The 50,762-nt window shown below is 32.1% G+C and overlaps 5 protein-coding genes, 1 non-coding gene and 1 pseudogene across 20 annotated transcripts; 3 read left to right on the top strand and 4 right to left on the bottom strand.

The window, feature by feature from the left end:
- Positions 1-6,092: 6,092 nt before the first annotated feature.
- On the bottom strand, positions 6,093-11,396 carry LOC118036489 (casein kinase 1-like protein 10). 7 transcript variants are annotated; one of them, XM_035042211.2, is made up of 14 exons: positions 10,912-11,393; positions 10,773-10,813; positions 10,073-10,142; positions 9,807-9,955; positions 9,616-9,711; positions 8,939-9,009; positions 8,226-8,287; positions 8,069-8,132; positions 7,861-7,945; positions 7,524-7,650; positions 7,191-7,264; positions 7,054-7,114; positions 6,674-6,801; positions 6,093-6,527 (listed from the first exon to the last, which is right to left on the bottom strand). In XM_035042211.2, the coding sequence occupies exons 1-14, from the start codon at positions 10,985-10,987 to the stop codon at positions 6,240-6,242; spliced, it is 1,392 nt and encodes a 463-aa protein (XP_034898102.1). In that variant the 5' UTR covers positions 10,988-11,393; the 3' UTR covers positions 6,093-6,239. The 7 variants fall into 7 exon arrangements, 5 of the variants coding, with proteins under 5 accessions (XP_034898102.1, XP_034898101.1, XP_034898104.1 ...); XM_035042210.2 differs by having other exon boundaries at positions 7,054-7,117; positions 10,912-11,392; XM_035042213.2 differs by having other exon boundaries at positions 6,674-6,765; positions 10,912-11,392.
- Positions 11,397-11,552: 156 nt separating this feature from the next.
- Positions 11,553-16,962, top strand: LOC118036490 (uncharacterized). Of its 5 annotated transcripts, XM_073403985.1 has the most exons (11): positions 11,553-11,651; positions 12,983-13,088; positions 13,189-13,494; positions 13,635-13,745; positions 13,932-14,022; positions 14,320-14,388; positions 14,656-14,733; positions 14,923-15,012; positions 15,796-15,846; positions 16,053-16,289; positions 16,389-16,962. In XM_073403985.1, exons 2-11 carry the CDS (start codon positions 13,003-13,005, stop codon positions 16,557-16,559), a joined length of 1,290 nt encoding a protein of 429 aa, XP_073260086.1. In that variant the 5' UTR covers positions 11,553-11,651; positions 12,983-13,002; the 3' UTR covers positions 16,560-16,962. The 5 variants fall into 5 exon arrangements, with proteins under 5 accessions (XP_073260086.1, XP_073260090.1, XP_073260088.1 ...); XM_073403989.1 differs by lacking the exon at positions 12,983-13,088; XM_073403987.1 differs by lacking the exon at positions 14,320-14,388 and having other exon boundaries at positions 11,569-11,651; positions 12,982-13,088.
- A 633-nt stretch (positions 16,963-17,595) lies between these two features.
- On the top strand, positions 17,596-20,180 carry LOC118036511 (uncharacterized). The gene has a single exon (XM_035042234.2). It carries the CDS (start codon positions 17,872-17,874, stop codon positions 19,627-19,629), a length of 1,758 nt encoding a protein of 585 aa, XP_034898125.1. The 5' UTR covers positions 17,596-17,871; the 3' UTR covers positions 19,630-20,180.
- A 323-nt stretch (positions 20,181-20,503) lies between these two features.
- On the bottom strand, positions 20,504-24,798 carry LOC118036492 (uncharacterized). Of its 4 annotated transcripts, none has more exons than XR_004685379.2 (7): positions 24,455-24,797; positions 23,812-23,989; positions 23,563-23,660; positions 22,165-22,261; positions 21,519-21,604; positions 21,296-21,408; positions 20,504-20,883 (listed from the first exon to the last, which is right to left on the bottom strand). XR_004685379.2 is itself a non-coding variant. In XM_035042218.2 (6 exons), exons 1-6 carry the CDS (start codon positions 24,686-24,688, stop codon positions 21,355-21,357), a joined length of 747 nt encoding a protein of 248 aa, XP_034898109.1. In that variant the 5' UTR covers positions 24,689-24,797; the 3' UTR covers positions 21,118-21,354. The 4 variants fall into 4 exon arrangements, 2 of the variants coding, with proteins under 2 accessions (XP_034898109.1, XP_073260184.1); XR_004685380.2 differs by lacking the exon at positions 20,504-20,883 and adding an exon at positions 21,118-21,201; XM_035042218.2 differs by lacking the exon at positions 20,504-20,883 and having other exon boundaries at positions 21,118-21,408.
- A 1,520-nt stretch (positions 24,799-26,318) lies between these two features.
- On the bottom strand, positions 26,319-26,478 carry LOC118036532 (U2 spliceosomal RNA; annotated as a pseudogene).
- A 913-nt stretch (positions 26,479-27,391) lies between these two features.
- Positions 27,392-27,551, bottom strand: LOC118036531 (U1 spliceosomal RNA). Its single transcript, XR_004685383.1, has one exon. It is a non-coding gene; the product is annotated as a U1 spliceosomal RNA (small nuclear RNA).
- A 9,647-nt stretch (positions 27,552-37,198) lies between these two features.
- On the top strand, positions 37,199-46,776 carry LOC118036442 (putative lysine-specific demethylase JMJ16). Of its 2 annotated transcripts, none has more exons than XM_035042139.2 (12): positions 37,199-37,775; positions 38,383-38,693; positions 38,836-38,907; positions 39,269-39,346; positions 39,489-40,016; positions 40,185-40,409; positions 40,759-40,920; positions 41,556-41,924; positions 42,514-43,930; positions 44,037-44,140; positions 44,873-45,070; positions 46,065-46,776. In XM_035042139.2, exons 2-12 carry the CDS (start codon positions 38,388-38,390, stop codon positions 46,395-46,397), a joined length of 3,792 nt encoding a protein of 1,263 aa, XP_034898030.1. In that variant the 5' UTR covers positions 37,199-37,775; positions 38,383-38,387; the 3' UTR covers positions 46,398-46,776. The 2 variants fall into 2 exon arrangements, with proteins under 2 accessions (XP_034898030.1, XP_034898029.1); XM_035042138.2 differs by having other exon boundaries at positions 38,833-38,907.
- Positions 46,777-50,762: the final 3,986 nt, after the last annotated feature.

The raw sequence follows: 50,762 nt of genomic DNA, 5'->3' as shown, positions 1-50,762 counted from the left end.
TTTTTTCAATAAATACATATATAATATTGTAAAATAATATAAATTATATTTTGGGATATCACTTAACAACTTAAACTTTTGGGTTGAATTGATTATTTAACATGGTAATTTGAATCTCACCGTTTCAATTTATTTGATAAAAATTAAGCATAAGGTAATATGAATATGTGCAAGTTTTAAACCCAAAAGACTTTCACTTAGAAAATGTATTGTATAATAATATAAATTATATCCTGAAATCTAATCTAACAACTTAAATTTTTGAGTTGAATTGATTCTTTGACATATAATAAAGTTTGAATTTTATTTATTCAAAATTTCAAATGATTTTAGAGAAAACAACTTAATTAATTCACTCCATGGTCTAAAGATTAAAATGAGATTCTTTCCTTTTCTTGTAACTCTTTTTTTTCAATATAGATATATACAGATGAACATGGAAACAATGAGGGTGAGTTATTGAGCTAGTGGTATTTATATTCAATATCAACTTGTAACTTTTTCATGAAGTAGGTTTGTGATGGTTCAAAATTCTTAATTGATTCTATTTCTCCACATCCATTGGTGGATTTCATCTAAAGTGTGTATTCTTTATGCTGTAAAGTCAAACTCTTTTTAAGGGATTGGGTTTTTTAAAAAAATATAAATCTAAGATGATTTTGAACAATAAGATTCAATTGAGATTTCTTACAACTTTAAGAACTTGTTAGTGAGAAATTTTTTGAAAACTTAATTGAGATTTACTTAAAGATGTTAAAACTAGGATGAGGCTTTGTGATTTTTTTATTTTTTTAAAAACAATGTTTATTTAAAGAACAGTGTAAATGATTAAAGAATATTAAAAGAGTTTGTAACCCATTAGAAAAACATTGTAGCTCTAAAATTAGAAAATTTATTTGCTTGAATAGTGTAATAGTGTTTTTGTTTTTTTATTAAGGTATTATTTGAGATTGTAGCATTGTTTGCTTTTCAAAATAATTTTTTTTTAAATTCGTAAAATAATATATATTTTTTAAAAATTTATTTTTAATATTAGCACATAAAAAAATTAAAGAAAATCAAAGAAAAAAATTCAAAATTTTTTAAAAGCATTTTTTGACGTAAAAACAAACACACTTTAGAAAAAAAATCAACATTAGCTTCAAGGGCATTTAAGTATTTTTATAGGTCCATTGGTCATTATTAAATTGATTAGGAACAAATAAATCTTTTTCAATTATAAATTCACATTGAAACAACCAAAAATACCATTAAAAATAAAAAAATGAACTGGCATTAAGGGATATTGTTGTATTTTCATAATATTATTTTTTTTGTTATTATAAAGTAAACAGAGGAGCAATTTAATATTTGACCATTCATAAAAAAAAAAATTAGAAACTAAAAGGAACATTGAACTAACTAAAATGTTCTTAAAAGCAAAAAAAAAAAAAAATTAAAAACAGAGTTAAGGATTTGTTTTGAATTTTCATAATAATGTTTTCATTATTACGAAGTCAACTTAGAAGAAGTGTGGTATTTAACTCTATGTGTGTGTGTGTGTGTGTATTGAGCGCCAAACACGCTTCCCAACACATATAACGTCTTTCAACATAAAAAAATACCTTCCTAACGTGTAACTAGAAGCACAACAATGCCTTTTGCTTGTGCAGCTAGGCATGTCAGCTTTAGTAGTATGGTTTGTCGTGGTGAACCTTTTTTTTTTTTTTATCTTTCTTTTTCTTTAAAAATTACAACTTAACCCTCATAATTGTTGGTTTTTCAACTTTAATCTTTATTTTTTTTATTTATAATTTTTTTTTGACCATTTTATAAAAAAAATGATTTATTTTTAATTTTATCATTCCCTTCCAATTTTCTATATATATATATATATATATATTTTTTTTTTTCCAATTCAATCTTTAATCTTTTGATTTCTAATATTTTTTTCTTAGCTCTTTTATAAAACTTTTATTGGTTTTTAATTCCATTCTTCAATGCAAATTAATAGTAATGTTTTCTAATTTGGTTTTTATTATTTTGATTTTTAATTTTTTATCAACCATTTTATAAAAGTTATTATTCTTTTTGATTTTACACTTCAATTATTTTTTTTAATTAATTTTGATCCTCATTCTTTTGATATATTATGTTATTTTGCTAAATTAATTTTTCTTTTTAATTTCACCCTACAATCAAATTTAAAATTTGTTTTGACTCTTATTCTTTTAATTGCTATTTTTAATTATTTTGTTTAATTGAAATTCTTTTTTTTTCAATTTTATTATTAAGTATTTGATTGATTGAGAATTGAACTTTATGATTTTTCTAGATAGGATATTACAGGTCTAATAACTTGAGTCACAAGTTTGAAAATCTAACACGTTTTTTTTTAAAAAAATATATATTTTATAATTCTTGTTATTTTTTTACTGGGTTATTTAAATCTCATGATCTAGACCGCAGGTTTGGTGAGATATATTAGGTTGGTCAGCCCTGACTACCAAAGTTATTTATGTTGACTCGAGTTGACCAATATTTTTTTTATGTCTTTTTTACTATATTATGCTCTTCAATATCTAATGAGATATGAATTGAGATACATTGCTTGCTCTTATTTGAAAAAAAATGTTTTCTTTCTAATGTTTTCTTAATCACTGTTTTTAAAAAAACTTGATTCATTTATTATCATTTTGTTTTTTTTATTTAATTAAAATAAAATCGATTTATTTGACCCAATTTAACCTGAATCCTATATATATGTATATATTTGTAGCAGCCAATTATAATTTTTAAGCAAAACAAAATAGCCTGCCCCGCGGCTAAGCACTGGCAACTCTATTTATATTCGCTATCTGTTAATATTTGATTTACTATTTACCACGTATCACTGCAATCGTCTTCCGTGATACGTGGTAAAAAAATTAAAAAAGTTTAATGGTTTAAATTTTAAAATATGAAAACAAAAATATTATTTAATTTAAACACCTGGAATTTGGTATAATTCCTAGCTAAAATTGATATATATATATTAACAGGAAAGATGTTTTGAAGTGAGATGTGTATTGATAAGTCCTAGCCAGGGAAAAAGTTGGACATGACAGGCAAGCTTTTTGACAAATTCAGCAACTCAATTTTTATATGGAGCTAACATTTTAACAAAATATTTTACTGAATTAACTAGTTTGTATCATCTGAGGCCAGTAACATATCCAAATTAGGTTTGGAATTTATTGTTAATATTTTATTTATAGTTATTTTCATATTCATTTCCTAGTTAGTTTATAGCTTTTAATTTATTTTTATATCAAAGTTTTATGAGTTATTTATTAAATTTTAAATAGATTTTTTCTACGGTTTAGGGTTATAAGATTATAGTTTAAAAAACCCTAGTTGAATTTTTCGTTGTACACTCACGTAGTCATGTTGCCCAAACAAGAAGTTTCACGATCTCTTAAAATTGTTGCTCCATTAAACAAGAAATTAACAAAAAATAATTCCAATGATCAATAACAAGCTACATCTTTCTTTCTTTCTTTTTTTTTTTTTTGCAGTGGAAACAACTATATTGCTTGTTCTTTTGTTACGAAGGATTTTGGTTCCTTTAGAAATTGCGATGTGTTCTGTAGGAGCTCCTTTTGTTAAAGTAATAAAAATATTCTTATGTAGGATTTCTCTTTTCTATTTATGTTTATCTATTTTTTTAAAGTAAATTTTATAAAATAATTAATAAGATGTAACTAATTACTCTATAAACACTATAAAACTTCTCGGTTTTTAATAAAGATATTAATATTTTAATAACATAAATTACTTATTAGTAAATTAGTTAAATTTTTTTGTGTCTATAAATGTATATTCCACGTGGCTTTGCTGATTAAAAAAAAAACTCTTTGGTTCCATGTACTTCTCCATAGACTTTAAGAACTCGTTTGATATTATAATAGTAATTGTTTTTTAAAGTGTTTTTGGCTTGAAAACGCATTAAAATAATATATTTGTTTTATTTTTTAAAATTTTATTTTTAATATCAGTGCATCAAATGATATTGAGGAAATGTTTCATCACTTAATTAATGCTTTTTTTGATAAAATAAAATTTAATTTTATTGATTTACAAAAAATTAAAGCTTCAAGCATATAGAATTTGAAGGTTAAACAAATGTTCAATTCCTTTTTGGCTAATATCAAGGGTTAATTTACACGGGCAGGGTAAGAGTTCATGTCTTTTTCTATCACTTAATATCTTTTTCTTTTTTTAATTCAATCCTTTCACATTATCTTTATTTAGGATTTGAGTTAATAATTTATTTTGGTTGACTACACATAAATATCTTGCAATATCAATGAAAAGTTTTAGTGCTTGGTTGATGTTTGATTTGGAAAAATAAAATAAATTTTTATTGATGTAAAACAATTAAGCTTAAAGGATCAAAATTTAAATTAAAACAAATATGGTGTGCTAATGTCAATGGACAGGGCAACTTGACTAGCTTGTGTATCACATGTGCTAGCATGTGGAGGAAGATATCGGTTTCTAACGCTTCATGCAGCTTCCCCTAATGGTGGAACATTGACTTCCTTATTGATGTTGAGAGCGACGTAACGACAACATTTCAAGTGAGGTGAAATATATCAATGGAGGAGTGACAATAAGAATATGAAGACATTTTTCTTCTTCTTCTCCCCCTCTTAAGATTCGCACTAGTCTAGCCAAACCTGAAGGGTGTCTAGTTATTTTATTTTTAAGTTAAATTCGATTCTCATTCTTTTTATTGTTATATTTTTTATTATTATTTGACATTTGGTTGGTTAAGAATTGGGCTTGATAGTTTTTTTATGGGGTGATCTTGGTCCCATAACCTATGTCGTGAGTTTGAAGTGTTGCGAGTTTGAAATGTCAACTTGGGTTGACATAATTTTTTTCCTTAGATATATTTTTACGTTTATTTTTTTTTAATTTCATTCTTTAACATTGTATTTGTTAGAAATTCAGCTTCATTATTTTTTTTTATTTTTTTTATTAAGTTATCTTGATTTTAAGATCTAGGTAATGCTTTTTGACAGGTTAACTGAGGTTGACACGTGTCTTTTCTTGGGTCATTTTTTTAGATTGAATATTTTTTTAGGTTTTGTTATTCAACATTTAGTTGGTTTGAGATTTGAGCTTTATAATTTTTCATATTTTGTTTTATATCAAGTTATCCCATTTACATTATCTAGCTCACAAGGTTTAACGAATCTATTTTTTTTTAATCATTTTTGTTAATTGATTTTTTTACTTCATCATTTTTATTTGAATTGTTAAGAATCAAACATTATAAAAAAAAATTTATTTGCTTTCTACATGGTTATTCCAGCCTCACGATCCATGTTGTAGGCTTGATATACTAACTCAGATTGACTTGAATCGATTTTTTTTTGTTTATTTTTGTTTATTTAATTTCATTATTCAACATTATACTGTTTTCAAACTGAGCTTCATAATTTTTTCTCTCTCTTTACAAGCACTTTTTATATGTAAGTCATCATGACCATCTTTTCTTTTTTTTAATTTAATTCATTTATTATTATTATTATTTCATATAATTAAATAAAATCAATTTATTAAACTTAGTCAAATTGCTATCTATATGCAAAGCAGATTACCATAGAGAGAATTGCTCATACAAGACTCAAATTTAGAATTCTAGGTGTTTGATAATTATTTTTTTAAAGTGTTTTTTACTTAAAAATATATTAAAATAATTTTTTTAAAAATAATATTTTTAACATCAAAACATAAAAACAATCTACAAACATAAAAAAATAAATTTTAAATAAAAAAATAAATTTTTAAGAAACATGATCTAACTATAAAAAATTAATAAAAAATTATTTTAAACATGTTCTTAGTTTTAAAAATTTAATTTTAAACAAGATCTTAGTTTTGCCTTTCGAAGGGAACTTGCCAAATCCAAAAACGAGGAGGACAAATTCTTGAAAAACGAGAACAAAGAGTAAGATTTGGAATGTCCAATCATCTCCAGAGAACTTATTATTTTCTTCTTGGTTGCTTCACAGAACCACGTCGAAACAAGATGTACGACACCCGGATGGTGCACATGCAGATTTCTTAGAAAGGCAAAATGCATCATAATTTTATGAAAACGAAAAAGCTTGAATAAATATGCGTTACATGCAATGAAACAAGAACACATGTATTGTCTCATCATAAATAAAAAACACCATCTTTTACTAAAAGTAATGTAATAATGTTCATTGCTTCCTCTTCTGTGTGCCAATGGAAAGATTCTCAAAGCTTCGAAGATGGCCATCACGAGTGCCTTTTGAAGGGGTTCCATGAGAAACTGACGCCATTTTGGACTCAACTCCAGAACGGGTTTTTTGGGTGGTGGGCAGGCGATTAGTATTCGAGAACAGCCAACTTGATCTACTCTCACTAGCTGAAACAGTAGTGCCTTTTCTGCTGCTAGAAGCAACAGCCTTTCTTGACACACTTCCATTGTGAGAGAAAGAAGCGCGGCCTCTATCCAAATCAGATCGCTGGAGAAGATGAAAACGTATTTATAGCAGAATTTAACATCACCTACGGGGAATTCTAGTGTTTTTGTATCTACCTCCTCAAAGTGGTAATGTTACACGATAGGAAAAGGTATTAAGTGTAGCATTTTCTGGATGCCATTACTTACCACTTCCTTTGATGGTGAAACATTCTCCAATGGCCTGTGCTTCGAGCGATCAACATTAACATTGGAAGCACTTCTTCTACCCAACACTTCAACTACACCCAAATATCTATCATGAATCTCTTTTCCCACTAGTTAAAACAAGTAAATAGAAACAAAAAAGTCATTTCATATTCCGAAAAAAGGAAGTTGAAAAGGTCTAATTTAAGGAACAAAGCCTCAATGGTAATCACTATAAATTTTAATCTAGCTTATAATTGCAAGTTTATCATGTAATTAAGAATTCATGTTTTTATTTCAACACAGTCATGCACATAAGTTTTTATAAACAAAACTAGCTTAACATTCCTCTCTATACCTTCCTAATTCGAGAAGGAACACACCTGGAGCCTTTTCTGTTTTTTCAGTAGATGGTCGAAGTTTTGAACCTGCCTTTGCACTAGGCTGCTGAAACATACAAAATATATTATAAATATCAAACAAAGAAAAAGTCTAAACTATAAAAGTGACGAGCATTAACCTTTTGTCTAGAATTGGAACCAATTTGAGGATACTTCAATATTGTCCAATCATATATATAATCAAATTGATAGCCTGCACAAATAATCCATGTCAGGATTTGCATTGCTCAGGAACCAGGCAAGGCCAAACAACTTTTATAGCCTGCACAAAATCTGTTATTCTAATGATGTAGGCCAGTGGAGTCACACTCTGGAATGCGAGGGGTAGCAGTCATTACCAACAGGAAGAGACAAGAAAAAATAGGAAATGACTTGTCAATCAAAGCATTCCTTGCCCATGTTATATTATGGGAAGATAAACTAAATTAATAAACACAATCTCCATGTTTTACCTTCTCTAAGAAATAAGTCACGAAAAAGCCTCTTCAAATATGAATAATCCGGTTTGTCTTCAAATCGTAATGATCGACAATAATGAAAGTATGATATGAACTCTGATGGATATGATTTGCAAAGAACCTGTCAAAAGATTATTGGAACTTTAAGCAATTGTCTCTTCTTTTTTTTTCAATTTTGCAACAAGATAAACATTGACAAGAGAAAAGAAAAGAAAAGAAAGCCGGGTTTAAGAGATCAATCAACACATTCTTCCATATTAAAATAAAACAAACATAACATGAAATGGTATGGTTTAGTAGAAGAAGGTGTCATGTTGAAACATAGTATTACCTCTATAGGAGTTAAGGTCTTCTTTTCACTGATTTTATCATACTTCTGCTTTTTTGTCCCTGCTTTAAGACCCTGCCACGGAAGGCTGATGCCAACAGTTCATGAAACTTAGAATATGATGCAAATCAACAACTTGTATTTGATCCTATGAAAGACTCTAAAAGCAAAAATTAAATAGGACTAACATAACATTTATTATATGTTCAACCTTCCCCTGAGGAAATACATAAGCACATAACCGAGAGATTCCAAATCATCTCTTCTACTTTGTTCTGTTAACCAAGCAACACAATAATTAGATGCATAAATTAATCTAAAACTCTGCCAAGTAATAAAATCAACAATTGATATAAGACTTTACTTACCAACTCCAAGGTGAGTGTTAACACTAGCATATCGAGCTGTGCCGGTAAGATTTTTATTTTCCCTGAGAAGATACAACAAATTCACAATTATATAAGCAATATATTACAAGTCTAGTAATAATGCCAAATGGTGGTTTGCATGGGAATGGAAACCAGTATTTTGGTAAATCATTTCAATATTGAAAAAAAGAAAATGAAACCCTAGTGATTTCTGTTTGTCGTTGAATTGATGTGTTGTATTAATTAAAGCGAGAATTTGTTATGAACCAAAGTAAAATTAAATACAAGAAAAATCAATCCCATTACAACTAATTTTGAGCAGAGTTTGATACAGATGGTAACATCCAATCCAATCAGTTTATCTGAATGCTCACCAAAATATTCACTTAAGCACTTTCCAAACGAGTAACTGGCCTGTTGCTCTATAGGAGAATGAGTTATTAATAAGAGAGATTTAAAAATATTATTTTTTAGCCCAAGTGAAAATAATATTCTTTAATACTTTTGGTCTTTTAGTAGGCTTGTATGTTCCTTTTGCTTTCATCTTTGTATTTGTTTCTCTCCTCAAGATAGACCCATGAAGTAACTATTGATTACTTTTGGAATACTATAAAATTTCTCTACAAAAGAGAGGGAACACAATGTAAAGGAAAAATACACAATGTAAAGGAAAAATACACAATGTAAAGGAAAAGCATAGTAACTGAAAGTACCTGTATGGTATGTGCTTATGAGTTTGAGAATCCCTATACTTCTTTGCAAGGCCATAATCAATAATATAAACCTGGCATAATTACTAACAATGAAATAACCACCAACTGCAGAAATAAGTAAAGAGGATGTTCGCACTCTCAATAAAATCAGGACTTTCACTAGGGAACCAAATTCCAGTTGGACTTCATAATTCTCTTCAGAAAATAAAGACAAATCAATTTGAGAAATACCAAATGTCTAAGGGTGTTTAGTTATATTTTAACAATCTCATCAACTAATTTATATTTATTTTAATAGTAGCACCATATTATTATGGCTTCACTATGCCCAGCAGTAAGTGAAAATATTTATCCTTTAGTTAGGATATTCATAATAGATATCTCTCGATTACAACTACAATTTTTTTGTTATTTTACTGTTATATCTAATACACTAAGCATGCAAATGCATCACAATAATGAAGTTTAAAAAAAAAAGGAAAAAAAAGTCTTGGAAAATTGCAAAGAGGTAAAATCCATAGTTGACAACATCCCACTAAGATATTTAAATTGCAAAACTATGGTTTAAATAAGACCCTCTAATGTTTTTAACTGAACCAAGATCCACTCCAAAATTTTAAAATTTGAAATTGCAACTGAAGATAAAGTTAAATATGCACTGCAGCATATTAATATACCTGATTGGCTTTACGTCCCAAACCCATAAGAAAGTTATCAGGCTTTATGTCACGGTGAAGAAAGCCCCTTGAGTGCATATATTCAACCCTGTTAATCTAAAATAAACAACTAAGAAAATTAATGATCTAATCAAAGAGGAAACTCATTGAGCCAAGGGAAATAACTTCCTCCAAGAGAAGTAGACACATACCAATTGATCTGCAAGCATCAACACTGTTTTCAAAGAAAGCTTCCGATTGCAGTAGTTGAATAAGTCTTCAAGACTTGGCCCAAGAAGGTCAATAACCATGATGTTGTACTCACCGTCAACACCAAACCACTTGAGTTGAGGAATTCCCACTGCATAAAAAATAAATGAGATAATCATTCAATTATAGTGCAAAAATGACATCTATCACTTTATTATAGCTTATTGTACCACATTAAGAATAACAAGGACAGACAATGAGGACTTACTTCCTCCTTGAAGAAGCATGTAAATTTTAGACTCATAGTGAAGCTGAGGGTGCTTGCTCCTTACAGGTTCCTTAAAATTAACAGGAAAAAGGAAATATATGTTCAGAGCTTGAGAAAGAAAAATGTGTTAGATAAAACTTAAGATAAATCAATAGATGGATCTCAATTTGTTTTCTTGATATTCAGTTACATACACTTCATCAATACAATTACGTGACTTAATTTTTCCTTTAAAAAACAATGCCTTCTTGATGACGGTAAAGAAGAATCTTATAAAGTTTAGGACTGGCTGAAATTCTCTACCAAATTAATGCATGTCACAGTTCAAAAGCTTGTTCATGCCATAGCAAGAACTTATGCAGCTACATCACCTTCCATGCAAGAATTCTTGCGTTTGTATGCATTTTTTTCTTTTACATAATTCTTGCATTCAAGTACTAATGGCACTACCAAAATAAACTCAAATCAAACAGAACCAAGCATACTCTTTCAGAAAAAGAAAAAGGAAAAAAAATCCAATTCAAGGCACATTGCACATCTCATGCCCATTCAAAAGGCATTGATCAGAGAGAATCATCAGTCCTAAATTTCTTACATTGCATACCCCTCTTTAGCAGTCAATGCCCAATACATTAAATTCCAATAAGGAAGATGAAAATAAGGTAAAATTTCAAACAAAAAATGAACGTTATTCAAATACCAGCTTTATGCCAACTTCCTCTCCATTCTGCACATCAATCCCTGTACAAATTAAAGCCATAAGCGATATTCATTAGTTTAAACAAAATTGCAATTACATAAATATAATGAGAAGAAGAAGAAGAATAAGAAGAACTGACCAAGAAAAATCTCCCCAAAAGATCCTCCACCGATCTTTCTACCCAGTTTGAACTTTCCCCCAACAATATGATCCATAATTTATAAAACCAATTGAAATGCTCTACAAGCCAAAAATTTTCTGAATGCCAAAATTTTGGAAAACAATCAATTAAAAAAATCCAAAGAAAAGAAGAAATGTTTAGCATGTATCAATCAATGTAGAACAATTTACTCAAAAAAGAAGAAGAAAGAAAAATATATAAGCATCAATGTCTAAGATCATGAAATCAAAAACATTTGATAGGAAAGAAAAGCTAGCATGCTTCGAATTTAAAGAGAAAAAAACAATGGGCATAACTCATAGGTGAAAAAGAGATTGAGAGCTCTGTAGAGTAGAGTTTTGTTTCTGGACAATCATCATAAAAAATCCCTTTTCATGATGATGACAAAAAATCAAGAAACCATCTCTCTCCTTTTATTTTCTGTCAATTCATGGCTAAAAGATTTCTCAAAAAAAAAAGAAAAAAAAATTCATGGTTAAGAGAGGGAGGCAGGCTAAAAACACTCGTAAAAGCTCCTGACGCGTGTCTATATTTTTTCTATTGAAAAAAGGGTCTTTTTCCATATGTCATATAACAACAGGGACCAGAGTGTAAGCTGCAAAGTTTTCTTTTTTGCTACTACAGATGGAAGCGCCTTTTATTTCTCAGAACAAGTGAAGCGTAAGAAATAGAAGGAATCACCGCTGCTCCAGTTACAGGTACTGTTATTTCCACTTGCGAAGTTCAGTTCTTTTTCATGTGGGTTCCTTTTGTTTCACGTGAAAGCTCAAAACCTGGAAGAGGCCTAAGATTTTACTAAAGATTTGAAGTAGATATCTATGATCACCATGGACTATGAAAGCTGTTTTATTTTATGGAATCCATAGATGGTATCTTATTCAATTGTCACAGTTGCTTTAAAATGATGTTGATGTGTTATTGATGAGAGACATTTGATAATTTTAGTATACAATTATTGATTCCAAGGGCAAAATGCTAGTAATTTGAAGGGTAGAGATTGAGTTAACGGGTCAGAGGAGAGAGGATCAGGGTTTCCTTGTTTTTGGTTCAAATAGGGTTTTTGACTTCAGTTTTGGGTGGGAGCTCTCTGGTTTTGAAAATATTGGGGATTCGTTTTCCGTGAGGGCTTCCTGGTGGTTCTCTTGGTGGAAAAGATTGCAATTCAAAGGCCTGGTTTTTTTCTTTTTGTTTAGTGTGGGGAGCTGCCATTGTGAGTTGAGAAAAGGGTGAAATAAATAAAGAGAAAGGCAAGGAGTCCATACCCTATAGGGGCTGTTTGTCTTGAGTTTTCTCCTTGAAGTTATAATTCGTACCCTGCTTTGCTTAGTTCTTGAGCTTGCATGTCATGTACTTTGATATAAAAGTTTGGTGGTATATTCACGTTTTTCTGGGTTTGGCTCTGTGGATTTGGATTGATTGGAATGCTCATAATACCTGCTGAGCCCTGTATGGAGGTTGAAACCAAGTTTTGATTAATCTTGCATAATCAATGGGTGATAAGCACCTTTTTTTAGAGGCATGGGTTTGCTAGTCCCCTGTAAATCTGCAGGGAACAACTGACTAAGGCTGCAATCTTTTCTTTCTTTCTTTTTTTTTTTTTGGAAACTAAAGGTTTTTGCTGGAATGCTTTGCTGTCATGTTAATCATCAAAGAAGTCTAGCTTTAGGATTTTGCTCATGCATGTTTGTTTGAAGCTCTGGGAGGGACTGAGTTCTGAATGTCATGACCACTTTGCTAAGCCCCTAAAACCAGGTTTATATCCTCAGTCAATTTCCTCCACATGTCTAGGTAGTTGTATAAATAGAGAAGTCTTTTTTTCTTCTTGAACATGAAGCTGTTTTACTGTTATTGGGCGTTTGACAAAAAAAAATTTTTTTTCTCTATTTTTGAAACAGTTGTCTTCAATTTTCTCGCTTTGATTTTTCTTTTAATTTCCTTGTTGTACCTGTGACCTAGTGACTTCAGTTCACAAAATGTATATCAATATACCCATCAATTTGTAATTGCCATTCTGCTACTTTATGGCAGTTTCCTGTCAACTCAGCAGAGATGAGAGAAGAATCTATGATTTTGAAAGGAAATAGTTTGAGTCTTTTGAATGAATTTGAACTCATTCTGGAGTCTGATCCTCTAATGTAAGAATTTTACAAACACATGTCCATAAATGTTTGACTATTTCGTGCCTTTTCACACTATGAATATGCATTTTTACATTGTTGATATTCTTGAATATAGTGATGAAGTAGGATTTATTCACCCATCCCAATTTGTCACATTAAATAAAGAAGCGAGCAGCTCCTTGGAACATGAAGATGCAAATTTTTGGAGCAGGGATCATAAGCTCGCAATTTCGACAGATGTTCTCCTTCCTTTGTATAAGGCGGTCAAAGATGTGTTTTTGCATGCAATTAGCCAATATAAGAGGCATGAGAATCTATCTGATGCATCTTGGGATGAGGGTAATCTTGAAAGTGAGGTCATGAAGCACAGCAAGGCGCTTTTATTGTTAAGCTGTGACTTTGGGACTGCTTGGAATTTCAGGTATTTCCAGATTTCTGCTCAAGTTTATATCGATATGTTTGTGCGCATCTGTTTCTCCATTCATTTAATTATTTTCAGTCTTGCTTATCCTTACCATGAACCCATGACCATGATATTTGTTCCTCGTATTTGTCATGCAGGAAGTTAATTGTGTCAAAGAAGCAGCATATGTTGATATTTTTGGATGAACTTTTCTTGTCGGCCCTAGTCCTTTCATACTCTCCCAAAAGTGAAAAGGCATGGTGCCACAGGTAACATATATAAGCTATTCTTTTTTGTTTTTAATATGATGATACCATTTATTTTGTGTTTTTTATTTTCCACCAAGCTCTATATGTAATTCAACAGTTATAACTGTTTCACCGTAACGGGTATTTAGGCATAATTCTTTTCAAGCATAAAACCCAACACTTATGGATGTATAAATAAATTGGCAGGCGATGGGTGATCAAGATGATTGCTGGAAAATGTTCAACTATGCAAGATATTGTAGGGAAAGAATCTGAGCTAGTGGAGAAAATAGCTGAGGTTTAAATTCAGTTCTGGATGTTGATATTATTAATAGATGAAGGTTTATATGATATTTAATAGTCGAAACTATTATATTCTTTTCAGTTGCATTTTAGTTTGTTTCTTCTAACCCTTCCCAGAGACATCAGAAATAATCTTCTTTTAACGGTTCTTGATTGGGCTTCCTATAAAATTGCGGTCAAACTAATGATTTTTGGCACATAACAGTTGATGAGACATCCCATAAACTATGTGATGAGGAATGCACCAGTGAGGTGTGGTCTTAATATGATTTCCTGCCCACTTGTTTTGCAGAGATCAAAAATGAATTATCATGCATGGAATCACCGTTGCTGGTTAGTTTCATACATGACAACAGAACAGGTCATTAAGTGTTTGCTTTGTATCAATGCTTTAGAATGTAGCTGTAGCAAAACATTTTCGGGCCAACCTTGCCCCCTTAAATGTGCATTGTAATACTGTAATCTAGCCTTCATAGCTTAGATTATCACTAGAGTAAGCTATATTGGCTCTTTTTCCTGGTTTTGAATGGTTTCCTGCTTAGTTGTTTTTGTTAGATTTGTAAACTATAAATTTTTAGTTGCTGTATGTGGTTTTTTTGAATTATATACGAATCCACTTTGCCTGCAGGTGCTGCATGAGTTGAAGAAATCCAGAAACTGGGCTGGATTACATGTTGCTGATAATTCTTGCTTTCATTATCGCACTGTGAGTTTTCCTCTTCAAACTTTTGAGCCTGATATTGAAGAGTTCAAAAGAAAGATAAACCCCTGAAAAAGCAATTAAATATTTTTTTTAGGGGGGGACTTTCATTGCTCTTCTAATGAAATCCAATGCCTATTTGAAAGGAAAAAAAAACAATGTAGAAATTTATTGATGAGTTTTCATTAAATGCAGCGGCTGATGCTCAGGGTCAGGGAGGATCACTGCCATAAACTAGAAGATGGAACGTCTGATGGAAATGATGAAATTTATCGAATCTGGCAGGTATAACGTTTCTGCACTGTTCATCAATCACCGCTTATTTTATGAAGGCTTGTCTGCTCTGTTTTTGTGTTTCTAGTGCACAAAAACAGCTAATTTGGTATTGAATATGGGAATGGGAATATTATGACCTTTTCTTTTTATGTTAGATTACATTTGCCTCAAATAAACCTAGCACTTTCCTTTGATTTTCTTGGTGATTTGACTGCATTGTTGTAGTCTTACGCAAAATAATGGGTCAAGATGTTGGAGACAAGCTCTCTTTCTTTTATTGGACATGTGATAAGAAGATGGTGCCGTGGAGATCAAGGAAACAAAACCCCAATTATCAGGATTAGCTTTCTAACGTGGGGAAGGCTAAGATTTCTTGTATGCTTGATGATTAGCTTCTGTTAGTGGATAAGCATTAGGCTTTGTTAGGAGAGTTAATTAGCTTTCTGTTAGTTTGTTGCATGGATAAGCATTAGGCTTTGTAGGTCCTTTAATTTCGGTATTGAAGTCACAAAATGGGTTTGTATATAACTCATGCATGAGAATAAAGAGAACAAGCATCATTAGCCCGTCATATCTGTAGTTTGTTCTCACCCCGAGAGAATAATCTTTTCTATCAAAATTCCATAGCTTTGATTGGGACCTATCAACATTCAGATAACAAAATAACGTTATTGAAGCAAAATCCTTCTTTTGAGGAAAATCCTAGTGCAAACAATTCATAAAATGTTTTTGTTCGACTTTTAACTGGGTTTTATTTGATATTTTGATTGTTACACTGTGGGTATATGACAGGAGGAGCTTGATTGGAATGAAGCATTGATTAAGTGTTATGTAGGAAGAGAGGTACATCTAACAAAACGTTGCCCCACAGGTTTAAGAAATTCATTATTGATTCACTTGCCGTAGATGTTTTATCTTTTCTTTTTCCCCTCAAGTAAAACGAAGATATCTAATTTCTGTGAATTGCTTAATGGTTCCTAAACACCTGTGGTCAACTTCCAGCCACACTTCACACTGTATCTTCTTATACTTAATTTTATCTTTTTCAGGCTTTGTGGCTTCATCGTCGTTTCCTCTCCTTGTCTTGGATAAGGCATTTCATAACTAATCTTGGTGATACATCTAACTACCATGTATGTAAATCCAGCATAAATGCTGACATTGGTATCTTTATGGATAATGAGTTGCATCTCGCAAATTCCTGCTCAACAATACCCGATAATGAGTTTGAGGATTTTCAAGCACAGGCAATATATTCCGCAACTTACATACTATGGCTGACAAAGGTAGTAAGTAGTGTGTGTCTTCACTTTCACATTTTGCAACTGTTTAAATGGCCTTTCTCAAATTGGTCGAGTTCTAACACAACTTTGTTCTTTCACCAGCAAATCTCCGATTCCCAGGGAATTGAGCTCCAAGAGAAGCCAAATCTTGGAAGCCTGAAGACCATGCTGAATATGGCATGTCCTGAAAGATCGTTTCTTTGGGACATCTCAACAAGGATAACTGGGAAGTGTGACGAGGGTTTGAAGGAGAATAGATCTCAACTTCGATAGATAAATATGTTATACAGTGTTTGGACCATATTCTTTCTACGTTGCCCAGATGGTAACTGTTGTATGCTCAGGTCGGGACTTCAAGTCTTGAAGTGTAGTCTGTGTTCTGAATTATTGGAGGCCGGCACGCTATATAAAATGCGGGAGTGCAAAACCCAGCCAGATTGCCAACTATAGCCTTCCAGGCTTCCATATGTGATCATAACTACGGCAAATCCTGCTATGCCTCCTACTAAACGGGAAGCCATTCCAAACGCAATGCCTTTTTTTTGTTGATCTTTTCGGAGTTCTGTGTCTTTGTGAGAGGTTTTCATTGGATTTTGGAAACCACGTAATGCCATTACCAAACTAGCATCCAAACTCAATGACTAGGACGTTGTATGTGTGGTGTATATCTTATTTTTTTTTTAAAAAAAAAAAAAAAGTCATTTAAAAAGAAAAATTGTTTTGCTTTTGAAACAAAACAGTATTCTTGTTTTTAGACAAAACCACATTCACCTATTATGTGATTCATTTTTTTAATTAAAATAATAACTTTTTTCATTTTTTTTTTTAAATTACACATCAAGTATACTTGTGGTTTTGCATAATTCTATTTCAAAATATTTATATATATATACATTGGTTTTATTAAAATGACGTGTCTATATATATTATCATCCTATTCAACTTTTTTTGTTCAAAAAAATAAGAATTACTTTTATAAAAATATGTTTCTGTTTTTGCCAAAATCTTTCCATTTCCTGAGCCAAGGCTTTGTGGATTGGGGGTGGTGGGAGACCAAAGAAAATGTAATGACATGATGTTTACGATGATGTTTGAGAATACGTAATAGTTGTTTTTAAAAAAGATTTTTATTTGAAAATATATTAATTTTTTTAAAAAAATTATTTTTAATATTAATATATCAAAATAATTTAAAAATATATAAAAATATAATTTTTAAAAAACATGCAAACAACTACACCAACTCAAGTAACGTGTAACTTTTTTTTTTTTTTTTTTAATACCATAAACAAAGACAACCATCTGTATCCTTTGGGGGCTCTGGGGCATCTACGACCAATCATCCCAAGACCTTGCACCCATGCTGTCCCTTATCCATAACGTACGCACTGTAATCGCATTGACAAACTACATCCTTAAAATTGCTGTGCAAGACTCAGATGTCCGAAACACATTCACCGGCAATCGCCAAAATTTCAAGTTTCTCTCTTTTTCCTTGTAAATTTACAGGTACTCTCTATACTTCTCTGCCTAGCTAGTTCTTTTGCAAAATGACAATTCATGAACATTGAACGAAACCATTGACATGACAACATTTTCCACTGAGCTTGTCTCTCACAATTATAGCTTTCCCTTCACTAGCAAACATCTAAAACCTTCTTTACTTTCACTTCAAAGCAATGTAGTTAGCTGCATAAACCCTAACCATAATGCCACTATCCACCACCTAGGAAACCAACCAAAAGTAAGGAGTGTTTTACCTGAAACAAGACCAGCCCTTGCTTTATCTTATGATTTCGAAGAAACCCATTTGATGAGATTGCTTAATAGGTCTTGTAAAGCAGGCAAGTACAGTGAGTCCCTCTACTTTCTTGAGTGTATGGTTGCTAAAGATTATCAACCTGATGTTATTTTGTGTACTAAGCTCATTAAAGGGTTTTTTAATTCAAGAAATATAGACAAGGCTACTAGGGTGATGGGCATTTTGGAGAAGTACGGTAAACCTGATGTTTTTGCTTATAATGCAGTGATTAGTGGGTTTTGTAAGGCTAATCGGATTGAAAGTGCAAAAAAAGTGCTTGATAGGATGAAAAGAAAGGGATTTTTGCCGGATGTTGTAACTCATAATATAATGATTGGGACTTTTTGTAGTAAGGGAAAGATTGATTTGGCTTTAAAAGTTTTTGAAGAATTGTTGAAAGATAACAATTGCAAGCCAACTCTTATTACCTACACGATTTTGATAGAGGCGTACATTCTTGAAGGTGGGATTGATGAAGCTTTGAAGCTTTTGGATGAGATGTTATCAAGAGGGCTTGAACCAGATACATTTACTTACAATGTAATAACTAGGGGGCTGTGCAAAGAGGGGAAGGTTGATCGAGCTTTTGAGTTTGTTAGGACCTTGAATTCTAGGGGTTGTAAACCAGATGTGATTACATATAATATATTGTTACGAGCATTGTTGAATCAAGGGAAATGGGATGAAGGGGAGAAATGGATGAGCGAGATATTTTCAAGAGGTTGTGAGCCTAATGTTGTTACATATAGCATCTTGATTAGCTCGCTGTGTCGTGATGGGAAAATTGAGGAATCAGTGAACTTGGTGAAGGTTATGAAGGAGAAGGGTTTGACTCCGGATGCTTATTGTTATGATCCATTGATTGCTGCTTTCTGTAGAGAGGGAAAATTGGATATGGCAATTGAGTTCTTGGATTGCATGATCTCTGATGGTTTTTTGCCAGATATTGTGAACTACAATACAATAATGGCCGCTCTTTGTAAGAATGGAAATGGTGATCATGCTGTGGAAATATTTGGAAAGCTAGATGAAGTGGGTTGTCCTCCAAATGTCAGTTCTTACAACACAATGTTAAGTGCATTGTGGAGTTCTGGAGACAGATATAGAGGCTTGGGAATGATATCACAGATGCTTAGCAAAGGAATTGATCCAGATGTGATAACTTATAATTCACTTATTTCATGTTTGTGCAGAGATGGAATGGTGGATGAAGCTATTGGGCTGCTGGCAGACATGCTAAGTGGAAGGTTCCAGCCAAATATAGTCAGCTATAAAATTGTTCTTCTTGGGTTATGCAAAGCACATAGAATTGATGATGCTATCGAAGTGCTAGCAGCAATGATTGAAAATGGTTGCCAGCCAAATGAAGCTACTTACACGTTGTTGATTGAAGGTATTGGTTTCTCTGGATCAAGAGCTCAAGCAATGGAGTTGGCTAATTCTCTTTACATTATGAAAGCTATTTCTGAAGATTCATTCAAACGTTTGAACAAGACCTTCCCTTTGCTTGATGTTTACAAAGGCTTCATTTATTCGAACTAGTTTCTGTTGTTCTTGGATGGCTAATGACCATACCAGATGTTCTGAAATCTGGCCTATGTCTTCTTTGTATGGCCTTAAACTTACAAGGAACAAAATGCAATAAGGATTTCTGCAACGAGACACCTGATGTGTTGCATATTTTCATGGTATTTTGAGGAAAAAGCATTTGTCACTGGTTTGTTGAGACATAACATTAGAATCCACAGTCGCAGAAGTGACCTATCAGGTACAACATAAGAGCTTGAGCCTTAAGGTGATCTTCTGTATTCTTTCGACTAAACTGCCACATTGTACCTTCAACGCCAGTAATTTGAAGAGAAGATTCATGTCTTGAAGAAAGAATACAAGAGAGCAATACTGTAAATTGTTACACGTGTAGATTTCTCTTTCTGTACTCAACAGGGGATTTTACAGAATGTGCTGGTTACAAGCTTAAGCATTTGTTCTTCGAACTTGTACCTGATTTTTCTTATTATCCTGTCAGGAGGAAACTCGATAGGTTCCTAGTCCTTGTTTCTATTTTACCCATTTAAATAACATGTTTTTATACATGATGAGCAATATCTTCTGACCAAGTACCTTCACGTTTTCTTCTTCTTCTACTTCTTTTGTGGGGTAGGGGTGGGGAGACTAGAACTACACGGATTGATATGATTGTGATGATTAGTGATGGGGAAAAAAACTTATTTACAGGCATTATTGCATTGCCAATAAAGGCTGGTTTTCAGCAAATCCAAAGCCTAAATTTCGCGTGCCTTGCTAATAAAAATGTACTCTCGACAAAAAGCTAATTGGGCTAACAAACCAGTGGCCTATATATTTAGTTTTGGCTTGTGAAATATGGTGAAATCCCATTGGCGACTGTCAAATTTGCATCAGATTGCTTAGTTAGCAACTGAACACGATGATTCCACACGAGAAGAAAGATTGTTCATGGACATAATATTACATACTAAAATTAGAGGAGGATACCCTTTGTGATTATATCAATCGTCCATATACCAGCATGAAAGATACTCACGGAGTCACACTGGATATTAGCAAAATCATCAAGGTTTGGTTCCCTTTTGTTGATATGCTTTATCACCTTTGAACTGTTAGCAGAATTGGTTTTTGTGATGTTGAAATTTCTTTTATGGCACCCTCAGTTTTTGCAAGCACACCCACTTCAGCAAGCACATGCACATTATACATGTAATGTAAATTGAATACATGCTCACACATTCTGTGCTTGCTTGTCTAACAATTTTGAACCTGCAGATGAACCAGGCTGTTGTTAGCATTCATGGAGTGGATCTGCAGCTCTGTGGAGTCAATTTTCCAGAATTTTTTATACACATAATTTCTCAAGTTATTTCATCTTATGATCATCTTGTTTCAGCCGTGTTAATTCATCTTATTTTCTTAATTTTTGGTACACATAATTTTCTTTCCTTGAAAGCCTCGTGTTGTACTTCCATAAAAGAAAGAAATAAAGCACTCGAAAAAGGGGGCAATGCATCTAAACATCTTTGTGCGAATGAACAACTCAAATCGCTAGAGACCTACATATGTTTCCATTGTGCAATTGAGCTGTTTAGAATAATAAGATCTATCACGTAATTTTACAACTGCTTAGTTTAACATCAATATAAAGGGGCTTTAAAAAAAAAGGGTAGAAAGGTACCACCAACACACCCATCTAAGGTGGCATGTTGCTTTGCGCATCACAAGATGTCATCACACTTACTTGTGCAATATGCTCTTCTTCGAAAGCTTTGGTTTCTTATGATTGTGGTTCTGCCACGGTTAAAGAAACAAGATTTCAACTTGAGAAAACGCGAGAGGTAATGGAAGAAGATATACTGATTAAAAACATTAAAAAAAAAAATATATATATATATACACACCTTGTGTCTATCTAGTGCTCCATAATCTGTCCTCTCCTTCCAGTTGCTCTTCCGTAATTTGATGGGCCGATTTCCAACATATTTACCTGAAATCAAGGTTAAGAACAGCATCAACATGCTAACACAGCTCAATCCATTAAGATTTTAATATTAAAGGACAACAAAATTTAGTTAATTTCATCACTAGGAAAAAGGAATTAAAAAACTGAAGGAAGATCAATTCAAGATCTACCTGAATTCAATAACCAAGGATCGATAATGCCCAGTGATCACCAGGTACTTACAAAAGATTAACTAGTTTGATTTCAAATATGATAAATATCTCCTTTTCGCATTATCATCCATATGCATAAGAACAAAAGCTGGGTGATAAAATTCTAAATTATTAAGCAAGACACGGCGTCTTCTCCTCATTAAATGTTTGGTTCAGTGGCTGAAAGCTGATCACTTACCCATTGCAAAGTTAAAAGTTACTAAACAACCACCCTTCAGCAACCTTGTTATATTGAAAGCGAAATAACAAAGCCACTGAGGTCAGAGGTATCTATAAAATGGCCCAAGCACCCCCACCCATTTTCTCTTCCTTGTAACATAAACAGAGACAGCTGCTCAGACCAAAAAAAAATTGAGAGACTAGCTGACTCACCATTCATCTCCTTAAGTGCAGCAGCGAGGTCAGTAGGGTTGGCAAAGCTAACAAATCCATAGCCCTTGGTCTTACCACTCCGCTTATCCCTGACAACCTATTATGTGAGAAAGCACAACAGCATATGCATATAAGGTAACAGTTACAGCTTCCAAAAAATATAGAAATAAAAACCAGAAGGAAAGGGCAAGAAACAGAAACACCCAAAACATGATAGCAAATGCATGCTGGGTGCCCATGCACAGGCACACAGAAGAAACATGCATTTTCAACATAATCACAGCCCAATTCCCCAGCCAACCACGGGCATTGCAGATGAGGTAACAAGGACTAAACTGAAACAAGCAGAGGCATAGCATCATGAATCAAGTCCCCAAGAACATGATTAAGATTAGTAGGTTATTTCAACAGCCAAACTTCTATGAAAAACCTCCTTTTTAGACTAATACCACAAGGGCATTTCAGAAAATTGAAGTCCTTACGGAGATCATTGCAAGCAAATGCAAAAAATCTACATTGAATACAACTAGTCAGGCCTAAATCAATCCAGATACTGCTCATTTCAGATGAATCTCTGAAAGACTTTATTAGATTGCTCCATCATACTAATAAGACAATAAATTCCACATAAATCAGTTCAAGAGAAAAATAGCGAAGCAGATAAAGGTTGCTTGGTAACTGAACCAAAACCACAAAACCCAGGCACTCTGGAGAACCTAGTCAGATCTATTGACTGTACCAGATCTTCAAAAATTCATCATCTTATCAAGATCAACTCAAACAGAAAAACATCTAGGGAAAAGCACCTGCATGCTTAGAGGTTATGGAAATTTTGTGGTGAGCAAAGGATCCTGAAACTCAGGTTTCTAACGAAATCAGCACATGGAACCCACTTAAAAATTATAATGGGTTACTAACCTGACTCCAACTTGTTCAGATCAAGAAAACCAGCAATACGACTCACTTAGTCTGTGAGTTACGTGAAAAATAACCTACACAAGCTCCAGATGTCAATTCCAGCTGTCCACATCCAATATTTAATGATCAAACCTGACCTTGTCTATCCTGGTTATATCGCACCCAGAGAACAAAATATTTAAAAAACAACAGGTTTTAAATCCTTGCTATCAACATATGACCTAATATATTGACTCTGTAATTTTAGAACAAAACGGGAAAAAAAATCTTAGATTATTGCATCAATTTGCAACTTGAAGGTAATTCACATGATCAAGATGTCCAAGCAATATGTAGATTGTTGACAAAGCCTACCTTAGTACACAGAAAAATACAGCTCTGTGCGCTTCAAAGAAAAATCTGAACAGGAAATGGCAAGGTTTCACAGACAAGGCAAACAATACAAAAGAAATCAGGAAATGGAGTGAGACAGCAACTTACTCTGGCCAAGTTAAAAGAAGGAAACCTCGAAAATGCTTTTGAAAGAACATCATCATTCACCTCATTACCGAGATCACCACAAAAAACGCGGTAGTCATCTGTAAACAGCACAATTAGAACACCTTAGATAAGAAACACATGAAATACAGTGAAGAGTGAACGAAATTAATATCAACAAAATAAACATTTTATAAGAATGTTTACTTTATTAAAAAGCTCAAAAAAACAAGATTGGGTTAGAGAACATACTTTCAGGCCATTCTGCAAGAGTTGGATCCTCCCATGTCTGGCCAGCAGCTTTACGAGGAACTGCTTTCTTTTTAGTTTCTGCTTTATGTTCAATCTCACTACTCGCAAGGGCTGCTTTTACACTCTCAAGCGCTTCAGGTGTAATCGTTTGTGCATCCCTTTGAAATAATTGTTGCGCCTGTTCAAAGACACTACAAAATCATTCACCCTAAAAAGCAAGAACACAAACAAATGCACTTGCGGATAGATAATAAGACAGTCTAATCAAATCATTAAAATAAAAGAAAACATCAAACCAAAATCAATCCATGGATACAGCAGCCCAAATTAAAAAAGATAAATTATCATTTCAAATTTTCGTTTTTCCAACAATATCAATTCTGAACCAATTAAAATATAATCTAACTTATAATCACAAATTCACAACTCAATTTTCACATTACCACAAAAAACCCAATTAAACCCTAAAATTACCCAATTTCTCCGAAGCCCAAAAAAACCCACTTCAAAATACACTACAACAAACTTTACACAAAACAAATAAGAATTTCACAACCACAACCAAATCACTCAATATCAAAAAACCTTAACCAACATCAATAAAAAAATCCCAAATACAGCAAATACATATACAATTGCTGACCTGCTGGTACTGGGGGAGAGTGTAAACGGGTCCAATCTGTGAAGGCGGGTAAACGGGCGCCATAACGGTAGGAGGTGGGGTGACATATGGTTTTGGGTAAGGGTCCGATTGCTGTAGGTGAAAAGGGGTAGGGAAATACGTGCCGTTTGCTGCTGTTGCTGTCGCTGTTGCGGATGTTGCGGATGCTGCGTATGTGAATTGCTGTGAAGTTGATGAAGATGGAGGGATCGACATTGGTCTTAGGGATTGAACGAGCTGGTTGTCGTTTGTATGTCTTAACGGGATTGATAGAGCTGGAGGATTTTTGTGTTGGTTGGATTTGAGAAAAGGAATCTTCGGGGGATTTATTTGCTTTATTTATTAATTTGATGACGTGGATTTTCTAACTGGCTAAAGTCGTGATCGGTCCTTCAACTCTTAAAAATCACAATTTAAGAAAAATTAACTAGAATTATCTTGACATTTCACTATTACAATGGCATTTCAGTCTGGCGATGAATAATTAAAATAACAAATATTGACTTAATTAAGAATTAGCTACCTTGAAATCCTTGCTATCAACATATGACCTAACAATTAAATGATAAATATTAGGCCATACAAAAATTATCTTTACATTTCTAAAATCTTAGATTATTGCATCAATTTGTAACTTGAAACATTTTATTTTTTTTAATTTTATTATTCAGTATTAAATTAATTAAAAATTAAGTTTTATAATTTATTTTAGTTTATGTTCTACCTTGATCTTATGACTTGGATCATCAAATTGATCAATTGACTTAAATAGTTTTATGTGTTATTTTTTTAATTATTTTTTTAATTTTATTATTTAATATTAAATTAATTAAAAATTGAGTTTCATAATTTGTTTTTTATAAGCTTATCTTGATCTTATGATTCATGTTTGATAGGTTAACCTAGGTTGACTTGGCTTATTCTTCTAATTGATTTTTTTTTTTTAATTTCATCATTCAATATTAGATTGATTGAGAATTAAGTTTAATAAAAAAAAAAATGATTTGTTTTTTATTGAACTATTAGTGTCACATGAACTAGGTGATGAATTTAATAGGTTAATTTTAGTTGATTCGAGTCGATTTAATATGTTATTTTAATATATATATATATATATATATATATATATATAAATATCATTTTGATTTTTTTTAGTTAAATTATATTTTTATTTTAACTGTCAATTTAACTAGATCATATCAGTTAATTTCTATATAATTTAATTTTTTTGTTAAAAAATATAATAACAATATCTAGATATTTTTATATATAAAAAATTATTTTAACCTGCAACAGTACAAAAAAAATATCTTTTTAGAGACCATTTGGTATTATTTATTTATTTGCATTGTATATCATAAATAACTTGTTGAAGTAAACCTTGATTTGTAGAAGTAAAAATAATAGCAAAAACGATCACAACATAGGTTGACAGTATAATCTGACAAGGTGCGGAGCCAAGCATGTCTTTGTTTCTCTGTGCATTTCTCGACACATCTAACACGAAATTTTAACTTCATGAGTTTGCACGTCACGAGCTCAGAAGGCATGGTCATCTTCAGACGATGATCTTTATTTCAGGACTGGCCGCTCTGAAAAGTTGTTTCTTACTGGTTATGGGTTTTCCTGATCTTTGAAAAAAAGCAGAGTGAGGTAAGCCTGCTTAAGCTTCCTTCCAAAATCACGGTGTAGCTTCTTCTACTTACCGCCTGGATCTTCTTTTCTTTCTTTCATTTTCAAGGCTTGTGAAAGCATTTCCATTGGTGACGACAACAACCATTGATCGGAAGTTCGGCCGACGGAAGCAAAGTCCAACAGAACGACGAAAACATTGCACTTGGTTTTGGAGGGGTGCGCCAGGCCAGTGCAGCAGTGCAACGCAGAGGCGACGCTCGAGAACGCCAGCAGCAAGCTGCTGTTAAAGGCCCTCGCCCTAGAAAAATAAATTTAATATCGAGCCAAAAGGCCAAAAGGTATGAGCTTAGCCAAAAGGCCGAGAAAGGTATGAGCTTCATCGTGGGAACGAGCTGGGTTTTATACTTGAGGTTTTGGTCCAACCTTCACTTCTTTGTCGATGTGGGACGTACAAAACAGGCCTTGAAGCAGGACAATAAAGTGCGACCTCGTTCCCTGTACTCAGCGTGGTGGGTTTTTCAACGCTACTATTATTCTTATTTCTCCACGACACAAAATACAAGACTAGACAAGTTAATATTTATCATTGCCAAATCTCAGCAGGTGGTCTCCAAAAAGCCCTGGAGAGCGTTAACTAGCTATGCTTTGAAGAGCCAGTTTTGAAATAGGATGTAAATTGTGTTTTTTTTTTTTTTTTTTTTTTTTTTTGTTAAATTTGTTATACTTTCCACATATTAGGAGTAACGTAGGAGACATCTCTATTTTTTCTCCGGGGAATCTTTTAGAATTCCCACTACTTAGCTTTCAATTCGTTTGACCATCAAATGAAATGTGAATAACCCGCTTCTCTCTTTTTAAAACAAGGGGCTTCTGGTTCTGTCGGTGCTAGAAAAAATTTTTCTTCTCCATATTACTATATTTCTAGAGCAAATAATTTTATATGAGGAACTATTGAACTCAATTACTTGCTGCTCTTACATATATATATATATATATATATATATATATATATATATATATATATATATAATATTATGATTGTAAAAATATTATTTTAATATATATTTAAACAAAAAAATATTTTCAACTAGCTACCATAATTTAAAAAAGAACGCTGAAACTTACATTTCCTACTCATTTGAGCCAGCCAGGGGGGCAAGGAATGCGAACGGTGGAGGCATGACTCCAATGAAGGGCCAAGAATGCCGAAAACAAGGCGTAAACACAAAAGAATAAGAGAATGGAACAGGTTATTAGATCAACATCTGTTTTACTAGAATTGGACAGGGGCCGCGACTTGCGCAGCCCCCTCTAACACAAATTTTGACGTAGGATCTCCCTCTAGGGGAGACCTTAAACCAGCACCCCTCCTGGGTGCAATGGAGGTCACTGATCTAGACCATGGGCATTCTTGATCACCCATTGATCCCGTCCAGGTAAGTATGTTTAACGTAGCCGTGGGTTCCTTATTTATACACGGCACGCTCGTCTGGCCTCTAGTTTTTCCTCCATGTGGGATAGTTAAGTAGAACGCGAAGCCAGGTCTCCTTTCGACCCTACTGCACCTTGACAAACCTTTCTTGCTCCCATGTTTGATTTATTGACTGGGAATCAAATCTAACAGTAAGATTTTACTTGGGACTGGAGACTTGATTTCGAGCTGTGAAGCTGAACACCGCTTCTTCACAAATACAGAATGGAGGACCAGAGGAGTCCATCATCTCTCTCAGGGATCAAGTGTCAACGAATTAATGGAAGATATATATATTAAGTATTTTCTCTGTTATTAATATATTATATTATTATATATTATTATATTATATTATATTATATTATATATATATATACTAACTGTCTTCTTCTTTTTTGTTTTAAATTTTTTTTTTTTTAATGAGTTAATGTTAATTTGTTTTATATTTAGGTATCAGACTTTCATGATACATATCTTTTTAATAGGCTTAACCTGGTTTGACGGGTTAACCCGGAAATTATTTTTCTTTTTAATTAAATTTTTTTTATATTTAATTATCAGACTTTCATGACATGTATTCGAGCTTGACAGGTTAACTTGTTTAATGGGTTAACCCAGTTAATTCTAGGTAAACCAGTCAATTTTTTTTATATTTAGTTATCAAATTTTCATGACGTGAATCTCGGGTTTAATGGCTTAACCTGGTTTGACGGGTTAACCCGAAATTGTTTTTTTAATTAATTTTTTCATTTAATTTAGTTTGTTAATGTTAAATTTCTTTCTATTTAATTATCAGACTTTCATGACACGTATCCCAGGCTTGACGGGTCAACTTGGTTTGAACAGGTTAACCCAGTTAATTCTGGGTAAACCCGTCAATTTTTTTTTTCTATTTAGTTATAAAACTTTCATAACCCGAATCTCAAGGTTTTACGGGTTAAACTGGTTTGAAGGGTTAACCTAATTAATTCAATTTTTTTTTTTTTTTTCTTTTTAATTAATCTATTTAATTATCATACTTTTATGACACGACTTTATAGCCAGACCCACATCCAATATTCTTGGGTCCGGTGTTGCAATCAGGCTCACTTAAACTTGGATCATGTAAGTTTAATGTTATTATTAATATTATAAATATTACTCTTAGATTAGGCGTTCCAGCCAAATTCAAGACTCTTGGTATATACTTTACAAAAAAAAACTCTAATACTTTTAAATTTTAGTTTTTTTTAATATTTTTTATGTAAAAAAATAATATTGTGGCATCGCGCGAGTCATGTAACTAGTATATATACATGTAGTGTGTGGGAGTTCCTAAGCTTTACAGGATTACTGTAATGAATTGTTGCATTCTGGAAGAGTTAAAAACAATATTATTATTTTTTATCCTCGATGGTGAGAAGCATGGCGCCTCAGGTGGTTTAAGCTTTCAGGTTTATATAATTTTTCGGCCTGGTATCATAACTTCGTAACTAAATAGTTATATTTTTGAAACATAAATAACTTTTATTCAAGAATATGTTAAAAGATAGTATAAATTATAATTTAAAACTTTACTTAATAATTTAAATTTTTTAATTGAGATAGGTTATTTAACAAATTACTTTATTTTTTATTATAAAATTCACAACTTCAATTAAAAAATAATATAAATCATATCTTGAAACTTTATCCAACAGTTTAAGTTACTGGGTTGAATTGGTTCTTTGATATGATTTCAAAGCATTAATGAATATGCAGTCACGAGTTTGAATCTCACCATCTCTATTTATTTGATAAAAATTAAGCACAATGTTATGTGATTATACAAGTTTTAAGTTTAAAGAATTTTTAACTTGAAAGAGAATGTGTTAGAGAATAATATAAATCACATTCTGAAATCCTTATCTAATAACTTAAATTATCGGGTTCAGATAATTCTTTGACAACTTCTACTAGTATTTCTTTGATGTCTTGTTTTCTGTTTTGATTTTTTTTAAAAAAAAAAAAATTCATAACTTCTACCAATATGCCATGACATCCTAGCTTGTGTTTTTCTATCATGTTGCTTAATTTGGATAGATTTTTTTCTTTTATATGAAAAGTTAGTCAATCAATCTATCTATCTATGAAATTTGAGAATTAGATCCACCACATGAGGATAAATGGAATAGCTTAGAACCTGCCAGGGACATTAAAATTAAATACTGTAAAATCGCATCTACCATGAATTGAGTGAAATCTTGCAATTATCCAAGAAACTTCATATTAGTATTATATTTATCATACTCTTTTTAGATGTGGTTAACATTAATAGAGTCAATTTATCAATATTATCTCAGATATTTTGGTAAGATTTAAAGAGTTATTGAGTTTTTCCTATATTGTTTTTTCTTAAGTTGATATTTGATAATATATTTAGCAGTTGTATAAACACAAACTTTACAAGTGAATATATAATATCCGTAAATCTACAGGAGGTAGACCCGTTTAACAATTGTACAAGTATTACATTATTTTTTTGTTGATAATTAACAAAAATATTAAAAGATATTTTGTTTTATTTTATTTTAGTTATCCGACATTCTTTTTCTTCGATTGCATTGTTTTATAATCAAATTAATGACTTGATTTCATATAGTTTATTGTAGCAAGGCACAATAAAAAAATAGAAGATTAAAGTATAAAACATAATAAAATAACGTGGTCTATCTAAAACTCATGCGGAAAAAAAGTTGTCCTATTTATTTTGTGGTAAAACTGTCCTCTGTTAAAAAAAATTGTTTGTTATAATTTATTTTGTGGTAAAAGTAGATTAGGTTGAGAAAGGATTTTATTTTTTATTTGATTTTGTGTTTTTAGAAAATCTAAGGGGTGTTTTCAGTTGATTTATTGACATTGAAAAGATACTTATTATGTATTTTTAGGTGAAAATATGCTAAAAAAATAAGATTTTGAATAGAAAACCTTAACCTGATTTTTTAACCGCTCTTTGATGATAGAAAACTAAATACATAAAAAAAATGTTTCTGCTACCTATATTTCATGTTTTAAAAAATAAATAACATGTTATTTTTTTATTAAATATAAAAAATAAAGAAAAAGTCGACATGTAGACCTAACCTTTTTTTTAAAAAAAAAAAGTGCTAGGCGCTAGCTTTTTTTAACTTAAATCACTGAAATAGTACATTTAACATTGTTATATACCTCACATTTAACATTGTTATATACCTCCATATAAAAAAAATGGCTATATATGTCCAGTCCCAAGCTATAATTGTTTTTTCTTTTCTTCTTGTTGCACCTAACTAAAGCAGCTCTTTGTTGGTCATTAACATGTTGTTGGCGGCGGGCCACAATATTAAATACAAAGTTGTTGCATCTCATTTTTAGGTTTCAAAAGTAAGTCACGTTTCTTTTTTGTTTTTAAAAAATATTTTTGAAACAAATGATTTTTTTTCTTTAATATTTTTTTGTGTCGTTTTGATGTGATAATATTAAAAATAAAATTTTAAAAATAAAATAACATTATTTTAGTATATTTTTAAATAAAAAATACTTTAAAAATAAAAATAAAAAACAATTAACTTCCCAAAATGAACAATTTTAATCAAATGAGGACTTTTGAGAGAGAGAGCTCATGGTTTCTTTTCCTTACTAGCCATCGGTAATGCTAATCCATACCAGTTGGTGTATTTGATATTGTAATAACTATTATAGTTGTGGTTTGAAAAAAATTATTTTATAAAAAGTACATTTAGTTGAGATTGATTTAGAAAAATATATGTCTGATTAAAATTGAAGTTGAACAAAAAGTAGTTTAACGTGTTTTGTTGAAAATGCTTTTGAAATTAAGATTATAAAATAACTAAAAAAGATATATATATATATATATATATATATATTGATGGTTTTTAATTGAAATATTGTTGATTTAACTACTGTTATTACATCATAAAATAAACAATACTTTATATAAAGTATTTTTTATTGTTCCATTAAATTATTTGCAATTCTATCACGTACGGAATCAATCTGACAAGGATTACAGTTTCCATGGCTTCCTGAGCGTGCAATAGCATCAAGTAAAATATCATCAAGAATAAAATTAGGATTGTGATCAAATTTTATAAATGTTACATCATCATGCGATCTCCAACTAATATAATTATATTGTGTTGTCAAATAATGTTGAATACTAGTTTTTCGAATAAAACACAATATCTGAGAAAATTTTTTGGATTTTTTTTATTTTACGTGGGCGGGCCCGATCCAATATATTTAGGTTCGGGAACAGTGAAGACACTCTTTACTGTTCACTTTGCAGAATAGTGGAGAGTTGCTAGATGCGACAGAAGAAGAAGAAGGATAAAGAGAAAAGGAAGAGCAGGCACTACACGTGCAGCGATGTTTGGCTAGCAATGGAAACAACGGAGGCAGGTGGTGAATTGAGGGAATTGCTTGTTCACTGTCCTATAATGTGAATAGTGGAGAGTGAATAATTCACTCTCCACTGCTCACTTTGCATAACAGTAGAGACATGAAAGTGCAGAAGAAGAAGGAGAAGGAGATAGGGAACAACCGGCTACCCTGCGCGGCAGTGATGTCTGGTTGGCGGTGGAAACAGTGGAGGGCGATGGTGAATCGAGGGAGCTACTCTCCATTGTTCGCTAATCTATTTTTGCTCTTCTTCTTGCAGCCTCTATTTATAACACAATTTGCAACTCAGCACAAAAAAACAGCTTGAAGTTGCTTTTTGTTATCTTGCGATTTAAACGCAAATGGTAATGGGTTCATGAATAGAAAATTGTGTTTAGACCGTAACCAAACACCCGACAGTGATGTTTTTCTGTAAACACAACCAAAACGCCAAACATGCATAACTTGGCTAAAAAGAATCGTTTATTTCAGCGTCATGCCCTGGCCCTCCTACCATCGACAACATAGAGATAAATTTGTGAATTGGACTTTTAAATCCTCAAATAATTATGATCATATCAATAATTTAGAAATAAATTACCATGCGTGGCAATTATAATTGATGAAATATATATATAATAATAATAATAATAATAATAATAATAAAAAATAGATATTTATAATAAGTATGGCAATGAATAAAATTATAAATGAGAAATATATATTTTTGATTAAAATTATCTTTTTTAATTTGTGTAATCTTCTTTGTTTTGACAACAAAATGATCTTTTTATTAGCAGCATGATCCATTAAAAAATAATAAAAAAATACAATTAAAAAAATACTTGGAGAAAACTATGGTGATTTAAATTAAAATGAAAAAAAATATATCTTTAATAAGAAATATAATTTTTTTTTAGCAATTTTTTTTTTTAATCTTCATGAGAACATGCTTTTTTATGAGAAGGATTATTTTTTAAAATAAATTGTTATAATCATCAAAGTATGTTTTAATTAAAAAAATAATTAATCGGCCATGTTTAGGCATACATATAAAAAAACATGAGAATAAAATTTTTGAGAAAAATAAAAAATAAATGCTTTATTCTTAGTCAATGTTGAACGAGTAAATTATTTCAAAAATTATGCATATAAGGCTGAACCATATTTATTCATAAAACAATCAATTACACCAACATAAAAATGCCCTTATTTTCTTAAAAACAACAGCATAATAATTTATTAGCGGCACATTTCTTGAATAAAAAGCAGTGACAATCAAAATTAAAATCTATCAAAATTTTCAATAATTTAAAATAAATAGAAAAATATAGTCAAAATTTTATTATTATTTTTTAAATATATCTCTTAAATTTAAACTCATTTTTCTTATTAATGCATGCATTTATTGTTTTAATGAAAAAAAAGTTTGTTTTTAAAGCACGGTTATTTAAATAAAAACTTATTATGATTTCAAAAGCAAGTTTTTTTAAAAAAAACTAAAATAATACCACAGTATTTTTTATATGATTGAAGGCAAAAAAATAATTAATTTAATAAAACCATGTCAAAAGTATGCTAAAAAAATAAAAGAAACAAAATTTTAACTTCATTGAATGTCCTTGATCATATATTTTTTGTATACCAAGCATGTGATAATTGAAAACAAAATGATCAGCATTCTTATGAAAACTCATATTTAAGAATTATGTCAAAATTTAAAAATAAATAAATATAATGCTAGTTATTTTATTTATAGTGTATTTTAATAAAAACTAAAATAAAATAATCAAAGAAAAAGTCAAACACCTTAGCCCGCACATGTGAGCCAACAAGGCCTAGACCGTAGGTATGGCCTCCCTTGATTTTTGTATACGGTCAATGAACGTACAACATATCGTTAATCTTTTTATTTTTTAAAGTTAAAATAGATAATTCAGAGCGTGTTTGGCAGTGTGGTAGTGATTATTTTTCAAATAACTTTTCGTGTCGAAATACATACTAATAATTTTTTTTTTTATTTTTTAAAAATTATTTTTGATATCAACACATCAAAACGATCTAAAAAGTACAAACCACACTCAATTTTAACAAAATAAAAAATTCTAAAATTGATGGGAACGCTGTTTGCACCGCGTTCCCAAACATGCTCTTATTGTTTATTGGTTTAATTTTTGTTAGGAAGGAGGTATTCAAAAAGTCTTGTTGAGGTTTTTTTATTCAAAATATTATAATTGATTTATTTTTATCTAAAAATAAATAACAAGTATATTAAAAAGCTTAATGAATCAATTTTCAACCCCAACATCATTAAATTAGTAAAAAAAAAGTCTAAATCAATTTTTTTTAAACCCCAATCTTTTTTTAGTGAATTTAAAGTTTAAAAACACCTCAATAACATGGTTGTTATAAAAAAAAATCTATTAATACCAAAATTATTTTTTTTTTAACAAGAATAGTGGTCAATTAAATCTTCCCTCTCATCTCTCATTTCCCACCAGTTTTCTCTTTCGTCTCAAATAATAAAGTATAAGAACGGAAAGTTAAAATCCCGAAACACAAATACCAAACAAAAAGAGTAGAAGATCAAAGTGGATTTTTATGCGCATAGTAAAAAAGGATTGATTCTTTGTTTTTGGGTTTATTTGGTGTTATTGTTGAGCCATTGTTTCGTTATTTTTTAAAAAATAACTGGTTTTAAATTAATTTTTTAAATTTTTTAGATCATGTCAATATTAAAAAAAAAGAAATAGTATTTTAATTATTTTTAAATAAAAAATATTTTAAAACATAACTTACATCGCAATGTTGAATTTCTTTTCAAAGTTGGCCCCACTAGCAAACAAGCATTCCGTTTTAAAGTTGGCCCCGGACTCGCATGTCGCACTCCCGTGGCTTGAAAATTACCATACCTCCATGTTTGTTGCCTCGATAATGTCAGAGCTCCATACGTGCCCCCACCGCGCACAGCCGAAGCCAAAAAAAATCCATGGTATCCAAAGAAGCATTCTTGCTCCTTTTCAGGAAAACTGCTTGTAACTTCACGGGGGGCGCCTGTTGATTCTCTTCTCTTCTTGGAGTTTGAACTCACGAAACAACACCCCTCTCTGATTTTCTTCCCTTTTGATCTGTCTGTCCCCTCTAGCCCACGGTCTCGTCTCCTCATTGGTTATGCCATGGCAGACAGTAAACTCCTCAACTTAGAAATCATACATGTTAAATACGTGGTTAATTGGCCGGTTAATTTGAGATTTATTTAATTCCGGGTTTTGTTCGAGTTTCAAGGGCATGATTGAAAATGTGGTTGTGCCGTTATGGTTCCGCTGTTATGGTTGTTTTTTAAAGTGATTTTCGCGCTGAAATGAATTAAAATGATATTTTTTTATTTTTTAAAAATTATTTTTAAGATTAACACGTCAAAATGATCCAAAACATATATAAAAAATTAAATTTTCATAAAAAAATTGAATTTGTTGGAAACACGGGTTGACCCGCGTTTCCAAACGCGGCCTAAATAATAAAAACTTAGTTTTGTAATTAGTTAGGTGAAACTCACTATTTTTTTTTATACTTTTAAAATAAATTTAAAAATATAAAATTAATTTATTAATACTTATCATCATAGTTTTGAAATCCGACTTGACTCGACAGGCCGACTTAGGACCGGATCCGGGCCGAGTTGAAAAAAAATAGGGGAAAGAAAAACCCAATGCGACCAGGTCAAAAACCTGGTTGCAATCTGGTGACTTTTTTTTTTTATTTTTTTATTAAAACTACATCATTTTGATTTTTTTTTTAAATTAACCCAGTCAAAACTCGCAACTCAGGTCTTGATCGGACTGACCACTAGATCGGGTCTGAAAAATATGCTTATGATCATATATTTTTTTAATAACCTATTTCCAAGTGAAATATTTCTTTAATTTATAATTTATGTGGAATGTTTCTCATTTTTTTTTTATTTGAGATAACTATTTCTAATTTTCTATAGTCTTTTCTAGCTACCCCTTGACCTCTTGCAAATCCCATTTAACAACTAGACAATGCATGGGAGAATGTTTGGTATATGTTAGATAAATATCTACCGGACATAATAATTATTTTATAAAATTATTTAAAGTATTTTTATACAGTATAAAAATTAATTTTTATTCTATCTAAAACTATTCTAGGAAAGAAGTTTTTTTAAATTTTCCTAATATATGTTCTGGTCACGTCATTTTGCATGTAATATATTTAAACATTCATATAACCATAAATGTACATGAATTAAATAATATAATTATTATATTAAAGACAGTGTTTATGGAAATTAATTATCTCAAGACCAGCTATAGTTAAAATAATAAAAAAAGATGATAGCAGTTTCTAAAATTATAAAATTTCTTTATTTGTTTCTAAATATAAGACGCCGAGACACCTAACCAGTGGTGAAGCCTCATAGGATATTAAGGAGGCAATTGCCCCTTATTTTTTTTTAATTGTTTTGAATTATTTTTTAATAATAAAAATTGATTTAATTATTTTAAATTAATTAAAAATTATATTATTTTTAATTGAACTGGTTATGGTATGAAATTAAATTTTTTCATGAGATAAATAAATAAATATTTCAATTATTATTAGTAAGTAAAGATTAATATTTGCAAAATTTTGGTTTTTTCTTAAAAAAAAAGAAAAAAACTATTTTTTTTTTTTTAAAAATGATTTATCATGATAAATTTAAACTATCAATCCTTATGTATATCCATGTATTATATACAGCATACTACATGGTAATGAGATGTGAAATGGGTTTTAATGAATTTACTGTTTATTTTATTATGAAATTTTATATGAAAAATTTATAATTGTTATGTAACTGAACTGAATTTTGTTATCATGAAAACTTAAAGAGAATAATTATAATGTAAGTTTTCTCATTTTAAAAATATTTTCAAATTAATTTTATTTTATATAAGTTAGTATATTTGTTTCAAATTAATTTTTTAACACATATCTATATAATATAGTATTTATTAATTAATTTGCCCCCTCAATTAAAATAGTCTGAGTCGCTGCACCTAACCTAAGACATAAAATACCTTTAATTGTGAAGATAGAGACAAGAGTTTCTACCTCTATTTCTAGAATAATTTTTATTTTTTTAAATAAATTTCTTTTTAAACATTTCATGATATATATATGTATGTATGTATATGTATATGCACATGTACGTGTCCGATCACATAGAATTCTGGTTTTGTACTAGGTTTCTAGAAACTTCAATACATCATTTTCTTTCCTCTAATAGAAAATTTATTATCCAAGTAAAAAAAAATCCTAAGATTATCTTCCAGATTTACCCTTGTCTGCACTAGATAATTCAATGAGCGCTTGATTTTATTTTGTTTGTTATTAAAAAAAGGTAGAATATAAAACAAATGGATTTTGTTTTTGATTTGATTGATCACTGAAACTGAAACCTGAAGGAAAGGCGTGTTTGTGTGGGTCTTGTTTGTAATATTTTCTTTCTTGTATGCTCTCATTAAATAATAATAAATTCCCGTTGAAAACAAAACGCGTGTTTTGCTTTCATGGTTTAGGATTTAGGGTTAGGGTTAGATCTGTAACAAATCAGATTGTGATTTCCTGTTTCTTCCTTTTGAATTTAGGGTTTCAAATTTAATTTTTGTTTTATTTTAATGATTTTGACTTTTTATTTGTAAATTCGGGTGCGGTCGGAGAACGTATGTGTGTGTGTGGAGTTTCCAGCTGCTTTGACTGAATTGGGAATTACAGATTCTGGATCAAGATCATGTAAGCCCTAATTTGATTTTTTTTACTAATTATTTATAAATATCTTTCTTGAATTCTATGATTTTTCTATGAATTGAATATCTCAGGAGTTTATTTTTAGTATTTTTTTGTGTTTGGCTATTCAGTTTGATTTTATTAATGATTTTATCATGGATTAAGTATTACAGATTTTCTTATAGAAAATTGTGATTTAGGATTTTTTCAGTATATAAATTTGATCCTGTGCATACCTTTTGTTTTAATTGTAAAATTAAGTTAATATTTTTTTTTGAAGTAGAATTGTGGAATTGAGGAGGGGAAGTTGATGCTTCCGTGTTTAAGATAGTCTGGATATGTGATGCTTGAGAAATATAAATTTGCTCGTGTCAAGAAGTTATGATCCTTTGAGAATGTGAGTTGGTGTTTGAACGGCAAGGAGTGATAACATAATCTGCGCTGTGTTTTCTGATAAGAAACTATAAATGAATCTGTTACAGGCTATAGTAATTTTCTGGAAGCCCAGGAAAATTTAATGCAATGAAATGAGGCTATTGTTGAATTGGACTTTTGGTTGTTGGCTGTTAGTAACATGCGTTGTAATTAATCTGTTGATTATTTTTGTTTACAGTCATAATGGGAACTGAACTCATTAGAGTACATGTTAAGGAGGAGAATGATGATATCCCATCAGTTCCACCTGGTTTCGAGTCTTTTGCAGCTTTCACCTTAAAAAGGGTGCAAGATGGTGAAAAACAAGAAAGTAATGTAACCAGTTGTTCAGCCACTACAAGCGCTTCTGAATCACAGTCAGTCAAGATGGACACAGACTTTGAGGATGAAGCAAAAGTTACGAGGTCCCTTCGACGCAGACCCTGGATAAAGTTTGAACATTTGGATAGCTGTTCAGAGGACGAGTCTGATTCTGTGAAGCTTAATCAAGTTAGTTTTTAGTATCATTTTCATCGTTATCTCTTTGAAAATGATGAGCAACGGCTTGCATATCTAGCATTTGAATTTCTATTTTCCCTTGCAAGTCCTTTATGTCACTCTGGATGCCTTACATCCCATTTTCTTATAGCAGAATCTCTCCTTAAGGTCTCGCCTTCCCAAGGGAGTGATCCGTGGATGTCCACAATGCAGTAATTGCCAAAAGGTTATTTTATTTTCTTCTCCTTTTTTTTTTCTTGCATACTTGGATTAGCCTTTCATGCAGTCTGGTTTAATTAGCTCGATTCCCCTGTAGCAATTTCCATGTCATTGTCTAGACAGCCATCATTATGTAGCATCCACAATAATTTCATTTTCAAGTTAATGGTTGGCACTGCCCCTGCATATATGGCTGCACTACTAAATGGTGGATTCTTACTGTAATGTAGCTTCCTGTGGTTGCTAGTTGCAAGGGTCCTAGAGGATCAGAACTGTGTCTGATCTGATGTTGTGTTTAGATATACTCCTTCATGTCTTTTATCATCTGTTCCAATGTTATTTGGTTGATAATTGAATATCTGGTACAGGTCAGTGCAAGATGGCATCCAGAAAGTGCCCGTAAGCTTGATATTGAGGATGCTCCTGTATTCTACCCAACTGAAGAGGTCTACATTTTTTCTTGTTATATTTTGCTTGTCTTAATTTCAAAAAAGACATTCTTCATATTCTGGTTTCGATGTGCAAATCTGTGATTTACTTATGTTCAATTATAAGGATCTGTGAATGTGCATGCAATCGTTTTTCCAGGAGTTTGAAGATACTTTGAAATATATTGCTAGCATACGGCCTAAAGCTGAACAATATGGAATCTGTCGCATTGTTCCTCCTCCTTCTTGGAAACCTCCCTGTCTCCTTAAGGAAAAAACTATTTGGGAGGGCTCTACGTTTGCAACTCGTGTCCAGAGGGTTGACAAACTGCAGAACCGGGACTCTATGAGAAAGAGGTCAACGATGTCTAATCATACAAGGAAGAAAAGGAGAAGATGCATGAGAATGGCAGTCGATTGTGGTACAGATATTGGAAGCATCTCAGGGTCAAATGATGCTGGTGTTTGTGAAGCTGAGAGATTTGGGTTTGAACCTGGCCCACTGTTTACTTTGGATACATTTCAGAAATATGCTGATGATTTCAAGGCCCAGTACTTCAGGAAGAATGAGAATGCTATTAATAAGGGAGGCGATATGACAACGTTTCAGAAGACTTGTGAACCTACATTGGATAATATTGAGGGCGAATATTGGCGAATTGTAGAGAAAGCAACTGAAGAAATTGAGGTGTGTTTTGTGAGTGGATATGAGCTATTTGAATGTTCATTTTCTTTTTGTTGATTAATTCACTTATTTGTGTTGCTCTTCTTTACAGTGTCACTTGTCTCCCTTGTTTGCATGCAATATGAGTCGCGGAGTGAACTAGAGTTGTTACATTTGCTTTGTCTATTGCAGGTCCTTTATGGGGCTGATCTGGAAACTGGGGTTTTTGGCAGTGGTTTTCCAAAAACATCTAATGAAGTTGGTTCTGCAACAAATGATCGTTATACAAAATCAGGCTGGAACCTGAATAACTTTCCGAGGCTTCCTGGATCCGTTCTTTCCTTTGAAAGTGGGGATATATCCGGTGTTTTGGTGCCATGGCTGTATATAGGGATGTGCTTCTCCTCCTTCTGTTGGGTAAGACCTTATGTCTACTGTTTTATAGATTATACAAAAAGCCTAGCTTCAGTCCTAAATAAATAAATAATCATAGGTAAACAAATATATTATTCTGTTATGTTTCTTGATGAATGTGTATGGAGTGTACTTTTTATTGGTAGCTTGTATATAACTGAGCCTTGACGTCTCCATCTCTAATGATGGATAATCAGTTCAGTTTTAGGTTTTACAACTTTCTTTTTTGCAATTTTTATAATAACAGCTCTTATTTGTCTTATGAACAGGCTTTGGCATAGTTTATGCATTTGTTTTAGAGCCTGATTACTTATTCTTGTGTTTCCTTTTTCTTTCACATGGTTGAGAACAGCATGTCGAAGATCATCACCTATATTCACTGAATTACATGCATTGGGGCGCACAAAAGATGTGGTATGGTGTGCCAGGGAAGGATGCCATTAAATTGGAAGAGACCATGAGAAAGCATTTACCTGATCTTTTTGAAGAACAACCCGACTTGCTTCATAAGCTGGTGAGTAAACGTTCTTGCACTGTGCTACCATGTTAGATGCTCTCATAAAATTATGCTCTTTTAGCTGTTGTTTGGACACCATTTGTTGAGTTGCCAAAAATCACAAAGCCAATCATGGTCTTTGTTCACATTGTTGTCTTATGGAATCCTTCACCTGGATTTATAAACTTGGATTACAGTGGCTAACCCAAGTTCTCTGAATCTTTCAAGGATTTTGTGCACATTCCTTTTTTGGTTTCTTCTTTTATCTGCTAAATGTGTAATAACCTTTGTCACCAGTCTGCAATAATTTGTTTCCAAAAGTGGAGGTCTTCTGGAGAAATGAAGTAAGAAAAAAAAAATCAGCTTAGTAATCTTTGTGGTGAGATTTATAAATCTCTAGTGACATGGAACTTAGGCAGGAAACTTCAATTGCAAAAGTGCTCTATTCCATGGAATGCCGGATGCCTTATGTTTTTGTTCCTGAAATTCTGCGATCATTGGCACTTCGTTCCTGGCTTTCAGTTGTGTCAGTTACAGAGGCTTCATTTTTAGATGACCTAGGATGGCATTGATAGAACTGATTATTAACAGATGGTAGCTTTCCTCCTATTTTATAATGACAACCATGCCTTGAACTTGTTTTTCCCTTGCAGGTGACTCAGCTTTCCCCCAACATACTAAGATCTGAAGGAGTGCCTGTCTATCGTTGTGTTCAGAATTCCGGAGAGTTTGTGCTAACCTTTCCTCGAGCATATCATTCGGGGTTTAATTGTGGTTTCAATTGTGCGGAGGCAGTGAATGTAGCTCCTGTTGACTGGTTGCCCCATGGACAGACTGCTATAGAGCTGTACTGTGAGCAGAGACGGAGGACTTCCATCTCCCATGATAAACTGTTGCTTGGGGCAGCAAGGGAAGCAGTCAGAGCACATTGGGAACTGAATTTACTTAAGAGGAATACCTTGGATAACTTAAGATGGAAAGACGTGTGTGGAAAGAATGGAATATTAGCAAAAGCATTCAAGGTAAACTAGTTTGTCTCTATGAGACTATCCAGCTGATTTTCATACTGGAATTCTACAGTTTGAAATATATTTTGTCACAATGTCAGTTGTCTCAAGTCAAATTGATGGCTGTTTGAAATTTAGCTTGGCTTGCCTGGGTTCAAGGTAGTAATTCAAACATGCCACTAGAAAAATATTGGAGTTGTAGGATGCTGCCATTAAATTGGTATTGGTATATGTAGATTGTGATGACTGTTCTAAGCTTCAAGATGCCATCTCAACTCCATTTTTTGGTAAAATTTTTATGCAACGTGGCTGTGTACTGTTCACAGAACAGGCAGTCTGATTTTGATTTCCATTATTTTAATGAACGGGGAAGTTATTACTTGGTTTACTTTTCAGTTTTCACTATTTTTTTTTCTCTGTCTTGCATGTTTTGGTGTGTGCTGCAGGTATCTTATCAGTGACTTTTTAATATGCTTTTTTTCAGAAATCCTAGATGTTAAGTTTGAAACTTGAAAGTGTGTCATTATGTTAGCAATAAAAGTTCTCATGGGAAAACTTTGGTGCTATTCCTTTTCCCTATTGACTTTGGATGTTCTTGGTTCAGGAACGTGTGGAGACAGAGCGTGTGAGGAGACAATTTCTCTGCAACTCTTCCCCAACATTGAAGATGGAGAGTGATTTTGATGCCACAAGTGAGAGGGAATGCAGTGTTTGCCTTTTTGATTTGCATCTGTCTGCAGCAGGGTGTCATTGCTCTCCAGATAAGTTTGCATGCTTGGCTCATGCAAAGCAGTTGTGCTCATGTGCTTGGGGTGCCAAATTTTTCCTGTTTCGCTATGATATCAGCGAATTAAATATCCTCCTGGAGGCATTGGAGGGAAAATTGAGTGCAGTGTACCGATGGGCAAGACTAGATCTTGGACTCGCTCTGACGAGTTTCGTTTCCAAGGACAACACGCAAGATGTTAAATTATCTTATTCTCCAATAAGAACAGCAACTGAACCTGTGAGATCACACACACCAGCAGATCCTTGTAGAGATTTACCATGGAGAGCAATATCTAGTGATATTAGAATGAATTCATCTGGGATCTGTAGTCAGATAGCATTGGAAGAAGAGAAGAAACCACCTGAAGGCACTCCTTCAAAAGATGTGAGGGCATCATCTGTATCTCATAGTTCTTTTCAAGGAATTGAGAGGGACAATGACAATTTGAAGCTAAACCAAAAAGGTTCTAGTCTTTTGTCTACCAATTTAAGAACGCTAGTTTGCCTGTTGTCTCAAGAAGACACATCTTATGCTGCAGGCCTGGCTTCAGATAAATGTGAAGGGAAGAAGCCTTCAACTTTGGGTAATAACAATGTTATTCTTCTTAGTGATGATGAAGGTGATGAACAGAAGCCAATTTTAGAAAGGGCAAAAGAAAATGTTTCCGGGAAGCTATCAATTTTGCATTATAGTTCATGTAATGACAATAAAGATTCAATCTTAACTGTTCCTGTGGTTGATGGAGCAGTTAAGAGTGAAAAGAATGTCAGTTTGTTTCCTGATGAACAAAAAAATAATTCTTCATCTGCTCCTGTGGTGCAAGTGAAGGATGGCTATCATCAAGATGGTGGAAAGGTTTTGGAATTTAATCAAAAGAATGTTTCTTGCCACACAGGTCCTAGCACAGCAGGATTTGGTAGGAATGTTCAGAATTCCTCAACTAATAGAGATACCAGTAGGGATAACGGAATGACAGATGTTGGGGGTCAGCATCCACAGCCATGTGGCATTGGAAAGCTTAACAATGCAGACAAGATGGGAGGAAATGCCACCTCAACTTCATTGGACAACTCGAGAATTATGGCAGGTAGCCCATCTTCCTCACAAAATAACTTGGAGAGACACTACCGCCAGAAGGGTCCCCGAATTGCCAAGGTAGTGCGAAGGATCAATTGCAATGTTGAACCTCTGGAATTTGGGGTTGTGCTTTCTGGAAAGTCATGGTGCAACAGCCAAGCAATTTTTCCCAAAGGTATCTTGCATATGTGTTTTATACAAAGATCATGAAGTTAAAGAATAGTCATGCTAAGGAATAGGAAGAGACATGTATTTATGCATATTTGTTCTATTTGATGCAGGATTTAGAAGTCGAGTTAGGTACATAAGTGTTCTAGATCCAGCAAATATGTGTTACTATGTCTCCGAAATACTGGATGCAGGGCGAAACGGTCCTCTATTTATGGTAATACCAATTTTTCCTTTGGTCAGGATTTAATACTATAGCATCTTATCATCCATCATTTTGATTGTTGCAAAATATTCTAGTTATTTATTTATCTTTGAATATCTTGAGAGGTCATCATTACCTTTTTTCTTTTGATCCTTATTGGAATTCTAAGCAACTACAGAAATTTGGAATGAATTTTAAGATTGTTGCTTAGTACTTGTCAGATGCATCTGATGGCTGCTCTTGTTCTCTAATACACTAAATTTTACTGATCATTGTTATGTAATTTTAACAGTGTTTGAATTCTGACATATAATCCCCTTGTATATAGCAAGCATTAGCAGGGGTAATGTCTCGTAAAAAATTTAACTTGCTGGCATCATAAATTACCTTTCCTCCTATAGAGTTGTGATATAACTCTCCTTGTTCATCATGATTGGTTTTGTAGCTAGTTTGAGGGTAGAAGTGATATTAATGAAGCACATTGAATAACCCAACCAGGAATTGGTCCAATTATAAATAACTCCATGCCGTGCTGAAAGTTGAGTGATGGGTGCCCATATTTGAATAAAAAGACTGGGTACGGCAATGGAATCTTGAATCTTGCGGATGGTTTAGATTTAGACAGTCGAAGTTCTTCGCATACAGTAGTTTTGAAATACTTCTAACCTGTGATTGAGACTGTCATTGGTCATTGCATTTAGATAGATATTTCACGTCTAATCTGTTGTGCTCTGGTATTTTCAGGTTTCCTTGGAGCATTGCCCAAATGAGGTATTTTTTCATGTTTCAGCAGCCAGATGCTGGGAAATGGTGAGAGAGAGAGTGAATCAGGAGATCACAAAGCAGCATAAATCTGGAAGAATGAATCTTCCTCCCTTACAACCTCCTGGAAGTCTTGATGGCTTTGAAATGTTTGGGTTTTCTTCACCAGCAATTGTGCAGGTAAATTTCCAGTGTGCTGATTTCCCCAGTTTATTGGTTTTTTAAATAATAGCAAGGCAAAACTATCCCTTTGCCCCATGTGTTTGTGGCAAATGGTCTCTTCTTATCTGTGTTTCAAATTTAGCTGGTTGGTGCCAAAATTTGACAAAATGTTGGCCAATTGGCTCCAGTCAATAATTGCCACAAAGTAAGCTTTGGAAGGGTCCACATTGCAATTTTCAGAACTTTAGGGACTGAATTGAACTTTTTTCTGAAAAAATCCAGTAGCCTCAACATTGGGATCTTTGCCATCTGGCCACCATCAAGGTGACATGGTGTTTAGAATGGCGGTGAGTGTGAACAGCAGGTGTTCATTAAGAGGGAAATATTTCAAAAAAGAAAAATCAAATTAACTACTTCTATGTTTACAAGTGCAATTTAGTTCTTTTCTAAGGGCCTCTTTTTAATGAAAATTATTGATTGGGGTAAATTGACAAACATTTTATCATTTTGGTGTTAATAGACTAGGTTTGAAACACAAGGGTAAGAGGACTATTTTTGCCTAATAAAAGCCATGTACTGTTGGTCCTTTATAACATGTAAACATCGTGTAAACTGCTCCTGTGTGCTTAATTTTCTAAAAAAAATGAAAGAAACTAAGCTTCTTTAATACACAACAAATATACCTTAAAATTCATAGGTTTGTTTATATATATATATATATATATATAGCATCCGAGTAAAAAAAAAATGTCTCCTCATGGCAAGAGTTCGATAAGCTTTCCAAAGACACTGATAAACCTATTATATTCATCATGCTGTATCAAACCTGGCCTAAGTTGCTTCATCTTTGGAACGGTAAAAAATCCCTGTTCATGTTTTAATATACATGGTTCCACACTGCTTACAATTCTGAATTTTGATTTTGTTTTTCTCAGCTTTATTTGTGCCAAATGCTTTTTACATTGAATATAATTCAGCCCCCCCCCCCCCTTTTTTTCCCCCCTATAAACAGGCCATAGAAGCATTAGACAGGAATCGAGTTTGTACAGATTATTGGGACTCCAGGCCATATTCACGGCCACAAGGACAGATTCCGCAACATTCTCAATCCATAGTCAGTGCAGGGCATTCCCAGGGAACACATGAGGACCAGACTATTAGTAAAGCCCCCGGGAGCCAGTTTTTACCAGTTGAAGCTGATACGATTCTTAGAGGTCTATTCAAGAAGGCAAGCCCAGAAGAATTGACCGCACTGAGTCGTATTTTAAGTGGCAATAAGCCAACAGCTAATCCTGGTCTAATCACACAGCTTCTTAATGAAGAGATTTGCCACCGTCCTAGATGATTCATTAATTTGGTCTCATGAGGATTGAGACTGAATTCCGTCGCAATTTTTTGACACTGTAAATTCCGAGTTCTCGGCTCTTATGTTTCCCATACGTCTTCATTCAAGCCTCCCATTCTTTTAGTAAGAGGAAAAGAAATGAACTAACAGAAAAAACAGGAAATTTATCCTGCATGATTCTTCTTTGTAGGGTTATTTGTAGAAGAGAATCTGGGAATTTGCTAGAGTGGACACTCCCACGTTGCTATATGGCGTCCACAATTGGGGGATGCATTCCATCTCTAGATTTCCTTTTCTTGGTTCCTAACACAGATTCTTTTAGTGTACTGCTCATGGAGCTTTTGACAAGTATAAATCAATCATTCTTGCTGTCTGATAAGGTGGAACACTTGCAGATTCATGGTGGTTATACTTTTATGTGTTGGCTCGTTCTTTAGGCTGACATAGCTTTCATGTTAGAGGTGAAGTATATTTACAAGGGTGCTCACGTGACCTGGAATTAAAAACCTGTTGGTCCTGATACTGGTAGAAATAGAGTGCGGATGGCTAGGAACTTTGGCTCACTGATCAAAGTAGATTTACCTCTGGTACACTGGTGAGGAAGATTTAGCATGGATGGTTTTCTTGGCTAATGCCATCGATGCAAAGAATGGGTGACCAATCATGGAGGACTCGTTGTAGCAGTGCAAGACTCTTGGATGTTCTATGGCTGTTAAATATAAATTGAAAAGGAGAGATGTTTTATCAAAAAAAAAAAAAACTATTATCCAATCTAATTACTCAGTAATTTTCGTGTCCTTTATTTTTATCTTTTTTTTTTTTAAATAGCATTATTAATAATAAAAATAAATGATCCCACAATCGGCTTTACATGAGACTAGAATGATTTAAAATTCAAGTCACAACAAAGTCTAAGTTATGAGTTGAGAGGATCATTAAGAGGATTGACTTGAGCTGATTTTATTGTATTTTATTTTTAAAGTTCAAAACTACATTATTTTGACTAATTTTTTTAAAATATTAATGGATTTTGATCAGGTTTTATAGCAGGTCAAACTCAAGGATTTGATCATGTCAAATCAAGTTAATCCTTTATTTTTTTTTTAAACTTAAACCGGTCTAAACCATGGGTTGGTTAGGTCCTGAATTAACTCATTACAACTAGAGTTATTATACTATCATTAATTTCAACACTTAATATAAATTAAAGTAAAAATATCTAATTATTTTTAAAATATTTAAGTTTGGCAATAATATATATTAATAGTAAAATAGTTTTTTTCTATTTTATTATATCTTATTCATTATTGATATATAAAATAATCACTCAAATTTATACACAACTATTAAATATATTTTATTTTCATTTTGTCAATCTTTTTTTATCGTCACTGTGCTTCTCTTTTGTCTTGAAACAATAAGAAACTCGTATCCAGACAACGTTAAAAGGTTGCCTTTATTAGGGTAACATCAAGAGAGGGGGAAAATGGGCCCAAGCCTCTGGGAATATAGGTATAAGTGTATAAATAATGGGCCAGATGGTGGGCCTGGGCTCAAAAACCTTTTAAGCCCTCTCTGCCTACCCTGCGCCAGCTGCAATGCCCTTGTTTGTTACCCTAGCTAGATTCTTTTGCCCCCTCGAATCGTCTTCAAGGTTTTATAGCTCGTAATGTTAGATGGAGAATGGCAGATACTCTGTACCTTTTCAGATGTAATTATGCTTAGTTTGGCTGATAAATACATACCTTTTATATTACATTCAAATTTTAAAAAGATGATAATACAATATTTTTTATGAATGTACTGATAAAACTTTGAGTCTACTTAAATTCTAATGGCAAAAAAATTAGTTTGAATGCGTAAAAACTGGTGTGAAGATATCTTTAAATTGCATAAAAATTAAATTGGATTATTCATCAAGACTTGAGTGCACTTTTATTATTATTATTATTACAAGCATTTTTTTAATCCCCTTAATTGACTAATTGAAAGCAAATGTGATGCATGTATAGCACAAGTTCGCATCCTCTTGCCTCCAGAAAACTATAGCACAAGTAAATTAGATTTTGAGTTTTTTTTTTAATAATTATGAGTTCTACTCCTCTTAGAGTTATTGAAGATTTACATAATTACTAATTTTATGATTTATGAGATTAATCAAGATACATATAAATTAATCTGGACATTTCATGTTAATAATATCGATACTTATATTAATAATAGTAAAAAAAGATTATACCACAGGATGGTAATTATTGGTAAATTTCTAATTTCAGAGTGGAGGGCTTAGTTTTTTGTAATTTTGATGAAATACCATTATTATTTTAATATCAGCATGAGTATATGTGGCCCCAAATGCTCAAAAGAAGGTTTAATCGTGGAGGGCCTCCACCCTACTATTTAATATTTTAATCTTGACAAGGGATTCTGAAAATGATCATATAAAATAAATCTAAATGTATATTCATGGATGGAGGAAATATAAATTTTAGTTTGGGAGTGGAGATATATTGATACAGGTAAAAACAAAATTAAATTTCATTTTAATAAGCTGAATAATTATAAAAAATAAAATTCTTAATTTTCTTATATATAGTATTATATTATATTCCAATAAACATTAAAAAATAAAGACATTCAATATAAACATAAAATAAATGAAATAAACAGGCAAAAACACTCTGAACCAAGTCATCCTCGATGATCTTTTATTGAATAAAACTCACCCACAATCATATTTATTGTGAAGTCCATAACAATCTTTTTTTCTATGTTGACAACTGAATTGTCGGCAAGAAATCATTATTTATTTTGTTATGGAGCCTTGTTGTCACCAACTTCATAGCGAGAAAGCTCATTTTATAGCTATCATAGATATATAATGCTGAACTTAAATTAAAAAGCTCAACTATTTGATCATAAAAATCAATATTTAACTTTTATAATTGGAAAATCAATTGTTGTTTCAAATATATATCAATTTTAAAATGATGTTTAAAGTTATAAGAACTTCACTTTGATGACAATACTTGTCACGAGCTCTTGTATAATATGCTTTCAAATCAAGAATATTAATATCATTTTGTACATAAAATTCTTAGATACTATGAAGTAAATGTTTCAATCTATCATCCCGTAACTTTTGAATCAATAAATTTGTAGTTAAAACTAAACTCATGACATTAACAAAGTCTTGATCTTAATAATAAAAGTCAAATTAAAAAAAAAAATTGATAAACAAGTTCAGAGACATCAACAAGGGTTAATTTTAACCTTTAGCTATCCAATTTACATGATAAAAAAAATAACAATGTTTAAAAAAAAAGTTTGAAGTACATTCCACTCACCATAAATCTACAATACTTAATTCTCAATTTCATCATCAATCACTCTTTTTACATTACTAGTAAAAATATTCAAAATTTTCTTTTTAATTTTTTTAAAAAATATATTTAGCCCTTGGCGGGGAATGTTTTCTAGAACAAGCCTACCAAGTTTCATTCAAATGATTGTTTCTTGTTTTTGTGAGCAGTTGATTTTTGTTTGTCAAAGCTCCATCAAATTACAAGGATTTTTAAACATTATTTCCATTGCAAAAACCCTAAATTAATCTATAAATTAAACCAATTAAACTCTAGTTAAAAAACCCCAGATTATATACCCATAAATCTCAAAAACCCTAAATGCATTGATTGGGTAAGAAAAGTTATCGGGTTTGAGTGAGCCGTGAGGAGGCTGCTGTCAGTGCGTTGGTTGAATAGGTGGCTGCCGGAGTTGAGAGAAGAACATGAAGAAAAAACAGGGTTTGGGCCTCCGGGGCATGAGAAGTCGAAGGAAAATGAAGAAAAAGGAGGGCTGACACAGTGCTTAGAAAATTGAAAGTGAAAAGTGCACTGGTTGGTTGACTTATTATTTTAAAAAAGAAAAGTCAAAAGTATATTTAGTGTTAAGTAGAAATCGTTTCTATATAGGTTTTTAGTTTTTATTCCAAGTGCTGGGATGTGTTTTGGCTCTAAGAACATATTTAATTATGTTAGGCGTTAATAAATAATTATATAGTTTTGCATATACGTTACTGAAAACTCTATCTTGTATCTTAGTTAAGAAAAAGTTAGAATTTGTAGTTTTTTTTAAAAAAATCTGTTTTGTTATAAAAATTATTACAAGATGAAATACACACTAGATTTCATTTGGTTTATGTGAAGTGGGGTGGTGTGATCTGTATTTTATTTCACTGTATATTAGAAGTATTTGATTGATTAATACACATTATAATTTTATATGAGTTTCACTCAAAATTTTCTTTTAAAATTTTAATTAAAAAATAAGTAAAGTTTATACTTTTTTAAAAATTTATGTTTTTAA

This window comes from Populus alba, chromosome 13 (genome assembly GCF_005239225.2).
Source record: "Populus alba chromosome 13, ASM523922v2, whole genome shotgun sequence".
NCBI classification, from domain to species: Eukaryota; Viridiplantae; Streptophyta; class Magnoliopsida; order Malpighiales; family Salicaceae; genus Populus; species Populus alba.
Note: the sequence above shows the minus strand (reverse complement) of the source record. Positions and strands in the feature narration are given on the sequence as shown.

Bases quoted from the DNA above. Each gene is read 5' to 3' on its own strand.
- LOC118036489 (XM_035042210.2), bottom strand. From the start codon at position 10,987: ATGGATCATATTGTTGGGGGAAAGTTCAAACTGGGTAGAAAGATCGGT. The intron at 9,712-9,806 runs GTATGTGTCTAC...TGTTTATTTTAG, and splicing joins TGATGCTTGCAGATCAATTG to ATTAACAGGGTTGAATATAT. The intron at 7,651-7,860 runs GTAATACTATGT...ATCTTTTGACAG, and splicing joins AGACCTTAACTCCTATAGAG to GTTCTTTGCAAATCATATCC.
- LOC118036490 (XM_073403985.1), top strand. From the start codon at position 13,003: ATGAGAGAAGAATCTATGATTTTGAAAGGAAATAGTTTGAGTCTTTTG. The intron at 14,734-14,922 runs GTGAGTTTTCCT...CATTAAATGCAG, and splicing joins CTTGCTTTCATTATCGCACT to CGGCTGATGCTCAGGGTCAG. The intron at 16,290-16,388 runs GTAGTAAGTAGT...TTCTTTCACCAG, and splicing joins ACATACTATGGCTGACAAAG to CAAATCTCCGATTCCCAGGG.
- LOC118036511 (XM_035042234.2), top strand. From the start codon at position 17,872: ATGACAACATTTTCCACTGAGCTTGTCTCTCACAATTATAGCTTTCCC.
- LOC118036492 (XM_035042218.2), bottom strand. From the start codon at position 24,688: ATGTCGATCCCTCCATCTTCATCAACTTCACAGCAATTCACATACGCA. The intron at 23,990-24,454 runs GTCAGCAATTGT...GTCTTTGAACAG, and splicing joins CTCTCCCCCAGTACCAGCAG to GCGCAACAATTATTTCAAAG. The intron at 21,605-22,164 runs GTGAGTCAGCTA...CCTTGATTTCAG, and splicing joins TGCACTTAAGGAGATGAATG to GTAAATATGTTGGAAATCGG.
- LOC118036442 (XM_035042138.2), top strand. From the start codon at position 38,388: ATGGGAACTGAACTCATTAGAGTACATGTTAAGGAGGAGAATGATGAT. The intron at 38,908-39,268 runs GTTATTTTATTT...TATCTGGTACAG, and splicing joins AATGCAGTAATTGCCAAAAG to GTCAGTGCAAGATGGCATCC. The intron at 40,410-40,758 runs GTAAGACCTTAT...GGTTGAGAACAG, and splicing joins GCTTCTCCTCCTTCTGTTGG to CATGTCGAAGATCATCACCT.